General features: G+C 31.7%; 3 protein-coding genes across 3 annotated transcripts in view; all 3 read left to right on the top strand.

Moving 5' to 3' along the window:
* Positions 1-8233: 8233 nt before the first annotated feature.
* LOC107850355 (endoribonuclease Dicer homolog 2-like) lies at positions 8234-19667 on the top strand. The gene is made up of 23 exons (XM_047400714.1): positions 8234-8342; positions 9825-9906; positions 10023-10200; positions 10348-10461; positions 10594-10728; positions 11645-11729; positions 11836-11900; positions 12142-12282; positions 12571-12699; positions 12787-12916; positions 13029-13128; positions 14163-14358; positions 14437-14597; positions 14865-15083; positions 15188-15414; positions 15494-15768; positions 15860-16287; positions 16377-16480; positions 16593-16789; positions 17312-17521; positions 18045-18455; positions 18715-18993; positions 19089-19667. The coding sequence occupies exons 2-23, from the start codon at positions 9836-9838 to the stop codon at positions 19443-19445; spliced, it is 4212 nt and encodes a 1403-aa protein (XP_047256670.1). The 5' UTR covers positions 8234-8342; positions 9825-9835; the 3' UTR covers positions 19446-19667.
* Positions 19668-30946: 11279 nt separating this feature from the next.
* LOC107850354 (endoribonuclease Dicer homolog 2) lies at positions 30947-42115 on the top strand. The gene is made up of 23 exons (XM_047400715.1): positions 30947-31090; positions 32430-32510; positions 32737-32914; positions 33158-33271; positions 34049-34183; positions 34573-34657; positions 34775-34839; positions 35105-35245; positions 35552-35680; positions 35764-35893; positions 36000-36099; positions 36561-36756; positions 36835-36995; positions 37185-37403; positions 37487-37716; positions 37794-38068; positions 38163-38590; positions 38680-38783; positions 38871-39067; positions 39215-39424; positions 39931-40341; positions 40995-41273; positions 41401-42115. The coding sequence occupies exons 2-23, from the start codon at positions 32440-32442 to the stop codon at positions 41746-41748; spliced, it is 4206 nt and encodes a 1401-aa protein (XP_047256671.1). The 5' UTR covers positions 30947-31090; positions 32430-32439; the 3' UTR covers positions 41749-42115.
* Positions 42116-53106: 10991 nt separating this feature from the next.
* The window catches only part of LOC107850651 (phospholipase A(1) LCAT3), a 19209-nt gene continuing 3509 nt past the window's right edge, over positions 53107-68806 (top strand). Inside the window, exons 1-6 of the mRNA XM_016695332.2 lie at positions 53107-53656; positions 55551-55642; positions 56398-56525; positions 56704-56839; positions 57138-57189; positions 58992-59092. Coding sequence (XP_016550818.2) covers positions 53434-53656; positions 55551-55642; positions 56398-56525; positions 56704-56839; positions 57138-57189; positions 58992-59092 — 732 coding nt within the window. The 5' untranslated portion in view covers positions 53107-53433. The remainder of the gene's footprint in view (positions 53657-55550; positions 55643-56397; positions 56526-56703; positions 56840-57137; positions 57190-58991; positions 59093-68806) is intronic.

Raw genomic sequence — 68806 nt, 5'->3', positions numbered from 1 at the left:
AATTAAGAATTTTCATCAACAAATTTAAGAATCTATAAAATATATTTATATCTATCAATCATACTTATCAAAATATATTTTTTCTCTATCCAATTGATTATGGTTAGATAAACTTATTTAGTTCGTGCTTGTGATATTTTTATTCAAATTTTAGAAGAATAACATAATAATTAGTTTGTTGTTAATTATTTTATCAATTGAAGACATAAATTATTTTCTCAACATTTGGTTATAGGTTAGTAGGTAAATTAGTAGTTGGATGATTTTGATAATTTTTAAAAGTTGAGGGCATAAAATCATATTTAAAAAAGATTTTTCAAAAGTCTAAAAAAAAATTCAAAAAGACATGGCCAAACAAAACTCCAACTCCAACTCCAACTCCGAAAAAAAGTAGTTTTTATGGCCAAACAGCTACTTGGTTTATGTATGATCACCTAAATTTTATTTTCTTGGAGAGTGTTCCTTGACATGTAGATTTGGTTTATGTAGATCATCTGGATTTCATTTTCTTGGAGAGTGTTTCTTGTCATATGGATTTTGCTTTATGTATGATCACTTGGATTTCATTTTCGTGGAGAGTGTTCCTTGACATGTAGATTTGGTTTGTGTATGATCACTTAGATTTCATTTTCTTGGAGAGTGTTCCTTGTCGTGTAGATTTGTTTATGTATGATCACCTGGATTTCATTTTCTTGCAGAGTGTTCCTTGAAGTGTAGATTTGTTTATGTATGATCACCTGGATTTCATTTTCTTGGAGAGTATTCCTTGACATGTAGATTTGGTTTATGTATGACCACCTGGATTTCATTTTCTTGGAGGGTGTTCCTTGTCGTGTAGATTTATTTTATGTATGATCACTTGGATTTCATTTTCTTGGAGAGTGTTCCTTGACACATAGATTTGGTTTATGTATATGATCATCTAATTTCATTTTCTTAGAGATTGTTCCTTCTCATGTAGATTTTGCTTTATGTATGATCATCTGGATTTCATTTTTTTTGGAAAGCGTTCCTTGACATGTAGATATGATTTATGTATGATTACCTAAATTTTATTTTCTTGGAGAGTATTCCTTGTCATGTAGATTTGGTTTATGCATGATCACCTAATTTCATTTTCTTGGAGAGTGTACTTTGACTTGTAGATTTGATTTATGTATGATCACCTGGATTTTATTTTCTTGGATAGTCGTAACACCCCGCATTTTTGGCTAAAGTTAAACTGTCTTTTCTACGCTTATGGCCCCGGACTATAATACCCCATACTATCCTTAGCTTAATTCAGCTTTTAGTTGCATGCTTAAGGAGTTTAAGACTCGAAATTTTCACTAAGTGTTGTGGGCTTAGTCATCTTCAAGACCCCCAAACTTCGAGGATTTCTATTTTGACCTTTCCGACTTTGAGACGATAGTTTTTGAGTTAATTCATGTTCAGGAATGTAAGAAGTATGTCTCGGGTGAGTTTTAAATTTTTCAGATAAGGTTTGGGTCACATTTGGATCATGAATCCAACAAGTCACTGCGATAGGGCCACATCGCGGTGACATTCCCTTTGGCGTGTACATTGTGTTGTAGTGAAGGTGTTTTCGTCCAATTCTTGATTTATAATTTGAATGCATGTGTCATGATCTTTATCCTAGTGTGTGAAGTGCTTATTAGATGCAAAATGTTTATAGAAATTACTTAGAACAAAGTTGAGGTAAGAGTCTTTGATTCGTCCAAAGTTTGGTATTCGATTCTATAGGGGTTAACTTTGAACATGTATAACTTTTGACATATATGGAATTTTTCAGTTCAAGACCCACCAAATTGTAAATAATTGAGTCAGCTTTCCAACGATATCAATTTCGTCTTAATTCGATGTCCGGGCGAAAATTTATGATCATTTTCGTAAGAACCAGTAAGCTACCGTGATAAGACCGCGTCGCGGTGAGCCTGAAAAATGCAATTACGAGTTTAAAATTGTCTGAGGGGAAATTGTGTCTTTTTCCCTCAATCCAATTTGTAAATCCACGACTTAAATCACCAGTTAGGGTATTATTTGCCCATCTTCTCCCATTTTCTCTCAAGCAAACCCTATTTTTACCCAAGAACAAGAAATCAAGCCTTTTAAGTTCAAGATTCTCAAGAAAAGTGTTAACAATATTTAATAGTTTTTTTCTTTTAATTTTTTGGTCATTCACACCACATACTAATTTATGATCCCAATAAGAAAGGTGGAATGAGGAGAGGAGGTGAAAAACATTATAAGGAGGAGGATTCAATAACCATACCATTAAGGTAAAAAATGTGTGTTCTTTTCAGATAAGATGCACGTGAACACGAGTAAAAGGGGACAAACTTCTATCTATCTTTTAAAATTTGAAACTACTTATATTAACGTATTTTTATGATAAAGTCATTTACCCAAACGATAAAAAATCAGTCAAATAAATTTAATTTATTTTAGCTATAAGCAAATTTTATTTTGATTTTTTAAAAATATTTAGATTGATCAAAATGAACATAACGTGAGATGTTTCACACGAGAAACGTATTTGGAGTCGTGTGTTTGAGTTAGTTGTCAGAATATATTTTACTTACTATTAATAAGTGTGAAGAAGTAGATAGGTTTTCCTCAACATGTCTGCTTCTTCACCTGCTTCAGTTGCTTCGTAATTTTACTATATTATTTTTAATTAATTATTTTAAATCATTTATATATAAGAAAATTAATAATATTTAATAAAAAAAGTATAATAGATATTTATGACATGTCTGTTTCAGTTGCTTCCATCGCAATTTTATTATATCACCTCTAATTAATTATTATAAGTCATGTAGGTATTAAAAAATTAATAATATTTAATAAATAATAAAATAAACATAAATGATAAATTAATTCTTACTGTTTTAAATTAATAGGACATCTTATATAACTCATTTAATTTTTTTTCACAAGTATGTTTGATTCATGATTTTACTATACTACCCCTAATTAATTATTGTAAGACATTTACATATAAGAATTACTACTAATATTTAATTTTAAAAAAGGTGAAATAGAAATTTATGGCATGTCTGTTTCAGTTGCTTCAATCATAATTTTACTATATCACCTCTAATTAATTATTATAATTCATTTAGATATTAAAAAATTAATAATATATAATAAAAAATAAATTTGACATAAAATGATAAATTATTTTTCTATGTTTTAAGTTAACATGACATCTTATATAAGACTCGTTTTTCTTAAAGTAATTTTGTTATATCACTTCTAATTAGGTATTATAAGTCATTTAGGACAATATACGTTTCTCTGCTTCAATCATAAATTTAATCGACTCTCGAATTTATTTCAGTGATACTTAAATTGAAATAGAAGAAAAAGTATTATAAATCATAATAATTAAAAACTTAAATTATTTTAAGAATAGAATTGACTATCAATGCTACAAAAAATTGAACAAGGAGAGTAAAATATATTATTTGAAAATTACATAAAAAATATTATAAATTATAATAGCTAACAATTTAAAATATTTAAAACATATTAAAAATATGATTGATTATCTAAATTATATTTGTGTCACACAAATTCGGGGGTAGTTTTGGCACTTTATAATTACGTGTTTTAATGTTTTAATTTAGTAATTTGTTAATCCAAATGATGTTTTTGAATTTAATATGTTTTGAAAATTTAGTACTTTGTTTATTTTAATTTATTTATTTTATTTTGGTAACATATTATATATTTAAAAATTATGCAAAAAAAATAATTATAAGTCATAACTATTAATATCTTAGTGAAAAGGCATTATTTTCACCCTAAACTATAGTCGAAAATTCTAAGACACACCTAAACTATTGGAGTGACCTAATACACACCTAAACTACTTAAAAATGAAATTTTTTACCCCCTAAATCTGACGGGAAAAAAACATAATTATTTAATTAAAAATAGGCGCGTCTAAATTAAAAAATAACACAAAAAAAAAAAACTAAAACTTAAAATTCCAATTCAAATTCATCATCTTCTTCTTCTCTAAATTCAAAAATCCCCAAACTAGAAAAAAAATGTTTAGAATTTTTGAAGGTTTCTAAACATCCATCTTCTTATTCTCCAAATTCAAAAATCCTCGGCATCCATCTTCTTTTCTTCTCCAAATTCCAAAATCCCCAAACTGAAAATTCTAATTCCAATTTCAAGATGTTAATGGTTTTGAACGATTAACAATGGGTGAAATTCCTCCTTCTTCTTCTTCCCCCAATTCAATTCAACCATCGAACCTAATTATCGACCCCGTCGGAGCTGCAAATACGTACAAAAGATTTCAAAGTTCACAATTTTCAATCTTTCCATGTCAAGAAAACCTCTGCATTTTGTGGTACAATTTTCACATTGTTTGATTTTTTATTTGACATCGTGGTTTATATAATTTAATTATGAAGTTTTGAAATGAAAGCTTGATAATTAGGCTGACCAAGCTATATAACTAGCATCAGCAAATGCATCAATAATTGGATTAGAGCTTCCATTAAGTAGTCATCCAAAAATACCCTATTTGAGGCACTTTTAGCATATATTTATGTTGCAATTTTTATTGATCCTGTCCTTGTGGAAATCACTACAAGTTTTTCATAATTAGTAGGCTTCTCTGAGGAGAGTTTTGGGTTTTTGTTGATGAAGTTTTCCATTATGAAGCTTTCCATTAAACAGTTGGGGGATTGAGGTTGTTGTTAATGTTTTGACAGTTTTAGTTTTGGGGGAAATTATAGTACTATTGAGGTAGTGAGGTTTTATATTGTGTGGGTAGTGTGTAGAGTTTAGGTGTGCATGACGGTGTATCAAGCAATCGCTGTCGGAGCAGCATCACCGGCGATGAAATTGACATAATTTCAGTGTCGCACCTTGTCTGCTAAACAAGGTAAATATCAAATTAGGAAAAAAAAGGATAAAACTTTTCTGCACATATAATTGGATTCCAGTGTGCAAAAAAATGTATCTATAATTGGACATTGAAGAAAAAGAAAAAAAATTTGAGCTCATAACAATGGAGGTTTTGGACAACAATGGAGGTTTTGGATATTGAAGAATAAGAAAAAAAATTAAACTCATAACAATGGAGGTTTTGGACAACAATGGAGATTTTGGATATTGAAGAAGAAAGAAAACGAATTTAAATTAAAAAGAAGAAATAAAAATTTATGAAAATAATAAATTTATTATTTTTTCGTATCATGCTGACGTGGTGCTGACATGACAGGCGCTTGTGCAACACCACACCACATGCAAGTGGTATAATGTTTTACAGGGTGTAAAAAGTTTCACTTTTATATAGTTAAGGTGTGTAATAGGTCACTTATATAGTTTAGGTGTGGAATCGACTTTTCTTGTATAGTTTGGGGTGGAAACGATGTCTTTTTCCAATATCTTATAAATCTATATCTATATCTATAATATATTAAAAGTGTGAAGACCCTTAGAAAAGTGATTTGAACTTTTTGCCCTTCATTAAAAGTCTTCGCAATAAATAAAATCATCTTTTCACATCATTAATTTATTATATAATTATATTTATAATATTAATTCCTAAAATATATAAAACTAAAGATTCCTAAAATATATTAAAATATAATATAATATATGGCAATCTCTCCCTTTTCACGTTATGATCCTAAAAGGAAAAAAAAAGCTACCCTAAATAATTTATTTAGTTAAAAACATAATATAGTACCTTAAATAATTTAATAACATAATTGATTGTTACTTTTCCAAAAGAAAAAATAATTTTTTTCCTTATTTAAAGAATCCTTTTCTATAATATATTATATATTAAAAGTGTGAAGACTTTTAGAAAAGTGATTTGAACTTTTTGCCTTTCATTAAAAGTCTCCGCAATAAATAAAATTGTCTTTTCACATCATTAATTTATTATATAACTATATTTATGATATTAATTCCTCAAATATATAAAACTAAGGATTCCTAATATATATTAAAATATAATATAATCTATGGCAGTCCCCCCCCCCCCCCCCTTTTTACGTTATGATCCTAAAAGGGAAAAAACAACCCTAAATAATTTATTTAGTTAAAAACATAATATAGTACCTTAAATAAATCAATACTTTTCCAAAAGAAAAAATATTTTTTCCCCTTATTTAAAGAATCCTTTTCTTAGAAGAAAAGAATTTGAACTTCTATAAATTGATAATTATTCCTTTCACATCAACGTAGAGATATTATTATTCTAATATAATAGTTTTTTTTTATATCAGTCATATGTAGATTTAATTTATTACAAATTTTATTACAAATTATGTTTTTATAATTTCTCTTTGTTATCATTGTTTAAGATTTCTTTGTTTCTTGATGATATAAAGAAAAATTAAATAATTAATATTTGTATTATTCTTCATTTTTCTCTATTTTCTTTTTTCTATTTTGTGTTGTAAGAATATGCATTTCAACAGTTTATAATCAGGTATTTCATTTATATTTTCTATAAATTTTGCACTGTTAGGCTATCACTTTATGATTTTTTATGATTTATGATTAAAGAATTCTAAATCCGATTTTGTCGTTCAAGAGTTTTTTTGTTTCTTGATGATGTAAATAAAAATTAAAGAATAAATATGTGTATTATTCTTCATCTTTCTCGATTTTTCTATTGATAATAAATGTCTTTCTTTCCCTTTTTCTATTTTTGTTGCACGAATACGTAGCTTCTCAAATGTTTATATCCAAATATTTTTTCATGTATATTTTCTATAAATTTTGTATTGTTAGACTATGACTTTATAATTTTCTCTATAATTAATAATTAAAGAATCCTAAAATATATGATAGTAGGAAAATAATTACTTTAGCTCAAAAAATAAAATTGCTATTTTAATAATTTATTTGTGCACGGAAAAGGGGTATTACTAATTCCATAACGCGTATTGTAAAATTAATTATAGTAGAACACATAAATTAAAAAAAAGTAACATGGAGAAAGTTTTAAATAGTAAAGATGACGAAAAATAAAATGGAATGAACCAAAGTTGTATTATAATTACTTTAAAATATTTAGTCACATCAATAGTTTAGAATTAAGTGTTTTGGTTTATTTGAAATTATATGTTAAATAATTTATGAAAAGAAAATAAATTTTTTCATAGTTTGGTGTCTTTCTTTGAAGGAAAATTTTTTGAATTTGAATTTTTATAAATTGAGAATCATTCCTTTTCGTGATAATATGATACAAAATAAAAATAGGTTAAAGTGATTTTTGAGAAAAAAATGTGGTGATTAGTTATCATATTTTTCTTTAAATATAGTTTTTATCTTAAAAGTTTTATGTTATTTTTTAAAAAAGTTGTTTACTTAGTACTCTAACATACACAAAATAATTTAATTTTTATAAAAATTTATTATTAATTAACACGAGATACGTATATTTAACTAGTATTTTAAAAACATATAAGAAAAAATATGATTAACTTTTGAAATTCTAATAGTGTCACATAAATTATGATAAAACAAGTAACTTAAATTATTTGAAATTATATTAAAAGATACTAAAGTCACATTAACAGTTTAAAATATTTTAAAAAGTATATTAATAAAAAATTGATTGGCTGATCTCTAAATTCTAAAATTGGGACAGAACGAGTAACATAAATTACTAAATTATGTAAAAAGTATCATAAATCATAATGATTAACAATTTAAATTATTTAAAAATTTATATTAATAAAAATTTGATTGATACTTCAAATACTATTTGTACTACATAAATTGATATAATGTAAATAATATATATTAGATCCGTGCTAACACAGACTAAAGCAACTAGTTTACGAAGAAATCATTAACAGAAACGATAAAATGTCCGTCAAATAATATTTTCTTTTTACGTAAGTCAATTTTATTTTGATTCTTAAAATTATTTAATATTTTTTTATTCTTTTATATTTTGGTCACGTACCCAGCACACTGAAGCACTGCGTCAGCTTTCCCTCGTGGTCAAATTTCATAAGGTTAAATGACATAAACACCCTTGTCTTTATTATAATTTCCTACACTAGAAAAGCAAATCCAACTGGTATTAAATATATTCTTAAGGGTAACAGTGGAATAAAGCAGTTTTTAAATTTTTCCTCCGTTTGATTCCAAAAGATTCTGTCTTTTCATCAATCCATTTTTTCCTTTCCTGTTTAGGGGTATAGGGTGGGTAGGTAGAGGGGGGGTGGGGTGTTGTCCTAGAATCTATATAATAGCCCTGTCTTTCACTCATTTTTCTTCACTTCACACTTCAAAGCTTTTGCTGACAAACTCTCTCTTCACAGCATTTTGCAATTCAACTCTAGCCAGTGAGCTTTCTTTTACTATTATTTTTTCTTGTTTGTTTTTCATAAAAATCACCTTTTTGTACATTTTTTTGTAAAGGGTGTTTATAATTTATTTATTTTTGTTGTTGTCGTATAACTAGAAGGTTGTTTCTTTTCCATAAAGATTATACTTTTTGTGCATTTTCTTGAAAAGGGTGTTACTGTTTACGGGTTTGAGCCATAGATATAGCCTCTTGTATTGATGCAATGTAGGGCCGTGGATAGACCCTTGTGGTTGCCTTTTCGGTGTTTACATTGGGCTAAATCTTTCATTAAATGTGCTTTTAATGAGAAAATCTTGTTTTCCTTTTCTGGTTTGATTTGTAAACTTCTATTGGATGTTGGTTTTTTCTTTGTGTTTCTTTGGAATGATCAAAAGGGTGTGTAGAGAAATAGACTGCTTTATGTATGATCACCTGGTTGCCATTTTCTTGAAGAGTTCTCTGCTATCATATTTGTTTTGTTGGTGTTTTCAAAATCTTGTTTTTTTTTTCTGGTTTGATTTGTAAACTTCTATTGGATGTTGGTTTTTTTCTCTGTGTTTCTTTGGAATGATCAAAAGTGTGTGTAGATAAATAAACTGCTTTATGTATGGCCACCTGGTTGCCATTTTCTTGAAGAGTTCTCTGTTATCGTCTTCGTTTTGTTGGTGTTTTCAAAGTTTTTGCTGTTCAATTCTAGTCAGTGAGGTTTCCTTGTCTGTTTCTGTGTTGCTTTTCCACTAAGGAAAAGGGCCTGATATACGTCAACTTGGTGATTCCTATTTAAATCAATTATTTAGACTTTTGAGAAAAAAGGTATATCTGCACCATTTGTGTAATGCTAGGGATATATGTGAGTCACTTTTTTTTTTTTTCTAAAACTGAGGGTATATCAGGCCTTTTCTCTTTTCATAAAGATTACTCTTTTACTTCATATGAGGTAGTGGTATGGTCTGGGGAGACTTTACCCTCCCCAGACCCCACTATGTGGGCGGGTATGTTGTTGTTGATAAGGATCACTCTTTTATGCAATTTTTTGAAACTGGTGTTTACATGTGGGGTTAAGTCTTTGATTATATGTGCTTTTACTTACAAAACCTTGTTTCTTTCCTGGTTTGATTTGTAAACTTACCTTGGATTTTGGTTTTTCTTAGTCATGTAGAATTAATAGGCTGCTTTATGTATGATCACCTGTATTTCATTTTCTTGGAGTGTGTTCCTTGTCATGTAGCTTTATGTATGATCACCTGGATTTCATTTTCTTGGAGAGTGTTCCTTGTCATGTGGATTTTGCTTTATGTATGATCACGTAGTTGTCGTTTTCTTGGAGAGTTGTTGGTGTCATCTTTGTTACTTTTTTTGGAGTCTTTATGCTTGTTAGGTTCGATGTTAATGTAGAAATAAATCAATGGATTCAGCTGACTGTTCTTGTGTCCTTTTCACAAAGATCACTCTTATATACTTTATTGGTGTCTTTATGCAGAGAACAAATCAATGGAGCAAATTAATGGAGTGGTCTTTGGAAACCAACAGCTCGCTGCTGATCCTCTGCCTTTCGCGAGAAGGTTTGCATCTTACATTTGTTTTCTGTTTAACGGACTTAGAAAAAAATTGATTGAAAACAGAAAATTAACAGAAGAAGAACTTTTGTATAATATATGTTTTGATTTTCTTAATGTAGTTATCAGTTGGAAGCGTTGGAGACTGCAATTAAGCAAAACACAATTGTGTACTTGGAGACTGGGTCTGGAAAGACCCTGATTGCTATCATGCTTCTGAGAAGCTACGCGTACCTTCTTCGTAAGCCGTCTCCGTACATTGCTGTTTTCTTGGTCCCCACAGTTGTTTTGGTGACTCAGGTATCCACTTAAAGTTCTCTCCTGTCTATAGATGGAATTCTTTTTTCCCATTTGTTCTCTTATGCTTTAAGTTTGGTTATACTGTTTTCTAAACTGGCTTTTTGACTTGTCCTAATGTTTTTCATGTTGTGATTTGATAATTATTAGCAAGGAGACGCACTGAAAATGCATACCGACTTGAAAGTCGGCACATATTGGGGAGAAATGGGGGTCGATTTCTGGGATGCATCTACATGGAAACATGAAGTGGATAAACATGAGGTGTGTATGAAGCTGTCATTTTTTGCCTTAAAATCCTTTTTTTTTGGTGGGGCTCTCTTTGAATTAAGTTACCGTTGTATATGTATTACTTGGATCCGTCATAAGTAATCACTGCAAGTTCTTTTCTTTCAGGTACTGGTTATGACTCCGGCGATACTACTTTCTGCTTTGAGGCACAGGTTTTTACAACTAAACATGATAAAAGTTATGATATTTGATGAGTGCCACAATGCACGAGGCAGACACCCCTATGCCAGCATAATGTCGGTAAGTTGTTTGTGCTACGATTGAATTTTCTGTACAATAGTTTGTGCACATTGTTGGTTATATATTATGTAGTGCGATTTCTTCACCTGGACAATGCTGTTATGTAATTTGTGTCACTCTCTTGGTTCGAAAATACTTGACCCACTTTGGTTATCGCATATCCAAAGAAAGTTGTTTGAATAAATTATTATTACGGAGTTCAGTAAGTTTGTTTGCTGAAATGAGTTGATATACTGTCAAGTAGTATAAGTTTATGTTTGAGTTATCAACTGGAAATACGTTACATGCAAGGAAAGAGTACTTATAGAGACATACAACATAAACAATGAGCAAAAGACTGTCAACCGGGTGTTGCAATTCATGAACATTTATAGTTTGCCATCTTTTATAGCTGATTATATTTGGCTTCTACTGCTTCTAGAGAATCCTTAAACGCTCCTATTGCTGCAGATTAATGAACGATGGTGGCTGTCTTAGAGAGAAGTCTTAGTTAACCCCTGAACTTGTAACGTTTTATTTAGTGTACACCTAAACTATCGTTTGTCTTAAATACCCCCCCGAACTTGCTAATTTAATACTCTGCGTACCCTTTTTGGTTCACTTGGCACAAACAGTGGGTTCAAACTCAATGAGGTGCTTGATGGAGTAAAAATTGTTAGAGTGCCAATTTGGTTGAAAGCATGTATTATAGACTCCTTTTATGATCTTGGGCAATGCCCACTTCATGAGCTAATTTTTGAGATTGAGTTAGACCCAAAGTCATTCTCTATAACAAAAGCTAATTTGTCACTCTATAATATCAAGTCAATTTCAAATCATCTCAAGTGTTTTACTCGGATCTCATTGTAATGGATGGATATGGTGTTGTGATAGGTGTTTGAGTAATTCTTGTCTTAGATAATTGCTTTTCTTTCAGGAATTTTATCATCGACAGTTAACTCGTGATAGCGCACAGCTTCCAAGAATATTCGGGATGACTGCTTCCCCTATCAAGTCTAAAGGTTAATGGGATTTGATTTTATAGCTTTGGACATCTTTCTACACCATACCGTTAAGAAACTGATTTTCTCATTTCTGTAGATTCTCATGTTTATACTTTTTCTGCAGGTTCTAGCACGGCAGATAATTATTGGAAGCAGATTAGTGACCTTGAGAATCTTATGAATTCTAAGGTTCCCTTAGTTTATCTTCTCCATTTATCTATTTTTGTTATGCACTCTGCTTATGTGTAGTTCAGAGACGAGAACTCTGTAGTTTACCTTTCTTGCAAGTGTATCTTTTTTACATTAGTTTCTTGCTTCGAGTTGTCCTTATTTTCTTTTTGTCTTATACTTAGTATAAGCAGAAAGCCATAAACACACATTTAGATTTGCATTCGGTTCCTCTAATTCTGATCTCCCTTTGCAAATGAAGGTATACACGTGTCTCAGTGAATCCGTTCTGGCGGAGTATATCCCATTCTCAAATACGAAGCTGGAGATGTATGAACATGTGGATATTCCTTGCACATTGTCTCTCAGTTTAGCTCATGATCTGGAAATGTTGAAAGGAAAGGTAAACATCACTACATCAGTTCCTTAGCCAATGGATTTTGTCTTTCTATTTTACAGAATGTCCATGCAAACATTTCGTCCTTCACTGAAGAGGTTAGCTTATGTTGCCTCTTTAGTAGTTGTTCAAGTAGAAACCAGAAAGTGTCTGGATAGAATATTGCGAGTACTAACTAAACCTTAATTTATCCTTGTAGTATTGATTGGAGATATCATTTTATCTTGTTCAACATATGGGTCAAACATTTTTGCTCTTCCAGTTTTAGTTGTTTAACGTTTCTTATCTTTGCAGCATGAATGTTCAATTTCAAAATCAAATATGTCCGACAATAGTGCTGGATCTGCAAGAAAAAGATTATCAAAACTTCATTCGGCTTTCCTATTTTGTTTGACTGAGATGGGTGTTTGGCTGGCTTTCAAGGTAAAAAAAATTTGTTCCTTGCTAGTGTACAAAAAAGAAAATTATTTTGGCCTATACATCACATTCCTAACATGACTTTTGAATCAGGCTGCTGAGTTCTTGTCCCATGAAGAAACTAGTTTCTTTTCATGGGGAGTATTAGATGTATGTTGTCAGACAATTGTCAGAAATTTCAGTCTGGGTGCTTCCAAGATTTTCTCGGCTCGCTTACCTTCTGGTATCATAGTTAGCAACATCCATTTTCTTTTCTCCCTGAGCTGTAACCATGTTTTCCGATTTCTTTTCGCTATCTCTCTCTCTTACTCTCTTTCTCTTCCCTGTAAGCATAGGGCCACATTGGTCAATTGGTGGTGATATTCAGGCAAATACGGAGGCTGGATATTTGTCATCCAAAGTTAATTGTCTTCTAGAGTTGCTTCTCAAGTACAGGTGAGAGTGGTTGAATATTAAATCTAATAATTAGTCAAAAGCTTTAACGTCAATTCAATCTATTGGAATTTTGTAGAATAAATGGAGAAAAGTAAAGTGGTCGGTTATATTCTCTTAACATTTTGTGTCTGCGTGAGACTCCTTGGAAGAAAGAAGGCCATCTTTTTGTTCCCCTGGGCAAAATGAACCTCTTTTACTTTTCTTTAAGAGATTTTGAGGAAGCACATATAAATGTGATCTAGTGTTGATGCGACTAAATATTCTGGAAGCTAATATCGCTATATCAGTTGTTAGATCTTACAATTGTGGAGTCGTCAACTCTCACAGCAATGCTGCCTTAGTGATTCCCTTACGTAATCATGTCCTTTTGAACTATGCTTTTGACAAATGACATTGTACTTAATAGTGTAACACTTGTTATGCTATTGCTTCAATGATCATTTTTTCATGTTTAAACTAGAATCTATTAGCTGTCCATAAAAGACCTGTAGAAATCTTATTACCACCTCTGCTTCTTCTTGTCTCATCTAATCTCGCTTTTTGCTCCTTGTGTTGAAGCGTATGGCGGGCTCTTTGGTTTCCCTTATTTTAATTGATTTGTCTTTCATTTGTCGGCCCAAAATTTATCTATGCCAGGGAACATAATTTTTCAAAGCTTTTTCTTTTCTTTCCCGCGTTTTATGTCCAAAATTTGGATTTTTAAGGCAGGATCAAATTATTTTCGGGGAATCCTGAGTTTGAACCTCTTATTGGCATTTGCCATTATATGTTAGCTTATTAATTTATTTTTCAGCTTTTGTTTTATATATAGCTTGATTATTTTCTTTGTTTCTTTCTTAAGCCTACTTTAATTGTATGAACTTTTCATTCTATGTACTTGTTGGCACTTCCCTGGAATTTAGTTTGAACAGTTTCTGAGATTATCCATTATGTTGTTGGGAAATAGGATTTTATATATATATATATATATAGTCATTTACTGGACAGCAATCTTTTCATTAGTAACATGTGGACCTTTGTTTTTAATCCAACAGGCACCTGAAGGATTTGAGATGTATAATATTTGTTGAGAGAATTATTACAGCCATTGTTCTTCGGTCTCTGTTGAATGAGTTGCTTCCGGAACTATGTGGTTGGAGAACCGAGTACACCGCAGGACATATTTCTGAGGTGCAGTCACAGAGTAGGAAAATTCAAAGCAAAATTGTTGAAGAATTTCGTAAGGGTCTGGTAAGTCAATTTTGATTTATTGCTTTCTAGATAGTTTCTCTGAAGATATAAAGTCTGATATCCATGCAAAAACTTCAGGTGAACATTATTGTAGCGACATCTATTCTTGAAGAAGGCTTAGATGTTCAAAGTTGTAACCTTGTAATTCGATTCGATCCCTCAGCTACTGTTTGTAGCTATATACAATCTCGTGGGCGAGCTCGAATGCAGAACTCCGACTTTCTTCTGATGGTCAGAAGGTATATTTTGTCATCTACTCTAATTGATACTCTGGATTTTTTTTAGAATTCTGTCATTATTGCTGTCGGTGTATTGTTTACAGAAACCGCTCTTTATCACTTTCTGTTGCACTTCTGTCATAAAAAGATTAAATGAATTATTTAAAAGAACTTAATAGGCAAACAATTACTTGAGCTCTTGGCTTTTTGTGCAATTTTCAATGATAAAATTTGGAAGATTTGATTCTAACGATGGACTGATCATTCTCATTTTTACTCAAATCCTAGTGGGGATACTTCAACACGCACTCGCATGCAAAAATTTAAGGCTAGTGGGGAAATAATGCGGCAAGAATCATTACGTCATGCATCTATTCCATGTTCGCCTCTGGATGATGAACTGTATGATGAGCCTTACTACGAAGTTGAAAGGACTGGAGCAATTGTTACCCTCAGTTCCAGTGTCTCATTGTTACACTTCTATTGCTCAAGGCTACCATCGGATGGGTTTGTACTGCATATTTCTTGCTATATGTCGAGGATTCTGGTATCTTTTTAGTATTTCATGTGTTAAATATTGCATTACCGGCTGACATATAATTCAATTGTAGGTACTTTAAACCCAATCCTAGGTTTGTGATTGATAAAGAAACAGCAGCCTACACCCTACAACTTCCCATAAGTTGCCCCCTGAGAAGTATTAGTGTAAAGGAGAATAGCAAAGCAGCGAGGCAACTTGCATGCTTGGCAGCTTGTAAAGAACTTCATCATGTGGGTGCCTTGACTGATAATCTTGTTCCTGATATCGTGGAGGAAGAAGCCATCAACAAAGAATTGGGTAATTCTAACATCTTTTATCTAATGTGAATTTTTTGGGATTGTGATGCTCGACTATTCTAACCTATTACATTGTGCAGAATGTCAAATGCATACAGTTGAAGAATCAAAATACTTTCCACCAGAGTTGGTTAGTCGTGGCAGCAATGATTCAGAAGCAGTGTACTACTGCTACCTGGTTCAGTTGCAACCTGACTTTCGCAACGACTTTCAGCTTCATGGGATTTTACTTGCTGTTAGGACTAAGCTCGAGTTTGATGATAAAATATTGTCTTTTGACTTGGACATTGATAGGAGGGGACGCTTGCAAGTTCTACTAAATTATAGTAAACTTGTTAAGCTTACTTCTGAGGAGGTAACTATTATTTTATGGATTTTATCATTTCTTTACTCGGTATCTGTAAGAATGGTTGGTGATATTTTCATATTTTTATCTCTCTCTTCAGATTCAACGGTGTAAGAGATTTCAAGTCAGTATCTTCAGAATTCTCTTTGACCGTGATCTGAGTAAACTGCAGGACGCTTTAGCTGCAGTTCAATCGCCTATTGGTTCTGCAGTTTCTGATTTTCTTCTGCTCCCATCTTTGGGTACAACCCCTGAAATAAATTGGAGATGTGTGAATTCTTTGCTCTTTCCTTCTCAAGAGCTTGGGGATAAGCATACGGATTTCTGTTCAACACAACGTCACAAACGCAGCGTGAACACCAAAACTGGGGTGGTGTGCAGCTGCATGTTAGAGAATTCGTTGGCCTGGACACCTCATAATGGCCGTATATACTGCATTACAGGGTTTTTGGATAATCTGGATTGCAACTCTCTGTTGGATTTGAGAACCAGAGAATCCATTACGTACAGAGAATACTTCAAAAAGCAGTATGTGCAATTAGCTACTGATTTCCTGATGCACCTTTTCCATGTATCATCTTTTGCTTTCAAAATATTAAGTAAGGTGCGGTTTACAGGCATGAGATCAACATATGCTTTGAAGAAGAACCACTTCTTAGGGGAAAGCATATTTGTAAGGTGCACAATTACCTCCAGAGATGCAGAACTCAGAAAGCTAAAGGTTTGATTATATGATTTTCTTTTTGTTATAATGCTTATACGATCACTGTGCTTCATAGCGTAATGAAAATGACCTATTCATTGTTGTTTGACCTCTTTGGCCTGCATTGCAGATTCAACTAATTCATCTGCTGAGTTGCCTCCTGAACTTTGTTCTCTCATCATGTCACCTGTCTCTATTTCTACCCTTAATACCTATTCATATGTTCCTTCGATCATGCATCGGATCGAGTCCTTGGTTATGGCCTCCAACTTGAAAAGAATGCTTTTTGATCACTGCCCACTAAATATTTTTATCCCAACCGCTAAGGTATGTGCTGCTATGATCTCATCTAAGATCTTTGTGTGGGGTTCGAAATCGAGAGAGCATCATGCGGAAGCTTAAAGTTTGCAAACCATGAGATGATAAGTCAGACGATAAAGAAAACTAAACTAAAAACATAATATTATTGATATGCTTTGGTCGAGAGACCCACATATTGAAATCTAATATTGATAAACAATGAACTTATTGGGAGAAATCTCCCCCTAAACAAGACTTATGGTATGAGAAGGGGTTTTCTATTTATAGATGTCCAAAACCATTCCTCCAAGAAAGAGGTTAGTCAAATATGGAAAAATTTTATATTTTTCTTTCGGGAAAAGTAAAAGTAATTATGGTATTTACTTTTATTTTCCTTTTAAGAAAAGTAAAACTTAAAGTTGGTAAGAAAATCAGGCAAAAACCCTAATACTTTGCTCTAATTGTCACAAGCTTCATACATACTCTCGTGCTCGAGTTTCCGTCAGTGGGATAACGTTCTCATAACTTACTCTGTGTTTATTATTTTAGGTTTTGGAAGCAATGACTACAAAGAAATGCCTCGAGAAGTTTCATTTGGAATCACTTGAGACACTTGGAGACTCCTTTCTCAAGTATGCTGTCAGTACACGGCTGTTCAAGACATATGAAAATCATCACGAGGGTCTTCTCAGCTTTAAGAAAAACACATTCATTTCCAATGCTGCACTGTGCAAGCTTGGATGTGCTCGTAAAATCCCAGTAGGTATTCCTTGGCGATACTTTTGTTGAGTTCATTTGGATTTCAGGTAGCATCAACTCCATGTCTCGATAACTATTAATCAGGGATGGCTTATTCTTTTCTGATGTGTCTCACTGTAGTTTAAGAACAACCAAGGGGTATCCGCATGTGCACTTTAATCAAAGTTCTGATATTGACTGTTATTCATTCCGCAACCTAAAAGTTGCCAACTCTCGCATGTAAACATTCTCTGCTTCCCTCCCTTGGTGATAATATTTGTTAAACATTGCTGCGTTCTCGTATTTCTAAAACATGCATACGTTGCCAGTGCATCAATTGGAGTACTTTTATTTAGGACATGGCAATTTTGAGTGACTGCTTTTGAATCCTTAAATAAGTAAATATCCCAGTGTGTTCTTAAAGAATTCCTAGAGTCTTCATATTTTATTGGTTTAACTGCATATTGCTGGCTGCAAATGCTACCCGTGTTCGTTTTCATTGTACTTCTTTTGGTTTCCCTTCAATATTTATCTCTGATTACAGGGATTTATCCGTAATGAACCATTCGATCTTAAAACATGGCTCATTCCTGGTGATAATTCTCAAGTTCACAGCTTTGACGAAGATTTCCTGATGCCTTCAGTAAAAATGTATAGTCGGGGGAAGCTGAAAATTAAAGGTAAGAGAGTAGCTGATGTCGTTGAGGCACTGACAGGTGCCTACCTCAGCTCAGGCGGGGAAGTGGCGGCTTTATCATTTATGAAATGGCTTGGGCTGGAAATTGATTTTGCTAATGCACCTCTGCCAAGACACTTCCCCGTGAATGCTGAGAAGCTAGTCAATGTCAGATACTTGGAATCCCTGCTACATTACAAGTTCCATGATCCTTCTCTGCTTGTTGAAGCACTTACTCACGGATCTTACATGCTACCTGAGATTCCACGATGTTATCAGGTTATTCTCGTAAATAAATATTATCTTGCTAAAATATATTGTTGTCTGGATTGGGGGAGTTGTGAACTTGAACATTTCATTAACCTAAGGCTGCACAGTATTTGGTGGTTACTCATACAGCTGCTAGTAAACAAGAAAATAAAGTGTGTTGTGATAAATTCACATAGTGCCTATATTCATAGTTTGTTGTTCTTAAACTAGTATTTGTTCCTTTTTGACTCTCTTCATTCAAATACTGATTATCACCTTGGCTATGCAGCGCTTGGAATTTCTTGGAGATGCAGTGCTAGATTATGCTGTTACCGCTTATCTCTATTTCAAATATCCGGGATTGACTCCAGGACTTATTACCGATTTGAGGTCTGCTTCTGTAAACAATGAATGCTATGCTCAATCTGCAGTTAAGGCTGGCCTGCACAAGCACATTCTTCATGCCTCGCAAGAGCTGCAAAGGCAGATAAGTCGTACTGCTGAGGATTTCGGGTTATTGGATCTTGTTTCCACGTTCGGATGGGAGGCCGAAACTACTTTCCCTAAGGTATTGCTATACTTGCCCATTAAAAGTATTATACATGCACGCCAAATTGATTTCAATTACGCGTTTGAGTCATTTTCCTTTTTGGTTTTCTATAGGTGCTTGGAGATGTTATCGAGTCCCTTGCTGGTGCGATCTTTGTTGATTCTGGCTTCAACAAAGATATTACATTTCGGAGCATACGACCTCTTCTGGAACCGTTGATTACACCTCAAACAATAAAACTCCAGCCAAAAAGAGAGTTGAGTGAACTCTGTGACCAGAAAGGTTACATAAAGAAGAAGGATATCGTCTCTCATGAGAATGGCGTTGCATACATTACAGTAGAGGTTGAAGCAGATGGTGTTATTCACAAGGATACGCGCTCGGGACGAGACAAAAAAATGGCCAAGAAGGTGGCTTGCAAAACTGTGCTCAAGTCTCTGAAAGAATGTGCAGCCAATGCGCAACATTAGTTTCTGTTTTCTGCTACTCCCAAGTTACAAAATATTGTATTGTACTATTGGGTTCGTTGTTATGTAAGCAAAAATGTCCTCGAGTAGAGTGTATAATATAATGTAAAATATGGTGTATTAGTCATGCTTTTGTTCGCTGTGCTTGTATTTTTGTTTGATTTGATGAATTAAAAATAATATAGTTTGTATAATTCTTATTAATAGAAAATTGTTTGACAAACATACCCTCTCCACTTTATGTTCTTTTATTATAACTCCGACCTATTTTTCCTCTCGTGTCTTCTCATTGTTCTCTGTGTGTGTGCGCATTTTTTTTCATTTCTTGTGTTTCCACTCTGTATCAGATTGTGTGTGTGAGTATAAAATGTGTTCTCTGTTCTTCTCTATGAATTGTTAGCGCTATGCTCGCTGTCCGACTAAAACTCCATTGTTCCGTCATCGTCGGCGTTGCTTCTTTTTCAGTGAAATGTGAAATTTGCAGGAAAAATGAGAAACAAATTGAAATAACAAGAAAAAATAAATAAAGAAGAAATTTGAGCAAATTTACTATTCAGTTTCCTTTGGCATAAAAGATTCCAAAGGTAATATACTTTGCAATCATTTGATATATCCTTTAAGAACAACAACGGAAAAGGAATTGGAAAAAAAATTGAGGGGTAAATTAGTCATTTAATAAATTAATGCATGTGTTGAAAGCTTTATATTGCTAATACATAGAAAAATGATGGTATTAGTTATGCATAACATAATACACAACAGAATGTATACATAGGTTGAAAAAGTATATGAAATAAGATATTAGCAATGCATAGAGCTAATGCATTAATTAGTTTTTTTTTTATCACACTCTACCAAACGGCCGCGAATGTGCAGCCAATGCACAGCATTAGTTTCTTTTTTCTGCTACTCCCCGTTAAAAATTATTGTATTGTACTATTGGGTTTATTGTTATGTAATAAAACTAGAGTAACATGACCCATGTCAGCACGGACCCAATATTAAGATATTTTGATTATGTACGATAAGTTAGATTGATGTCAATGTGAATTATAAAACATGAATATACAAAACATATTAATTATTTGATTGTATTTTTGAAGGGGCCAAATTATTTCACAAGATAATTATGTATAACTTACTTATATAAATAACGCAATTCTATGCATTTTAAAGTTCAGATTTTTAATCATATTACTGAAATTTGCTACATTGAGTATAAAATATGATATTAAAATTGATATATAAGACTTAACACTTGTTGTATAAAATAGAGAATAATTATTGAAAAAGATAAATGGTTATCTAGTCATTGCATATTACATCACATGTGGATTGTAACTAATAGGTTAAAATTGCATTGTATTCCCAACTAAGCCGATATAAACATCATTTACTTTCATTTCTCCTTCTTTTTTATTTGTCAACTTGTTCTTTGAAGTTAAAATTAAATTAATATTTTAAATTTAAATTTTAAGTATTTTGAAAATTATATATATAAAAAAACTATAAGTTACCATCTATCATATTAATTTAAGTTATTTGACTTTGAGAACATAATAAAACATACTTCTGTAAATTATTTATCGAACTTTGCTTTTGTATATGTTCTTTCCATTGAAACGTAGGAGCCATTTGTTAGAGTGTATAAAAATAATTTGAATAGAATGTATTAATAAGGTTTGCATTATTAATGCTTGTATTGGTAATGCTGGTATTATTTATACTAATATTATTTCTTATACACTATTTGATGTGTTGTATTAGAACTTGTCTTTTCAATCCTGATATATTTAAACAAAAGTTTTTTTAAAAGAAGAGTGCATATACATTCTAAAATTCATCGGAAATTTAGCACGAGTTCAACATATGTTATTTTTGTCTCAATTTATATGAAACAAATAGAATTTGAATAATCAATCATACTTTTAATATGTATTTAGATAAGGGTCAAAATCATTTCCCCTCCCCAACTTTATCTTAAAAATCAAACTCCCTCCTAAATTTTGAACAATAATCATACTCCCCCCTTTATCCTAATTGACTTTTTAAAATTTCTATTTTACCCTTTATCATTAACTTTTTTTATTCTTTTTTTTAACTTCTTTAAAGTCATCATATTTTCATTTGAAAAATTCATATAACAAAATTTTCATAAAAACATAAACATTATTTATATAACAAAATGCTCATAAAAATATAAACATTATCTTCTAGAAAAAAAAAAGTAAGAAATACTAATTAAGTATATAAGCTAATGATGATCTTTATAAAGTAAATTAGCATAATAAGAAAATTAATTTTATTAATAATAATCAAAACTATAATATTTAATTTACAAGTGAAAATAATAAGTAATATTAATTTTATAAACATATTTCAATCCAGAAAATATAAACAATAAATAAAAGAGATAAGCCTCTAGTACCACCCTGAACTATGGTCAGAGTTGTTACGACACACTCCAACTTCACAGGGCTCCTATTATCCCCTAAACTCAAATTTAGCGTATTTTTGTCATTTTTTTTGCTTATGTAACATCTTTATTACATAAAATGGAGCTCACATCAAAGGTGTCACGCCATCTAAAATGATTGTAAAAAGGAATCACGTTAGCTAAAAAAATTGACAAAAATACGCTAAAATTTAGTTTAAGGGGTAATAGGGCCCCCGTGAAGTTGATGTGTGTCATAGTAAATTTGGTCATAGTTCGGGGGTACAGATGTTTTTCTCGAATAAAAATAAGGTCAAATTTTAAAGATTATATTTATTTATATATAAAATATGTAATACTTTATTAATGACAATCACAACTTATTTATTGATATAGACAATAGATAATATCGTTTCTTATCACTTGATCCTCATACTAAAAATAGATGTTTTAATTTATCTGCTCAATTTGTGAAATTAAAAGAATTATATTATGTTTTTTTTCTACCCTTCAGTGTTAAATAACTATATCAAGTAACAGTATAGACAAATCTAAAGTTTCAAATTATCATTAATAAGGTTAATTTAGCAAAATATACCTCTAAGAAAAATTTTCTTAAGGATTGTGTTATATCAATAAAAAGTTAAGTAATACGAAAAGATTTTAGTAAGAGAGTGATAAAATACAAAAATGTATGCACATGCATGTACATACATATGTATATATACATACTTAGGGGTGGGTTGTTTGGAAATAAGTTATTCCGGAATTAGTTATTGCAAAATAAGTTGTACTAACATGTAAGTGTGATAACTTATCTCATCAACCACAAGGGTTGGTGTGACGGTTCAGCACCTCACCCCTTAAGCAAGAGGTTGGGGGTTCGATCCCCACCTCTGGTGAACGAAGAAAACTCTGTGGCCAGTTCCCTACCGCTTAGTGTGCTGACAGTGAAATGGAAGATTAGTTTCACGGCTGCCGGCTGTGGGGATACCTTGGGAAATAAAAAAAAAAAAAAAAAGAAACTTATCTCATCATTGTGGTATGAATGATGCGACAAATAATTTTGAGATTACCTAATACATCTAATTAAACGCAGGATAAATAATCATGAATTTTATCTCTGAATTGTTATAATTATACCTCACACCAAACGACTCTTTAATACATATAATACTAAAATAATGATCTTACAATGACTCAAATGTCTCAAATGACTTACAATGACTAATTAGAAGTGGCATAGCAAAATTACTATAAAAATACCGGTGAAAAAAATTAAGTGGATCTCATATAAGACGTCAAGTTAATTTAAAACATCAAGAGTTAATTTGTCATTTTTATATCTATGTTACTTTTTTTTACTAAATATTATTAATTTTTAATACTTAAATGACTTATAATAATTAATTAAGAGTAATATTTAGTAAAACTATGATGGAAGCAGCTGAAGCAGATATGTCATAAATGTCTATTTTTAATTAAATATTATTAATTTTTTTAATACATAAATAACTTATAATAATTACTTAAGGGTGATATAGCAAAATCATGATTGAAACAGCTGAAGCAGACATGTCATAAATATTTATTTTATTTTTTTAATTCAATATTATTAATTTTTTAATACATAAATGACTTATAATAATTAATTAGGGATGATATAATAAAATCTCGGATTGAATATTATTAAATTTTCAAAGATAAATGACTTATAATAATTAATTAGAGGTGATATAGTAAAATTATGATTGAAGCATACATGTCATAAATGTCTATTTTATTTTTTTAATATTAATTTTTTAAATATATAAATTGCTTATAATAATTAATCAGGGGTGATATAGGATTGTTGGTGAATTTTTAAAAATCAAGAAATACTAATTATTAGGTTTATTTAGTTAAAATCATAATTCCATAGGTTTTAGATAAATTGAGAAAAAAATCAAATTAATCAAATAAGTTATATAAGTAAAGTACATTTTATATATTAAGATTTTTAAAAGTGAAATATTAAAATTTTTGCTTTGAGTTTGAGGTGATCAAAACAACTACAATCCAACAAATAATTAATGATCAAAGTTTTAATTAAAAAATCAATTAACTTGTAGGAATAGTATGCTTAATTCAATACGGATAATATGATTTGCATATACAAAGATAACCAATTATTATTTCGGAACGAATTATTTTTAACCTTATATAAGTAAAATCTTGTTGGGTATTTTTCTTTAGTTTCTTTTTGTTGGTATATATTGATTTGGCACAAATTTTTAAAAAATCTTTATTAAAAATTTATTTTACTAAATTAGCTTTATTAATTTACATTGAAAATTTAAATTAGGCAAACTTGTATTTCATGAAACAAATAAGGAACAACAACAACAACAAACCCACCATATTCCCACACAGTGGGGTCTGGGGAGGATAGAATGTACGCAATCCATGAAACAAATAAGGAAAAAAGCAAATTATATGTTTGACATGAAATGTAAATAAAAAATAAAATGTATTTAATTACATTTATCATATTAATTATTATAATAAATTATTATCTTATTAATCAATTTACTTAAATATAATATGTGTAGTGACATTTATGATAAATTCCTTAAATGGCATTGTCTGTGATTAATTAGAAAAGAAAGGATTTTGTTTTAGAACTTTTAATAGGTCCATCAAAAGAAGCACAAGAGATTTTCAATCTGAACTTATAATTTTCTTTAAAGATCATAAAACCCCTAACTTTGAATTTAATGTCAAATAGATGACATGTTGAAACAACTTTTTCTAATATATAGAAAAGAAAAAATAGAAATAATAATGTTTCTTTTTTTGTTATTTCTTTTCTCTGAACTACTTTAAATTATATTTTTCTCGTTCCGAGAATTTATTGAGAATGTTTTCTCCACCTCCTCAGCAGAAATAGTGTCTTCATACACTTATCCTCGTTAGCTTAGATGTGCTTACAGCACAATACAATGACTTTTTAATAAAATTAGTATTGTAAAACAAATTTAATAAGAGATACAATAAAGACATTTATAATCTAGTACTACTATATAAACAGGGGTATCTTTAAACTACAGTAATTATGTATTTACTCTTCCTAAATCAAATGATTCCTCGCTATCAAGATTTTCAAAAAAACATCTAAATTTTGAATTCGATCTATTATCTTACGATTCTTACTTAATTTATTGCAAATACACTTTTTTTTGCTGAATCTCAATCACAATAAAGAGAGTGAACACACGTACCAATCAAGTGTTGCCACGTGTTAAATATTTTAATTTCATATTTTATTTATTTTTGAATAAATTTTTTCTTTTTTTTTAATTTATTACCCCATCCCACCCCCTGTTCCCCCACCACCCGCCTCCAGCAACCTCCCCTCACCCCTTCACCCCGCGTCCAGCTCCATTAAAATGGGGCTTAAAGCTCCTGTATAATCTCCATTTAAATGGAGCTTTAAGCTCCATTTTTTTTAATTTATGACCCCACCCCACCCCTTACTTCCATCCCCACTCCGTCCAACATCTCCCTCCCCCATCCCCGGTCCAGTTTTCTCCATTAAAATGAAGCTTAAAGTTCTATTAAAATGGAGATTGTACATCAACTTTTCTTTTTAACATTATGGTAATGATGATGTTGTTTTTGTTGCTTTAATTGATGTTGGTGCTGCTGTAATTGATGTTGTTGTTATAATTGATGATGTTGTTGTTGAGTTATAGTGATGAAGAAGAAGTTGGGGAAGAAGACAATGGTGGATGGATGGGTTTATGAAATAATTTTACAAAATAAATAAATATTATTATTATTTTTTTAAAATATAAATTATATATTAATTATTTACACGTGACAACTTTTAATTGGTCAAAAAAGGTAAATTTGAGCCCTTTCACGCTTCTGTGGCGCGTGTATACACGCAGAGGTCCAAAATGGTGTATTTGCAACGAAATCAAGAAGAATCGTAAAATAATAGATCGAATTTAAAGTTTAGATATCTTTTTAAAAATTTCGATCAACATTAGGGGTAATTATGTATTTTACTCATTTAGAAATAGTATTTTTTTTTTCTTTGTAGTATGCTCTAGAATACTCTAGACAGTTCATTGTCTATTTGTTGTTTCCCATGTGGTAAAGCTTTCCTTGGGAGACTAAGATTTAAATAGGTTTCCTTTCAACATCAAAGAAAAATAAAAGTTGTATTCCCCACATGTGATGTGAAGTTGTGATAATTGATTCCTTGGAGCCTAAGGTTTCAACAGTTCTCTCCACATCACTAAGGGGTAGTTGGTCCAAAAAAATTCTTTCGCGATAATTAATTTTATGATTATTAATTTTATATATATGAGATAACTCATTTTATCATTATGATTTAAATGATGGGATGGTAATTTTGGTACTAACTAATATTTTAAATCAAACATAAAATAAAATAATCTATGACTTTATCTCAAAACTATTTATCCTTTATATACCTTACAATTTCTTAAAAGTACATAATTAATAGCTTGTTAGATATATGGGATAAGGATAGTAGTCTTGCGGTAAAATTTGATATTAATTTTATTTCAAATTTAGTATGAGATATTAAGTAATTTTAAAATTGTTTTACTATACCATATGTGTTATATTAGTAGAATTATTATATAATCTGATGTGGAGAATGGAATAAAATAATTTTATACAATATCATTTCTTATCCTATCAGGTTTACCAACCATTTCACTAATGTGTAAGAAATTTTTAATTTGAACTTTAGAGGACACAAAAATTCTTTGATAGCTAAGGATAGAGCTGTTGTTATATTTGCGAATTGATAAATTTTTTAAGTTTGATTTAAATTTTATATTTTTATTTAAAAATTATTATTTAATAATACATTCAGAACTCAACAACGATGATTTTCCTTTATTGGTTGGAAAAATATTTATTTTTTTGAATTTTATACGATACAAATCTGAATTAATAGAAACTATTATAATTTTGTTAAAATGTCTCTTATAAGTTGTTATATGTCATTGTCATACAGATCATTTCTTTTTCCCTTTTTGACACAACACAATTGAGAATACTTTTCTGCATTTTTTTATTTTTTTTGGGTAAGTTTCTCCTCAAATAATTGTATGGTACTATGCAAAATTTCAAAATTTGATGGTATTATTTTGGGTTAATAATAATGTATATTTATTTTAGTAACTATTGAATAAACGTGATTAAATTTTCATCAATCTCTTAATCTTAGAACCAAGATGAATAAAATTTCAAATCTTACTAGGTTTAGAGGCACTTAATTGTGCTTCCTAAATATAGTTTGAATCTTATTCATGAGCAAATTTATGAATGAATAATGACATTCATATTTTAATCAAGCGATATCGACGATAACATTAAAAAGTGTTAACCTTATATTCTTCATTTTAGGATTTAACGTCTTCTGAGCAATGATTCTTAAGATTTTATGTCTTTTAAAAACGGGTGATTCCAGGACTTCACTTTTTTTGACCACTGATTCTAGAATTTAACACTTTTTTATCAGTGATTTTAGGATTTAATGCTTCCTATGACACCTTAGGAATAATATTTTTAAAAGTTTCAAATCTTCTGAGAGCTAAATTCAAAGATTTAATGTTTTTCTTATTATGATTTCAGGATTTCACGTTTTTTGACTAATGATTCACATCTTTTGAGAATTGATTCAAAGATTTAACATTTTCTGATCAATGATTTCAGGACTTCACGTTTTTTGACCTGTGATTCTAGAATTTAACACCTTCTAACAAATGATTTAAGCATTGAGCGATTAGTGACTTAGAATTTAACGTTTTTTATAACAACTTTATGAACAATAATTCTTAAGACTTCACGTCTTTTGGGAACTGATTCGAAGATTTAACTCTTTTTATTAATGATTTCAGGACATCACGTATTTTGACCAGTAATTCTAGAATTTAACGTCTTTTAACAAATGATTTAAGAGTTGAACGCCTTCCGATTAGTGATTTTAGGATGTATCGCTTTCTATAACACCTTATATATGAACAATATTTTTTTTAAGATTTCACGTCTTTTGAGAACTAAATCAAAGATTTGTTTTTCTTATCATGATTCTGGGGCTTCACATTTTTTGGCCAATCATTTACGGCTTTTGAGAGCTGATTTAAAGATTTAATATTTTCTTATCAATGATTCCAGAACTTCACGTTTTTTGATCAGTTATTTACATCCTTTGAGAACTGATTTAAAGATTTAATATTTTCTTATCAACGATTTCAGAACTTCACTTTTTTGACTAGTGATTTTAGAATTTAACACCTTCTGACAAATAATTCAAGGATTGAGCGATTAATGATTTAGAATTTAACGCTCTCTATAACTCCTTATGAACAATAATTTTAAATATTTCACGACTTTTGAGAATTGACTCAAAAATTTAATATTTTCTTATCAATGATTTCAGAACTTCACGTTTTTTAGCCAGTACTTCTAGAATTTAACGTTTTATGATAAATGATTTAAGGATTAAACGTCTCTTGATCAGTGGTTTTAGAATTTAACGCTTTCGATAACACATTTTGAACAACGATTCTTAACATTATACATATTTTGAGAATTGATTTTAATTTTTAAGATTTAACATTTTCTTATCAGTGATTTCAGGACTTCACGTTTTTTTAGCCAGTACTTCTAGAATTTAACGCCTTATGATAAATGATTTAAGGATTAAACATCTCTTGATCAGTGATTTTAGGATTTAACGCTTTCTATGACACATTTTGAACAACGATTCTTAACATTTTACATATTTTGAGAATTGATTTTAATTTTAAAAATTTAACATTTTCTTATCAGTTATTTCAAGACTTCATGTTTGTTGATAGATGATTCTAGAATTTATAGCCTTTTAATCAGTGTCTATTTCTCCAATTCATTCAAAATTCACGAACCACTTTAAAAATCCAAAAAATTGTTTAAATGATTTTAAGAATCACTAAATTTTGATAAACAACATAACCATTTGAGTCCACATACATATTAGTGCTTCATATTTATTGTCATTAACTTTTGTGATAATATAATTGATTCTCAATTCTTTTAATCTATATTACTTTAACATAACGTATTTAAAATGATCTATTACCTCGATACACCAAACAAAAATAGCAATGCCTCATTTTCCCTCCTATGCTCCATTTTTTATTTTGTTATAAGAATTTTTCACTATCTATATTAAGATTTTTTTTCCCCATGAATTATGATTTCTACTAAAACAAAAATATTTTATTAGGTTGCAAGCTCGTAAATCCAAGTTTTAAAATTTAATTGTAAGAAGTTCAAATGTTACTTTTTCTTTTAGAAATACATTTCTTCTTGTTTTAAATCAATATTCGTTATAAGTATACCATGTATAATTGATTGATGAAATACATCCCCTATTTGTTTTATTTAGAACAATATTAACTTGCTTTGAATGTAAATTTGGAAACTAATTTACGTTAATGTATTCTTATAAAGAAAACATTTATATAAAGAATCAAATACTATTTGTAATGATTCACTTAGAAGCCCCCTTTAATTCAGATATTTTTAATAATTCACTTTTAACCATTTCTATGAATCACAATTCTCCCTGTATGGTTAATTTTTAATATTAATATAATATATTCTTGGACCCCAAAAAAATAAAAAAGCCACTCCAATAAATTTAATTTTTTATTTCTTAATATTTTTTTTTTTAGTTTCTAGCATGATGTCAATTTTATTTTAAACTTTTTAAAATGTTTAATAGGAGCATGTTTATTTATTTTTTATTTCTGTTCCTCGTACGCCCCGCGTCACTACCCATTAAATTCATCACGTTTTGGGCATAATTCCGAGCATTTCGGAGCCCGACGGGGCTTCCACAACGTCTATTGACAAGGTCAACGTGGGGGCATCTTTGGGAGGTCAAATTACAAGCTCGGGTCAACATTTATGGGGCTTTGGAGCCTTGACCAGCTGCTGAACAGAAACTGCACCACAAAACAGGTTGCGAGACAAAGGCCTTTTCACTAGTGCATGGATTGCATGGCCAAATGTAGAAATGTTGACTAGCATTTATTGTACCCTTGACTAAGGGACATTATATATATCTTGTAAGGCCCTCTTGGGCAGATATCACATACTTGTTTTTACTCAAGAAATATATAAGAAAATTGGCTCTTCGGGCCTCCCAAATCGAGTGTCTTCCTTTGCTATTTTCCTTACGTGTTTGTGTGAGTGTTCAAAGGTTCTTGGGGACTGATTTTAGAGCTGGTTAGGACTGAGTTTAGTATCGATATTGAGAGTGTTAAGCTGTCTACACATGGCTAAAAATAGGCCCGTGACAATAGTCTCGTACAAAATGGTCCATTTTCTTATTTTAAATGACATAACTACCCTCATCTTTAGAAAGAAGTATTTATTGACTATTGTTACCCATGATACTGTATTTTGTAGCAAAGGTTATCATTAGATAATGATGAAAAATATAATTTTATATAACGATCAGTTTGATAATATCACATCCTTATCTTATACTATATGTTTTTTTATTTTATTTTTACTTAATTATTTTATTTTATCATTTATCCTAACATTTTATAATAGGTCTAAATCTCATATCTTACTTTTCTATTAGGTTTATAATTCAAATTATTGATATGTGAGATTTTATAAGGACAAAAATCATATAATATATGCAATATAATAAAATATACCACAACACAATATTATATATTATGGAAAAATATTCGACAATCATTCAAACAGTGTAACTGGTATTAAACGTATTGTCAAGGCTAGCATTGGAAGAAGAAAGAACAAAGGTATATATCCGGTGTTTTCCTTTACAAATTCATTATAGAAAATTCAAAATGAGATTCCTATGTATAAAATATGGCCAAAAGATTCTATCTTTTGATCACCCACTTTATCTCTCACTGTTAAAAAGAAATTTTGCTGTTATTGCAGTACTCTTTTTGCTTTGTTACCTAGGAGGGTGTGGGGGTGGGGTCCAGAGGTTTATTTGGGGGGGTGGGGTGGGGTTGTCATGTTAGCCAAAAACCTTTTCATATTCCCTTGCATATATTCTCTCTCTCACACACACTCTTTCTTGTTCACTGTAACACTCAAAAGTTGTTGGCAAACAAAATCTTGATTTTTTTTTTTTGCAATTCAACTCTAGCCAGTGAGTTTTCTTGACCGTTTCTGTGTTTGTTTTTCATGAAGATTACTTTTTTATGCATTTCTTGAAATGGGTATTTCATAAAGATCAGTTTCTATGCATTTTTATGAAATGGGTGTTTAATCTTTGATAATATGTTCTTTTACTTACAAAATCTTGTTTTTTTTCTGATTTGATATGTGTACTTCTCTTGGGTATAATTAGATAAATAGGCTGCTTCATGTATTGTCATTTCATTGTAAAGTTTTCTATTTCATCTTTGTTATTTGGGGTCACTGGGGCAGCTGAATATTTATGTGGTTCTTTGTCATAGAGATCACTCTTTTATGCATTTTCATTGAAATGGGTGTTTGCATGGAGGTTAAATCTTTGATCAATATGTTCTTTTTTGGCAAAATTTGTTGTAACAAGTCTCAACTTTGCGGGGTCTATGACTCCCCCCGAAGACTATTTATTACCGAATTTCGGTGGCATATATTTGTCCACCTGGACCAATTCAGACCGTTACATGCTGTGTGTGTGTTTTCACAAATAGTTCAGCTGGGCAAATATATGCCACCGAAATACGGTAATAAATAGTGGAGGGGTCATGGGACCCTGCAAAGTTGAGACGTGTTACAACAAATTTTGCCAAAGTTTAGGTATATTTCGAACCTTTTTCCCTTCTTTGTACTTACTGAATCTTTTTTTTTTTTTCCTGATTTGATATGTGTATTTCTCTTGGGTTTTGTTTTTCCTTTGTGCTACATAGATATAGTACAAAGGGTATGTAAATGAATAGTCTGTGTTATGTATTGTCACTGGTTGTCATTTCCTTGGAGTGTTTAATATTTCTTCTTTGTTACTATGTTGGTGTCTTTATGTTTGTTTGATCCAATGATAATATAGATTAAGTAATCAATGGAGCCAGCTGACTATTTCTGTGTTTACTTTTCATAAAGATCACTCTTTTATGCATTTTTTTTTTTTTGAAATGGGTGTTTGCATGGAGATTAAATCTTTGATTGTATGTGCTGAACTTACAAAACCTTTTTTTTTTTTCCCTGATTTGATGTACGTGTTTCTCTTGGATTTTGTTTTTTCTTTGGAATGGTAAAAAGGGTATGTAGATAAATAGGTTGCTTAATGTCATTTCCTTGGAGTATTTTATGTTTCATCTTTGTTACTTTGTTGATCTGGTTTTTTGAGTTGAGGGTCTGTTGGAAGTAGCCTCTCAACCTCCCAAGGTAAGGGTAAGGTCTGCGTACATTTTACCCTCTCTAGACCCCATTACACTAGGTATATTGTTGTTGTTGTTGCCTTGTTTGTGTCTTTATGTTTGTTTGGTCTGATGTTAATGTAGATAACGATCAATGGAGCCAAGTAATGTCGCAGTCTTTGAAAATCAACAGCTCTCCGCTGACCCTCTTCCTTTTGCGAGAAGGTTGGCATGTTACATTTATTTTCTCTTTTAACGGAATTAGGAAAAAAAAAGAAATTTTGTAATATATGTGTTCTCTTTGTTGCCGGGGGTCTATCGGAAACAACCTTTGGAGGTAGCGGTATGGACTACGTACACTTTACCCTCCCCAGACCCCACTTTGTGAGAATACACTGGGTTTGTTGTTGTTGTTGTTGATGTGTTCTCTTTGTATGATTTTGTTATGTAGTTATCAGTTGGAAGCCCTGGAGACTGCATTAAAGCAGAATACCATTGTTTACTTGGAGACTGGTTCCGGAAAGACCTTGATTGCAATTATGCTTCTCAGAAGCTATGCTTACCTTCTGCGAAAGCCGTCTCCGTACATAGCTGTTTTCTTGGTGCCGACTGTTGTTCTGGTGACTCAGGTAGTATTTCTTGCTTCTCAATCTAGTCCCTTAAAATTCATCATCTTAATGTGTATAGTTTTATAAATGGATGTATTTACTAATCTCTCTCCCGCCTAAAGATTGTTGAACTGTTTTTTCCCCAGAAGTTTCTCATTTCTGGAGTTTGTTATACTGTTTGAGGTTGTTTTCTTGGTTTAAGGTCCAAAACTATCTATTTGACTTTTCATAATGATGTTGATCTTGTGATTTGATAATTTCAAGCAAGGAGATGCTCTCATGATGCATACCGATTTAAAAGTGGGCAAGTATTGGGGAGAAATGGGTGTTGATTACTGGAATGCTACTACATGGCAACAACAAGTGGACGATCATGAGGTGTGTGTGGATGAACTATATTTTATATTCAGTGATGAATTATTAACCGTTGATTGAGTTGGCATTGAATATGGCTACAATGTTCTCAAAAGGATGAAGTGACTGTCTCTCAATCCTCTCCGTTCACCAAACTAATGGTACATGTAGTATATACTTCTATGCTAAAGTCAGGTCCCCATCCTTACAAAAATGCCCACAGCTGAAGGGTCAAACCCACCACAACCTATCTTTGAACCTTTAGGGGTTGTTTAGTTGGTCAGATAAGGAAAAACAATCCCGGAATGATTCGGAATTATTTTTTCCCGTGTTTGGTTATGAGTATTAATTAGTCCCGGAATACATTTTGTACTAAAATGGTGGGATAGCTAACGCGATGGGATATCTCAACCCATAGGATGTCCTTGTCTATCCCATCCCGGTAACCATTAGAGATCAAACTTGCAGTGAACCCAAGAATTATTTTGTACAGATTAGTTAAGGAAGAGAAATGGTTGTAAAAGCTATAGAAATTAGCTGCTCATATTTGCAGCTGAACTTGTGAGTTTTATGATGTCTAGTGACTGGTATTGGGATCTCGTGGAATAGTAAAATGCTTGGTGCTACTTTCCAAGGGAAGTTGCAAATGAGCTGCTGTGGTTTGCCTTAAGATCCATCTTTTAGCAGGGCCCTCTTCGAATATATTAGACCTGACGTTCAGCATCTATATGCTAGGAATTAAGTTAGGCGTTGTATAACTTGTTTCGTCATAAGTAATGACCACAAGGTTTCATCTTTCAGGTACTGGTTATGACTCCGGCTATACTACTTGCTGCTTTGAGGCACAGCTTTTTACAAATAGACATGATAAAAGTTATAATCTTTGATGAGTGCCACAATGCACGAGGCAAACATCCCTATGCCTGTATAATGAGGGTACGTAGTTTGTGCTAAAGATTGAATTTTCTGTGCAACAGTTTGTGCTAATTGTTGATTATATTTTCTGAAGTGCAATTTCTTCACCTGGACATGTTACTCTGTCCAGGTTCGAACATAATTGACCCATTTGGTTCTTGCATATCCAAAGCAAATCTGAAGAGATTATTATGATGAAGTTCAGTAAATAAGTATGTTTGCTGTAATGAGTTGACATATATTGTCAAATAGTATAAGTTTATGTTGAGTTATCACTTGGAAATACTTTACATGCTAGAAAAGAGAACTTGTAACTAATTACAAACGTCACAGTTATCAAAAACTGCTTGAGCATGGCTTAGTATGGTGCTTGAACGATTCTTGTCTTAAAAGGATTAATTTTCTTTCAGGAATTTTATCATCACCAGTTAACCCGTGAGAGTGCACAACTTCCAAGAATATTTGGGATGACTGCTTCCCCTATAAAGACTAAAGGTTGGCAGGATTTGATATTATAGCTTTGGGCATCTTCTGAGATGTTTCTACATCATACTGTTAACGAACTGGTCATCTATCTTTCACTGGATTCTCATGTTTATACTTTTTATGCAGGTTCTAGCACGGCAGATAGTTATTGGCAAACGATTCGTGACCTCGAGGATCTTATGAATTCCAAGGTTCTCTCAATTAATCTTCTCTCATTTAATCTACTTCTGTCATACGCCTGCTTATGTAGTTCAGAGGAGAGAACTGTGCAAGCATTAACCTTTTATCTTTTGGATGTTTGTAATCATAACATTTCATGATTGGCATAGGTTAATTTCTTGCTTAGAGTTGCACTTATTTCTTGGTGGCATATCATTTCTATAAGCAGAAAGTCATAAACACATTTAGATATGTATATTCGGTTCCTCTAATTGCGATCTCCCTTTGCAAATGAAGGTATACACGTGCAGCAGTGAATCTGTTCTGGCGGAGTATGTCCCATTCTCAAATCTGAAGCTGAAGATATATAAACGTGTGGATAATCCTTGCACATTGTTTCTTAGTTTAGCTCGTGATCTGAAAAGGTTGAAAGAAAAGGTAAACATCAATTCTTTAGCTCATGACCTGGATAGTAGGTTGAAAGCAAACCTTTTGTCCTGCTATGAAGATGTCTTCCTTTCTATCAATTATCAGTTAGCTTATGGTTCCTCTTTCCTTCTCTGTAGTAGTTGTATGCAATCAGAAAACTGAAAGTGCCTTGAAAGAATACTGAAACTTCTAACTAAACTTTTATTTATCCTTATAGTAGTGGTTGGAACAATCACGTTGTGGCTTGTTCAACATATGGGTCAGACATTTTTGCTCTTCCAATTTCAGTTGTTTTAACTTCTCTAATTATTGCAGCATGAATGTTCGATTTCAAAGTCAAATCTGTCTGACATGAGTGCTAGATCTGCAAGAAGAAGGTTATCAAGACTCTATTCGGCTTTCTTATTTTGTTTGATTGAGATGGGTGCTTGGCTGGCTTTTAAGGTAAATTTTGTTCCTTGCTGGTGCTCCCAAAAATAAATAAATTTAATAAATAATTTTCCTAACATAACTTTGTTTCTAATCAGGCAGCTGAGTTCTTTTCCCGTGATGAAACTGACTTCTTTTGTTGGAGAGAATTAGATGTATGTGCTCAGAATATTGTGAGAGATTTCAGTTTGGATTCATCTAAAGTTTTCTCGGCTCACTTACCTTCTGGTATCATAGTTAGCAACGTCCATTTTCTTTTCTCCTTGAGCTGTAAAATTGTTTCTTGATTTCTTTCTGCTATCTGTTTGTCGCTCTCTCTTCCCTGTAAACGTAGGGCCGCATTGGTCAATTGGTGGTGATATTCAGGCAAATGTGGATGCTGGATATGTGTCATCCAAAGTTCATTGTCTTCTAGAGTCTCTTTTGGAGTACAGGTGAGAGCGGTTGATTATTGAATATACTAATTAGTCAAAAGCTTTAATGTCATTCAATCTATTGGAAGTTAGTGGAATAGATGTAAAAAAGAGAAGTGGTCGGTTAGATTCTTTTATCATTTTGTGTCTGCAAGAGACTCCTTCGAAGTAGGAAGGTCATCTTTTTGTTTCTCTGGGCGAAATGGACCTATTTTTCTCTTCTATCAGAGATTTTGAGGAAGCACATATAGAATGATATGTGATTTAGTGTTGATGCAATTAAATATTTGTAAGATCTTACTTTGGTTTCATCGATAATTATATGAAAATGTCCTTTTATGTACTTGTTGGCACAAGCCCAGGGGTTTAATTTGGACAGAGCTTATGCATTGTGTTAATGGGAAATAGGATTACATATTTAGTGATTTACTGACCAACATCTTTTAGTTGGTAACATGTAGATTTCTGTTTTAATCTGATAGGGACCTGAAGGATTTGAGATGCATCATATTTGTTGAGAGAATTATTACAGCCATTGTTCTTCGGTCTCTATTGAATGAGTTGCTTCCAGAACTCTGTGGTTGGAGAACCGAGTATACAGCAGGACATATTTCTAGGGTGCAGTCACAAAGTAGGAAAGTTCAAAATAAGATTGTTGAAGAATTTCGCAAGGGTCTGGTAAGTCAAATTTTTGATTTATTGCTTTCTGGATAGTTTCTGATGATCTAAAGCCTATTATCCATTCAAACACTGCAGTTGAACATTATTGTATCGACATCTATTCTGGAAGAGGGCTTGGATGTTCAAAGTTGCAACCTTGTCATTCGATTTGATCCCTCAGCTACTGTTTGTAGCTTTATACAATCTCGTGGGCGAGCTCGAATGCAGAACTCCGACTTTCTTCTAATGGTTAGAAGGTATGTTTTGTCTATTCTAATTGATACTATGAGTGTTTTTCAGAGTCTTGTCGTTCTTGTTTTTGGTTTATTATTTACGGAAACACTATTTCTGTTGTTGTCGCTTGCTGTTGCTTGACTGTTATTTACTTATAACATTTAGAAGGTTTGCTTATAACAATGATCGTTCTCATTTTGACCAAATCCTAGTGGAGATGATTCAACCCTTAATCGCATGCAAAACTATATGGCTAGTGGGGAGATAATGCGGCAAGAATCATTAAGTCATGCTTCTATTCCATGTTCACCTCTAGATGATGAATTATATGGTGAGCCTTGCTACAGAGTTGAAAGCACGGGAGCAGTTGTCACCCTCAGTTCCAGCGTGTCATTGTTATACTTTTATTGCTCAAGGCTACCATCAGATGGGTTTGTACTGCATATTCCTTGTTATGTGTTAAGTATTCTGCGTTAAATTTTGCAGTATTGAGTGACATTCAATTCAATTGTAGGTACTTTAAACCCAATCCTAGGTGTGTGATTGGTAAGGAAACAGGAACCTGTACGCTACAACTTCCCAAAAGTTGCCCACTGCAAAGAATTATTACTGTAGAGGGAAATAGCAAAATATTGAAGCAACTTGCATGCCTGGTAGCTTGTAAAGAACTTCATCATGTGGGTGCCTTGACTGATAATCTTGTTCCTGATATCTTGGAGGAAGAAGCCATCAACGAAGAACTGGGTAATTCTAACATCTTTTGTCTAATATGGGTTTTTTGGATTGTGGTGGTTGACTTCTAACCTATTTTTATTGTGCAGAAAGTCAATTCCATACAGTTGAAGAATCAAAGTACTTTCCACCTGAATTGGTTAGTCATTGCGGCAATGACTCAGAAGCAGTGTACTACTGCTACCTAATTGAGTTGCAACATGACTCTTACAACGATTTCCAGCTTCATGGGATTATACTTGCTGTTAGGACAAGGCTCAAGTTTGATGATGAAATATTGGCTTTTGAATTGGACGTTGATAGGATGGGATGCATGCAAGTTCAACTAAATTATAGTAAAGTTGTTACCCTTACTTCTGAAGAGGTGACTATAATTTTATTGCTTTTATCATCTCTGTACTAGTTACCTGTAAATTTGGTTCTCGATACTTTTTATATATCTATCTCTTGCACTCCAGATTCGACGGTGTCAGAGGTTTCAAGTCAGCGTCTTCAGAATTCTTCTTGACCGTGATTTGAGTAAACTGGCGGATGCTTTGGCTGCAGTTAAATCGCCCATCGGTTCTGCAGTTTCTGATTATCTATTGCTCCCGTCTTTGGGTGCAACCCCTGAAATAAACTGGAATTGTGTGAATTCATTGCTGTTTCCTTCTCAAGTTCTTGGGGATAGGCATATGGAATGCTGCTCTACTCAAGGTCGTCAACGCAGGGTGAACACCAAAACTGGTGTGGTATGTAGGTGCATGTTGGAGAACTCATTGGTCTGTACACCTCACAATGGCCATGTATACTGCGTTACCGGCTTTTTGGATAATTTGAATTGCAACTCATTGTTGGATATGAGAACCGGAGAATCCATTACCTACATAGAATACTACAAAAAGCGGTTTGTATAATTAGCTTTTGATTTCCTGGTGCTCCTTTTCCATATATCATCTTTTGCTTTCAAAATATTAAGGAAGGTGCAATTTACAGGCATGGGATCGACATATGCTTTGAAGGAGAATCACTTCTTAGGGGGGAACATATTTGGAAAGTGCACAATTACCTTCAAAGATGGAGAATTCAGAAGGCTAAAGGTTTGATCATGTGGTTCTTCTTTTGTTATAATGATCAATTAAATGGACCTATTCATTTTTATTTGACCTCTTTGGCCTCATTTGCAGATTCAACTGATTCATCTGTTGAGTTGCCTCCTGAACTATGTTCCCTCATCATGTCGCCTATCTCTATTTCTACCCTTTATACCTATGCATGTGTTCCTTCAATCATGCATCGGATTGAGTCCTTGGTTATGGCCTCGAACTTGAAAAGAATGCATTTAGATCACTGCACTCTAGATATTTTTATTCCAACCGCTAAGGTATGTGCTACTATGATCTCATCTCAGATCTTTGCTCTGATTAAATTTGTCTTTCTTAAGATGTGAGCTTCATACATACTCCCGGGCTCAGACTTTCCATCAGTGGATTAGCGTTTTCACAACTTTATCCTTGTTTTTTTATTCCAGGTTTTGGAAGCAATGACGACAAAGAAATGCCTAGAGAATTTTCATTTGGAATCACTTGAGACACTTGGGGATTCATTTTTGAAATACGCTGCCACGATACAGCTGTTTAAGACTTACGAAAATCATCACGAGGGTCTTCTCACCGTTAAGAAAAACAAAATCATTTCAAATGCTGCACTTTGCAGGCTTGGATGTGCTCGTAAAATACCCGTAGGTATTCCTTAGTGAAAATGTAGTTGGGTCCTGTCTTTGTTGATCGTGGATGACTTATTTTTTTCTTTCTGATATGTCTCTTCGAAGTTTAAGGACGGCCAAGGGGGTGTTTGCATGTATACTTAAATCAAACATCCGATATTGACTGTTTATCATGCCTGCCACCTAAAAGTTGCCAACGTTCGCATATAAACATTCTCGATTTCCCTTATTTGCCCACACAACTGTCTACTGTTAGTTTTAACGGAAATTAGTAGCTATTGGTAATTGCTGTTTATTCAGATTTGTATAGCATGCAAATTGTCAGTGCATCAATTTTGAGAGAGTGCTTTTGGATAATTGTATAAGTAAATATTTCAGTGGGTTTTAAAGAGTTCCTATAGAGTTAATATTTTATTGGTTTAACTGCTTATTCTTCTCCGTTGCTGGATGCAAATGCTATCTGAATTCTTTTTCCTTTTTCTTCTTTTGGTTTTCCCTTCAATAAATGCCTTTGATTACAGGGATTTATCCGAAATGAACCATTCGATCTTAAAGCGTGGCTCATTCCTGGTGATAATTCTCAAGTCCACGTCTTCGACGAAGAGTTCCTGTCATCTTCAGATAAAATTTATAGTAAGGGGAAACTGAAGATTAAAAGTAAGGGAGTAGCTGATGTTGTTGAGGCTCTAATAGGTGCCTACCTCAGCTCGGGTGGGGAAGTAGCAGCTTTATCATTTATGAAATGGCTTGGGGTGGACATCGATTTTGTCGATGCACCTTCGCCAAGGCACTTTCCCATGAATGCTGAGAAGCTAGTCAATGTTAGATACTTGGAAAACTTGCTACATTACAAGTTCAATGATCCTTCTCTGCTTGTTGAAGCCCTAACTCATGGATCTTACATGCTACCCGAGATTCCACGGTGCTATCAGGTTATTCTCGTAATTACATATTATCTGTCTTAACATTGTTAAATAGTTGGATCTATATTTTGCAGTTCAATTACTAAAATATATTGCTGCCTTGTTTGGAAAGTTGTGAACCTTAACAACCTAAGGCAATTTCATGACTTTACATATGATAATATAATCCTGTATTGCTCTCTTTGCGTCTTATTCTAAGTTCAATGTGTGTATCCTCACATCTGGACCTATCTTTTGTATGATAGCTCAGGATTTGTAATATCATTAAAAGAAGCAGTATTTTCATGACTCGTTGCGTGTTGACTTCTGTCTTCAATTGGAAATCTTTTTGTATGGCTGTTAAGACACATGAGAATGAAATGAACGCAAGTGGTAGTTCTTGTGAACATCTTCTTTTTTGATGTTAGCTATTATGAACAAAGATGCTTAAATGGTTGAGACAACGTCGAAATTGAGAAAGTCAAGTTCGACCTTTTCTAAAACGTTATATGGTTGAAATGAACAATTTTTTGTCGTTCATGGTTCTTTGCGGTATGCTGAGCTTTCCTTGCATACTGAGAGGATAGATTCACATTTGGATTGATGTATATTAAGTGCCTGCATATGTATTTTGTCTTTTTAACTCTCTTGATTCAAATGCTGGTGTTCACCTGGCTATGCAGCGGTTGGAATTTCTTGGAGATGCAGTGCTAGATTACGTCGTTACTGCCCATCTCTATTTCAAATATCCCGGACTGACTCCTGGACTAATTACTGATTTAAGATCTGCCTCCGTGAACAATGAATGTTATGCTCAGTCTGCAGTTAAGGCTGGCCTGCACAAGCACATCCTTCATGCCTCGCAAGATCTGCAGAGGCAAATATTTACTACTGTAGAGGATTTTGAGAAATTGGATCTTGTGTCCACGTTCGGATGGGAGGCTGAAACGACTTTCCCAAAGGTATGGCATGCTTGCCCTCAAAAAGTTACGACATAACATTTTCTACAATCGAAGTGTCAATCTTTCCCATCGTCAAGAGCTTCATCTTAAGATTAGTGTTTTCTTTTTCTTTTTTTGTTCGCTATAGGTGCTTGGAGATATTATTGAGTCCATTGGTGGTGCGATCTTTGTTGATTCTGGCTTCGACAAAGATACTACATTTAAGTGCATACGACCTCTTCTGGAACCGTTAGTTACACCCCAGACAGTAAAACCCCACCCAGTAAGAGAGTTAGGTGAACTATGTGGCCAAAATGGTTATATAAAGAAGAATGTTGTCTCTCGTGAGAACGGTGTTGCATATATTACGATAGAGGTTGAAGCAAATGGTGTTATTCACAAGAGTACGTGCTCGGGACGAGACAAAACAATGGCCAAGAAGGTGGCTAGCAAAAATGTGCTCAAGTCACTGAAAGAATGTCCATCTAATGCTTAGTAGTAGTTACTTTTCTGCTATTTCAGTTTTTTAAAATCTCAGAAATGCTTAATGTTTGAAGGGTCATTTGATTGCCTGTCGTGTCACCAGAGGTCATGGGTTCAAGTCTTGGAAACAGCCTCTGGCATACCTGCATACAATACACCCTTGTGGTGAGGCCCTTCCTCAGGCCCCTGCGCATAGCGGGAGCTTTAGTGTTCCAGATTGCTTCTTTTTATTAAGTCGGTTAGAATTTTATTGTAATTTACTATTGGGTTTTTTAGTTTTTTATTGTTCTCATCTAAAGTATTGTTTAAGGGCGTGTTTGTTATGAAGGATAGTGTTTTCCATGAAAAATATTTTCTTGACAAACAAGTTCTTTTCTTTACTTTAACTATTTGGTAAGTAAATTAAAAGAATGTTATCTCAGGAGTATTTATATGTAATCTGGCAAAAAATTCTAGAGGTGAGGGAGCAGTTAAGGGTAGTGGGTGCTTAAAAACCTTAAAAGTCAATCTAAATACTAATGCATTCAATCAATTTTTTGTTTAGTGGGTGCTTTTACATATTATATATCTATTTTTGTATATTTTTTTAATGTAATTTTTCCTGTCCCGCATTGAGTTTAGTGGGTATTGGAGCACCCCACAAATGGATATAGGTCCGCCTCAGTTCGGGAGGTGAGGTGGAGTGTGTGGCCTCAGAGGTAGCAGGGGTGGGATGGTCAAGGAGTAGAGGTTGGGGCGTCGGGACATTTCTTGTTTTGTTATGTTATATCGAAAACAGTTTCAATCTCTACTTCATAAGATAGGGGTGAAAGCTACGTACACATGCACCACCCTTCTTACACCCTACTTGAGAAATTTCACTGAATATGTTGTTATTTAAATGGAGCCCTACTCGTGAAATTTCATTGAATATATTGGTATTGTTAAAAAGGACAGCTCGGTGCACTAAAGCTATTGCTATGCGCGGTGTTTGGGGAAGGGTTCCACCACAAGGGTGTATCATATGCAGTCTTACCTTGCATTTCTGCCAGAGACTGTTTCCAAGGCTTGAACTCGTGACGTCCTAATCACATGACAGCAACTTTACCAGTTACTCTAAGGGTCAGTTATTTAGATGGGATCCAAATATTGTATTACAAAATAAAATACAAAGAATTAGTTAATTTATAAGAGATTATCAATAATTCAAAAATATGAAAAAGAAGCACCTTAAAAGCACATTCCAAATTCTGAAAAGAACATGAAACGTATGGAAATTTCTACAATTGTTATGTCTAAGCAACTCGATGGATAATTTTATCAGTTGATTCGTTCTAATTCAGGAATTCGCCTTTTTTTATCTTTTCCTATATAAATAATAGACACATTAACATCAAAATTTGATTCTGTAACTTTAATTTAATCCGCATATTATAATTTTACACTCTTTTTACTAGACAAAAATCTTAAATTTGAAGTCATTTTATTTGAATATCACATGAATCACTTATTAAATTGTACTTTTATCTTCACTTTTTGTTTTTTTGTAATTTTTTCTTTGAAGAAAAAAAAAATTAAAGATCTTTGCAAAAGATATTCTTTGGTCAGTCATATTCAGAGAATGTCATTATCTCCAACATAAAAAAAAAACTTTTTTGCACTTTATATTTACTCTAATATTAATAAATGCATAAAGTATGGTGAGGTTAGACTTATCTTATTTAATGACTATAATAGAATTAGTAAATACAAATAGTTAAATTATATCATTATGATAAATTAATGTATTTGATGTAAATATGAGATGTGAGTAATTTCTTACCCATCAATGAATTATCCTATTAAGGTGTCATTTTTGTTTGAAATTGAGTTATATCGGGATTAATTATCAGCTATAATAATATATGTAGTGTAATTTCATAAGTGACGTCTGAAGAAACAGTATGTGAGCAACCTTATTCCCACTCATGAAAAGATTTCTAATCGATCGTTGATTCAAGTAGCACATATTAAAAAAATATTTTATTATTTTATTCCGAAATAGTTGATGCTAATACTATTATTTCACCCTCTAATAGAGTATAAAAGTGGATAATTCTTAATTTCTCAAAATCTAGAACTGACTTGTTATAATCCAGATATCTAGTCATTAATTTGCTTCATTCAAATTCAGAAAGTTGTAGAATTCTTTGACTGTATTAAACTGGTAATTAATGAACTTGCATTTACTGATTGTATGTTTATTTCTTGAAGATAATGATAGTTTGGTACTAAATCAAATGAAGAAAATAATCCCATGACTATAATCAATATACCTCATGTTTGATACGAGATATTAACTAATTTCAAAATTATTTATTTGAACATTTATTTTAAAACGGTGAAATACTATATAACATGAAGGGTCATATTAAATAATTTGATATAATATCCCATAGATGATATTCCTAGTTATTCCATCTAGTGTAACAAACAATAATGTTTATTTATTTATTGTGAGGTGTTTTTGTGGGACTTTACATTCATTGGAAGTGTCTTATTCTTCTTTATTATACGTGTCACGATTATCCAAATCTATGAGATTAAAATTCTTTAAAATAAAAAATTGACTAAAAATAATGCAAAAGCCAGATATGAATAAATTTCTTGTGGAACAAGACAAGAAATATTCATAAATAAATAAATTAAACTTTTAAGTTTCTCACCTCCTAAACGTGTAATTAGGTTGAGTATTATTCTTAAACTTTGTGATCATCAACTATTTCTAAGTTTTGGTAGGATAAATGACGTTCTTATAAACAAATTTAATTACAATTAAAATTTTATTTGCCTTTAACTATAGATCTCATATTTTACTAATGAGAAAGCAAAGCTTGGAATAATCCAAGCTACTGAGGTATTATCTGCTTCGAATTTATATTTGTATAAATTTATTTTTAGAATTTTGACTTAGAAAAAAATCTCACGGATTTCTAATATCTCCTTTGTAACAACTCTGATCCAACTGTTAAAATATGTCTATTTTGGATCTAAGCCTACACAAATTTTCATAAGCTTTAACTCAAACACGTCTCAATAGTGGATACTGGATTCTGACCTTATTCTTATAAGGTTTCTATATTTTTTTATATAACTTTCTTTCTTATTTTATAAAATTATTTAAAATATAACATGCATTCCTTCTATCCTCCGTCATGGACATCATAGTCCTCTTACATAGATTTCGTTAAAACTTCTATTATAAACTTTTTCTACAATACCAAATAATCAAATAAAAATGCATAATTGGTTCACAATTCAAGAAAAACCTAAATGGACAAAAGCAAAAGCTAGATATCGAAGGCCTATGCAGGACAAAAGCAAAGCACTTGTCATTATACTAGATATCGAAGGCCCGTGCTAGCACGCGCCAATATATGTTATTTTTTAGTCTCGATTTATATGATACAAATAAAATTTTGATGAGTAATTATATTTTAAATATTTTTTAGATATTTTGAATTTTTAGCTATTGCAATTTAAAATAATTTTTTGATATTGTAATTTACTGTTTTAAGTTGTTAGCCATTATAATTTATAATACTCTCTTTATCCAAAGTTTTGTAGCATTGATAATCTATTATATTTTTAGAATAATTTAAGTTTTTAATTATTGAAATTTATAATATTTTTTTTCTATTTCAATTTAAGTGACACTGATATAATTTCGAGAGTCAATCAAATATCACGATTGAAGTCCCGAAGTAGACATGTCTGAAATGACTCATAATAACTTATTAGAAGTGATACAATAAAATTACTATAAAAAATAGTTGTGAAAACAATTTAAGTGAGCCTCATATAAGATGTCAAGTTAATTTAAAACATCAATAATTAATTTATCTTTTTTTTGTTTATTTTATTTTTTTATTAAATATTTTTTTAATATTTAGATGACTCATAATAATTAATTAGAGATAAAATCGTAAAATTACGTTTGAAACAACTGAAACAAATATGTCATAAATGTCTATTTTACTTTTTTTAATCAAATATTATTAATTTTTTAATACGTAAATAACATATAATAATCAATTAGGAAATAACTTATTAGAAGTGGTATAATAAAATTAAAATAAAAAATAGTTGTGAAAAAAATTTAGACAGACCTTATATAAGATGTCAAGTTAATTTAAAACTTCAATAGGTTGTTTATCATTTTTTTTGTTTATTTTATTTTTTATTTAATATTATTAATTTTTTTAATACTTAAATGACTTATAGTAATTGATGAAGTAATAAAATTATGGTTGAAGCAACTGAAGCAGACATGTCATAAATGTATATTTTATTTTTTGTTAAATATTATTAATTTTTAATACTTAAATAATATATAATAATTAATTAAGGGTGATATAGTAAAATCACGAATTAATACTTAAATGACCTATAGTAATTAATTAGGGATGAAATAGTAAAATTACGGTTGAAGCAGTTGAAGCAGACATATCATATATGTCTATTTTATATTTTTGTTAAATATTATTAATTTTTTAATATATAAATAATATATAATAATTAATTAGAGATGATATAGTAAAATTACAGAGGAAGCAGACGATCGCCTCCTGCTTCCAAGCGTCTTCTATATATTAGAATATATACACTAGAAATGAGGTGTCCTATTTATCAAAAAAAAAAAAAAATGGTCCCATTTTCCTGTTTTTTTATTTTTTTTTAACGTTTACTCCATTTTATTTTATATTTTCTTGCTAAAGAAAAAGTGAATTTAAAAATAAATTTTGCCTACAAACTTTGACAAAAATTCCCAATGTTTAGCTTTCTCCTTTATCGAAAAATCCAGTACTAGTACACGTGTGAGTATTGATCATCTATGTTTTCCTCAAGTGTTTGTCTTAAAAATCAACCTCTTCCGAACTATCAACAATAATCAACCCCCTTTATCACATGCAATGACCTTTTATCCTTATAATATGATAATATTTAGGAATATTGCATAAAAACATAAATATTATCTTCATTTTAAGAAAAAAATTTCATATAACAAAATCTTCATAGAAACATAAACATTATCTTCTAAGGAAAAAAAAATACTAATTAAATATATTAGCTAATGATGATTTTTATGAAGTAAATTAGCATGATATAAGAAAATTAATTTTATTAATAATAATCAAAACTGTAATATTTATTTTACAAGTGAAAATAATAAGTAATACTAATTTTATAAACATATTTCAATGCAAAAAATTTCCTCACTATATAAAAGAATGACAAGAAGCACACATGTTGACGAACTCCTGTGTGCTTCTTCACTCTTCTTCCACATAGTAGTAAAGTAATAATAAATTACAAGTAATAAAAAATATATTTTTAACATAATCAATAAATAAAAATGAATCAAAAAAAATGGGTGAAAATCGTTTCCCCCGAAATTTATCTTAAAAATCAACCTTTCCCAAACTATCAACAATAATAACTTCCCCCTCTTTGTCCCATTTAATGTCCATTTTGTCTTTGTAATTTTAATTTTATATTTATGTAATATCTTTTTATATTATATGTAATGAATATTTTTTTAACATGGATATTTATAGTATTTTATTTAAGTTTATTAACTTTATAAGTAAATTAATACTTTTTATAAATTTATCACAAAATTCAATGTTATTTTTTAAGATCGGTATTTTAGTATTATATTTATTAAAGAGTCGTTTGGTGTGAGGTATAGTTATAATAATTCAGTGATAAAGTTCATGATTATTTATCCTTCGTTTAATTAGATATATTAGGTAGTGTCAAAATTATTTGTCGCACCATTTATACCACAGTGATTAGATAAATTATCACATATACATGTTAGTACAACTTATTTTGTAATAACTAATCTCGGAATAACTTGTTTCCAAACAACCCACCCCTAAATGTGTATATATACATATGTATGTACATTCATATATTTTCGTATTTTATCACTCTCTTACTAAATTCGTTTCGTATTACTTAACTTTTTGTTGATACAACACAATCCTTAAGAAAAATTTACTTAGAGGTATAGTTTGCTAAATTAACCTTATTAATAATAATTTGAAACTTTAAATTTGTTTATACTGTTACTTTATATAGTTATTTAACACTAAATGGTAGAAAAAAATATAATACACTTCTTTTGATTTCACAAATTGAGCAAATAAATTAAAACTTCTATTTTTAGTATGAGGATCAAGTGATAAGAAACGATATTATCTATTGTCTATCAGTAAATAAGATGTGATTGTCATTAATAGAGTATTACATATTTTATAATTTATATAAATAATATAATCTTTAAAATTTGACCTTATTTTTATTCGAGAAAAACATCCAGTACCCCTGAACTATGACCAAATTTGCTATGACACACGTCAACTTCACGGGGGTCCTAGTACCCCTTAAACTAAATTTTAGCGTATTTTTATCAATCTTTTTAGCTAACATGATACCCTTTGTCAATCATTTTAGATGGCGTGACACATTTGACGTGGACTCCATTTTATGTAATAAGGTTTTAGTAGAGGCTTATCTCTTGCATTTATTGTTTTATTAGTTCTAATATCTTAAAGCTATTGTGCAACTGTGCTTAATGTGATTGTACTTTTAAAATTTCAGATAAAAAAATCAAAGTGTATTCTACTTATTACTACTTGGTCAGCCAATACTTTTAGTTACACTTTTTGATCTTTCTTCTTTTCTCTTTGGATTCTCTTGCCTACAATGTTAACTTAAAACTTGCTTTTTTCATGCAATTGGTTTATTGTTATTTTTCATGTTAATTGATTAAAATTATATACTGTTAAAATTATTCTTAATTAATTTTAATAGTTATTTATGCATTAAAAATAATAATATTTAATAAAAAATAAAATAGATATTTATGGCATATCTACATTAACTTCTTCAACCGTAATTTGACTATATCATTTCTGATTAATTATATAGGTTATTATCTAAGTATTAGAAAATTAATAATATTTAAAAAAAATAGACATTTATGAAATGTCTGCTTCAGTTATTTCAACCGTTATTTTACTATATCATTTTCAATTAATTATTATAAGTCATCTAAAAATTAAGAAATTAATAATATTTAATGAAAAAGTAAAATAGATATAAAATGATAAATTAACTCTTGATATTTAAAATTAATTTGATGTCTTATATGAGGCTCACTTAGTTTTTTTTAACAAGTATTTTTTATAGCGATTTTATAATATCACTTCTAATTAGTTGTTATAAGTCATTTTCTACTTCACTGGTTCAATCGTGATTTTACTATATTACCTCTAGGTAATTATTATAAGTCATTTACATATTAAAAAATTAAAAATATTTAATAAAAACATTAAATAGATATTTATGACATGACTGCTTCAGCTGTTTCAACCGTGATTTTAATATATCACTCATAATTAATTATTATTAGTCATTTAAATATTAAAAATAAATAATATTTAATAAAAAATAAAATAAAAATAAAATGATAAATTATTTTTTGGTCTTTTAAATTAACTTGACGTCTTTTATGAGATCACTTAAAAAAATTCACAACTATTTGTTATAATAATTTTACTATGCCACTTCTAATTAATAGAATAGAAGAAAAAATGTTACAAATCACAATAATTAAAAACTTAAATAATTTTTAAAAATATAGTTGACTATCAATGGCATAAAAGTTTGAATAGTTTAAAATATTGTTATATAAATTTTATCAATCTAAATATAATAATATACACTTAACTTAGAATTATACAACTATGCATAACATATAATTTTTAAAGATCAACATTGGGTCGTACGTAGCACGGCGTAAACCCACTAGTACTATTAATAAGAGTGAAGAAGCAGACAACTCTTCGTCAACATGCTTCTTCACCTGCTTCAGCTGCTCCGTGATTTTACTATATTATCCCTAATTAATTATTTTAACTCATTTATATATAAGAAAATTAATAATTCTTAATTAAAAAAAAAGGTAAAATAGACATTTATGACATGTCTGTTTCAGCTGCTTTAATCGTAGTTTTATTATATCACCTCAAATTAATTATTATAAGTCATCTAGTTATTAAAAAATTAATAATATTTAATAAATAATAAAATAGATATAAATGATAAATCAATTCTTAATGTTTTAAATTAATAGGACATCTTATATGAGACTTATTTTAAAAAAATCACAAGTATATTTGCTCCATTATTTTACTATATTATCCCTAATTAATTATTGTAAGATATTTACATATAATTAAATTAATAATATTTAATAAAAAATATAAAATAGACATTTATGACATGTCTACTTCAACTGCTTCAACCGTAATTTTATTATATCACCCCTAGTTAATTATTATAAGTCATTTAGATATTAAAAATTTAATAATATTTAACAAAAATAAAATTGACATAGAATGATAAATTAATTCTTGATGTTTTAAATTAACATGACATCTCTTATGAGACTCATTTAATTTTTTTTCACAAATATTTTCTCATAGTAGTTTTGTTATATCACTTCTAATTAGATATTATAAGTTATTTAGGACATATCAACTTCGATGCTTCAATCATAAAATTTGGTTGACTCTCGAATTTATTTCAGTGCTACTTAAATTGGAATAGAAGAAAAAATATTATAAATCATAATAATTAAAAACTTAACTTATTTTAAGAATATAACTGAATATCAATGCCACAAAATTGGATAAAAAGAGTAACATATATTATTTGAAAATTACATAAGAAATATCATAATTTACAATAGCTAACAATTTAAAATATTTAAAAACATATTAAGAATCTGATTGATTATCTAAATTATATCTGTATCACGTAAATTTGGGATGGTCTTGACATTTATAATTTGCATGTTTTGTTGTTTTAATTTAGTAATTCGTTGATCCAAATGATGTTTTCAAATTTAACATGTTTTAAAAATCTAGTACTTTATTTATTTTAATTTATTTACTTTATTTTGGTAAAATATTATATATTTAAAAATTATGTAAAAAAATAATTATAAGTCATAACCATTAACATATTATAATATTTTAAAAACATATAGTAAAAAATATGATTGACTTTTGAAATTCTAATAGTATCACATAAGTTGCGATACAACAAGTAATATAAATTATTTGAAATTACATTAAAAGATACTAAAATCACAAAGATTAACAACTTAAAATATTTTTAAAAATATATTAGTAAAAAAGATTTGGTTGACTCACTAAATTCTAAAATTGGGACAAAGCGAGTAACATAAATTACTAAATTACATAAAAGATACTGTAAATCACAATGATTAACAACTTAAATTATTTAAAAATTTATATTAATAAAAATTTGATTGACACTCCAAATGCTATTTGTGCTACATAAATTGAGATAAGTAAATAACATATGTTGGGCCCGTGCTGGCATGGGCTACGGTATCTAGTATAAAAAATAAAGGGAAAAGGACACTTTATAGAACTTTTTAAAATAAATAGCCCAAGTTTGAAAACTTTCCAAAAAGTGGTCAGTCAGATATACTATTTTCGCTTTATAGCCATTTAATTTGGGTCATTTTGGCCTATGTAGTCCATATACAACACTGATACAATCCATATATAATACTGATACAATCTATATACAATACTGATACAGTATTCAACTTGGGCAATTCGGCCCTTTTAAAAATATTTTAATTTTTTTTAGCTATAAATTTTTTAACTGATCAAATATTCTGTTTTTTTTTTCATTGTTTAGAAATAATAATTAAATAATATAAAAATTCTATAATTGTTAAATAGAATATGTATCTATATAAGATATATGTATAGAAATTGTATAGTTCAATCAAATATGTATATGTATAAAATATATATAAAAAATATATAGAAAGTGTATGAAAATTATATAATTGTTGTATAAAATGTGTAAAAAAATATACACCATTATTGTATAAATTAGGTATCAAAACTTTATAATTTTCGTATATACTATTTATATGTATAAGATATGTATAGAAACTGTATAGAAGGTGTGTAGAAACGGTATAGAACAAGCCAATAAATTGAAATGATTAGAAAGTGAAATTTAAATTTCATGGCCATTTTCATAAAAATAATTTAATTTGAAGTGTCGTTTCTGTCATTTTCCTAAATATAAATGACAAAGAAGAAGGTAGAATGCAAGTTGATTTTTTTTCTAAAAAAATTAAACTCAAAAATAGGACTAGAGAGGATGTGATGTTAGTTGTTTTTTTTTATACATATTAATAAAATCGAGGTAGAGGAGGGAGATGGTGAAGAGGATTATAATATGAGAAATTAAAGTGTTATTAACACGATGAAAATTTAGATAGTTAATTGAGCTATTAAGATTTTTCATACAAACTCACCGAATAATATAAAATATAACAACATCAATAATATACGCACAATAGTTCCACAAATAAAGATTAGAGACGATGGAATATACGTTAAATTTACTAAAAATTAAACAAATACACAACTTATATTTTTAATATTATAAAATTTTTTAACTCTCTAAACATATTACAAAAATTTCACATATACACAGAATGCTATGTATATGTCGGTTATGTTATGTATATTAATAGAGAGAGTAAAGTAATTAAAAAAATGGGAGAAAGTGTTGTAATTACTTTTAAAAGATTGATATTTATGTTGCTTGGTCATAAATTTACTCTTACCTTCGGCAAAGTTATTTTCAGTAGATTAAAAAAAATTAATAACATTAATAAATATCCAACATAATTCCATAAATAAAAATAGATACAAAAAATCGTTTTCCAAATTGTTAAAATATGTATCTACACCCACATCCCCATGCACGAATTAGCCAGAATCAAAGAGTTCATCTAAATCTTCTTCGACAAAAAATAATATTATTTTATATATTATAAAAAATATTTTACACATATATGAGTACATAATTAATATTAAACTTCATTTAATTTCTTTATATATTTATTTGTTATATTTTGATCTCGTAAAATTTTAACTCCACATTCAACGCAACAAATTTCAATTATTACACTTACACAATTGAAAGTACTCTTTCATTTACTTTTACTTGTCACTAATTTTCTAGTTGAGTTTCTACTTTTACTTGTTATTTTTGACTTCGAGAGAAGAAAACTTCTTTTTTCTTAATTTATCTTAAACATTAATTATTTTTTTTTTCAAATTAATTTTAAGACATAATATAAACATCATTTAATAGAAATAAATAATATAATAAAATATTTCTATTATTAATTATTTTTAATAAATATGTCAAGTCAATATGTGACAAATGAAATATAAGAAAATCATTTTTCTAAATATATCCACACTTACATACATGCAGGAGCCGAGCAAGGTAGGATCGAAAAGTTCATCTCAAATCTTCTTCGGAAAAAAATTATACTAATACTGTATTTTATACTTTATTTTTACATTTTTATATTTTAATCTCGTTAATAAAAATTCCGACTCACGTAATTTTCAATTATTGCACTTATCTACACACTTCTTTCAATCAATCAACAAGTACAATTGTACATCTACCAAACGTTTTTTTTGTCCAAAAATAAAATAAAAAGCAACACTTTTAACATGCGATTTTTCACTTCTAATAGTTCAACTACCAACACTAACAGCCGCCATTCGGAGCTCCGGCGAATTTTCAAATGTTCCGAGATTATTGTTGTTGTTTATTTCCGGGTCGGAGCTTCGATTCTGCTAATGAAGTTGATAGGAACCCGGTTTTGTTAGTAACGGGTCTAGCCGGGTCAATTCTACATGCTAAGAGTAAGAAAATGGGCGGTTTTGAGACCCGAGTTTGGGTCCGAATTCTACTTGCTGAACTTGAGTTCAAAAAAAAATTATGGTCCATTTACAATCCTAAGACAGGTTAGAAGCTTTTTTTTCATTATTGTGTGCAGTTGCGGAGTTAGAATTTTTAGTTTATGAATCACTTTTTCCGTTTAAAAAGTATTACTGTATCTACTTTTCTTTTTATTCCGTTAAAACAAAAATGAACCTTTTCGTTTTTGGTAATACATTAATTTTTTACATGACATGTTTAGCACAATAAGATTAAAGACATTTTGATATATTTGATACAACTTTAATTTAACGTTATAAATTATTTTTTTAAATTTTATGTCAAAGTCAAAGTAGGTTATTTTTTTCTAAAATGGAAAAGTATACTTTTCATGAGTGGTTGTTGAGGCCCGGATTTTTAATTTTTGAGCTTGAAATTATAATTTTTTTTGGTTATTGCGTTCCGAATAGATTATTTATATATTTCATCAGTTTTAACTTGCACGGAGTTTAAGAATAAAAAAGATTTTTTGAGTTGTGATATTAGAGTTAACAAAATATACTCCCACTGTTTATATTTATTTGTCTAATTTTCTATTTGAGATGCGTGATAATACTTGTTCAGATTCATTTTATTCTTGATATTAAAGACATACATCACTCGTTATACTTTTTATAGCAAAAAAATTACTATTTATATTCAAAGGATGCTATGGATAAACCACTCCTCTATTTATTACTAGTATTTATTAATGTATATATCAAGTCAAAAGTGAATAAGTATTTATGAACGGAGGGCTATATTTTAATCTCATAGTTTTAAATATTCAACTTGGAAAGTTAGAATTAAAAAAATTATTTTAAAAAGGGAAGGAATTTTCTTTTTGCAACGAACTAGAAAGGAAACTAATGCAAACAACTGGAAAGTTAGAATTACAAAATTTCCTTTTATCTTGTAATTTTAAATGCGCAATGTGCTAAATTAGAATTAGAAAGTTAAAAATAAAAAAGAGAAATTTCTTTTGAAATATACTAAAAAGAAAAGTAATGCAAACAAATTGAAAGTTTAGAATTACCAAAATATCTTCTAAGTCTTAAACTTTTAAACATGTTACACCTGTGTGGAAGGTTAGGATTAAGTGGGTATTTGGATTGACTTATTTTAAGCATTTTTTTAGTTTTGATAGTGTCTGACAAAGTAAAAAAATGCTTTTAAGCATTAATTTTAAGTTAAATAAGTGCTTATAAGTCAAAAAGTCAAAAGTAGGGTAATACTAACTCATGACTTTTGACGTAGAAGCTACTTATTAATAGCCAATCCAAACACGTCCTAGCATTGCCAAAAAAGGAATTTTTTTTTTTTTGAAACGGACTAAAAAATAAGATAAACAAATTGAAATTAAGTAAAAATATTTAAATGATTCTTTTTAACACAAACATAAAGTGATGATGAAAATATTTCGGTAGCAAATTGGTTTTTGGACTATTAAAGTTTACTATTTTCTAGTTGGCTTCTTCGCTGCTGTATTTTCTTTTTATATTTGTTTTTTATATAGCTTACTCGTGTCGAGTGTCTATCTGAAACAATCTTTCTATCTTCACAGGGTAGGGTAAGTATGCGCACACAACACTCTCCCCATGGACCCCATTCGTGGGATTACACGGGGTTATATTGTTGTAATAAGGTAGAATAGTGAGTGTGATAACAGTGTTTTGGTACTAAATTTTGAGTGTGATAATAGTGAGTGTGATAACAGTGTTGTTTAAAACAAGTGACTTTGGGTTGTGTTTGGATATATGCAAAACAAATGATTTTGTTCGTAAGTAAAATGAGTGATGGGAACTGTTTCATACAATTGTAACTTGTAATAATCAAACACCGGAAGACTTTATAGCGAACATTTTCAAGTTTTTATTATTATTATTATTTTTTTGGGTGAATTGTTGTATGTTATTGTTGGTTTTGGTGTGGGATATTCAGGGTATACAGAGTCATTGGATGATTGCACAGAGATAGTAGTGCCACAAGATGATTATGGACTATATGCAATTGACATTTTGGATCCTTCAGCGGTATGATTTGCATCATCATGTGATCACAAGTGTATATCTATGTGCTTTAGTATCGGGTTTCATCAATAGTTCTTTTGTAGCTTTGTTAAGTACGAAGTTGTATGGGAGGTGATGTAATCTTGACAATAGTTACAACACCTTTGTCTATATAGATGCAGGATAATTACTTCAAGAGTATCTTAGTCATAAAAAAAAATCAGTTACTGGCATATAAAGAACACGTAAGTAATAAGTAAAAAGAGCCTGGAGACTATCGGGGCTTTAAGCACAAAGAGCAATTGAAGTGTGGGGTTTAGTTTAAAAAGGCGCAACTATTTTTTTTTTAAAGTATATGTAATGCAAGAAAAAGTAATAACTTATTCATAATGATTTCCTTAACAATTTTATAATCATTTTGCCAATCTTATTTATGCTTGGTGCTGTTTCTATTCAAGATATAACTTATGGGCAATGAGGTGCATGCCCCCTAGTAACTAGCCTACATGGAAGCGTAGCCTAAGTAACGCGAAGCAAATGCTTTACCAGCCTTACCCTTGGGCCACCCCTGATAGATAGTGAGATTACTCTCTTGTATAGTTGAGAACATCTTGAAGTTTTCTGAATTTTGAAATAATACTAGTTAGTCTCATTTTTTTAACTCTTAAGTGCCTACATAAAGTAAATATATGTCCTCATTTTTTTGTGTTTCTTTTCCTTTTCTGTAGTACTTTACTTTAATGAGATCATAATCTCTTCTACTGGTGTTTGATTTCCAGATAGTTAAGTGTATACACTTGACCGGTGTATACCATTTTCATGATATGATTGATATGCTTGTCAAATGTGGATATAAAAAGGGAACTACATTGTTTGGGTTTGGTTATGACTTCCGCCAAAGCAATAGGTATAATTTAACCGTTGAAATTTCCATTGTCGCTATGCCATATTGCACTGTATAGTTTACTATTCATTAAGTTGGTTGATTGTGATGGTAGCAAACAAGAGAAGCTTAGTTCTATTTTGGCTTAATACTGAAACTATTATCATCACACTTACGGGACCTGGTTAGTATGTGGTTGCAGGATTGACAAGGTAATGAATGACCTGAAAGCAAAGTTGGCTGCCGCTTATAAAGCTTCTGGGGGAAGAAAAGTCGATATTATTTCACATTCCATGGGTGGATTGTTAATCACATGTTTCATTTCTCTTCATAATGATGTAAGTGCAATTGCTTGAGACTTATTCAGTGCAAATCGCCTACAGCGTTTAATCAAGTTATATCATCAAAAGAAGATAAAGTGTGATGTGTCATAAGTGGCATGCACAAGGGGGGCGTTTTGGGGTGTTGTTCCTGTGTGTCACCTATGTTTCCAATTTGAGATAATGTCTTCAACATGTTTTGCTCATGTATCTTTTCTGTTTTGCTTTTCTGTCTCCTCCTTTCCTACCTAGCTTCTTGATTTAAAATTCACTCTTCCATGAGTGGCATTCCTAAATGCAAACAATTACTTTTCAGATATTTTCCAAGTACGTGAATAAGTGGATTTCCATTGCCACCCCCTTTCAAGGTAACTTTTCTTCCTTTCTCTTTGCAACTTTTTGTAGACATTTCTATTTTGAATTGCTCGGATACTACTTCAACTGCCTATAAGCAAACACTACCACATGCTGCATTAAAACACAACCAAGTCTCAATCGGGACGCATTACAGTGGGCCCGGTCCGGGCGTGATTTTGGCCGAAAATCAACCTGGGTGCCCCAGGCAGGCTGGGGAGTGGCCTACTGTGGGACATTGTGGTTTTTGCTTATGCATCAGGATATTCCCGTACACCATTTTATTGAAGGTCAAAATTCTTTTATGTTCAGAGGGAGAATGCCAATGAATTTGTAGAAGAGGATACTTTGTGCCATTCTTCAAAATTGATCCAGCACTGCATTAATATAAAAAATTAATATTATAGTTATAGGATTAGAGATGATTCAGAATTTGAATTATATGATTTTTGATACAAGTAGAATTTTGCAGCTCAAGACCCACCAAATTGTAGATAATTGAGTCAGCTTTCCAATGATACCAATTTCGCCTTTGGCCAAAAATCGATTGGTGCGGCTTTGGTGATGGAAGTATATGGGATCAGTGAATCTGAAAATACAGTCAGTCAGGTTTCTTTTATTTTTTTAGCTTAAAAGAGAAATCTCCCCTGTCTGGCTGGACTGATTGGGGAAGTGTAAGTCTTATCCCAAATCATTGAGAAAGAGACTATAGTTCTGGTTTGTTACTAGTATTTATTTGCACCAGCTCCCCTTCCAACAACAAAAAAAAGTAGATCACATAACTAGAGAAGTCCAGTCAGCATCACAAGCTTATTATCTAGGGTTAGTACTATTTACAAAATAGAAGAAAGAAACAGTAACTAATTGATAATTTGCAATGAATACAACGTCTCAATAAAATTAGTGGCTTAAAGCCAAGTTTTCATAAGAGATGTAAACATGCATACAAAAATACTACGATAATAATTTAGAGTTGTCTTACTTGCATAGTAGTTGTTTTGGTATAGAATTTTTAAAAGACATATAATCTTTAATTTCACAGATTAATATAATTATTAATAAAAGTAAGGAATAATTCTAGGTAATAAGATATTACTCATTTGCTTGCAATGCATTAACTTGGATGTTGTTGTTAAAATTTTATTTATCAATATAAAGTTTGAGTTGTTTAGTTCAAAGTTCTAAAATATTTCTTGTTAAAATTTGATAGCTTTTTCTCTTTTTTTTAAGATAATTTTTTAAAATGTATTTCATAATCTTCGTTACTATTTTAAGTGAAGTTGAAATCATATAGTTTACTATTAAAATTTTTGAGGCCTCAAAATTTCTTTACTAGCTTTACACTTGAGCCACCCCTGAATACAATTTAAATTTGTAGCTTTTTATTTTGAATCATTGTCAAAGAAAAGTTGTTCGCAAAATAGTACTAGTGTCATATATAATTGGAGGAAGGGGAAACTTTGCATTTACAGACCAGTATAAGTTTCATAAAAGAATATATTATCTTTCTTCCAGATTTCTGGTGATAACATTTTAGAATTTACCATGTAAGTGTAGGGCCACAACAAAGTACTTGCATTGCCGTTTGAAAAAAAGTTAATTATAAACCTTTAGTATGAGCAGTGAGGGAGAGGCTATCAGGCCAGGGCCCCTGGCAACATTCCTGTCCCTACCCACACCAAAAAGAAGAGGAGATAACCTGATTGTGCTTTTGTATGTATGTAGGGGTTTTGGTTTTGGTTGGGGGGGGGGGGGGGGGGTGAGGCTGCGAATTGAAAGTGTGCAGAATATCTAATTGTTCATCTCTGGTAAACAGGTGCTCCTGGATGCATTAATGATTCTCTCTTAACTGGAGTGCAGTTCGTTGAAGGATTAGAAAGCAACTTTTTTGTGTCAAGGTGGACAATGCATCAATTGGTAAGCCTCTCTTGGTTAAGAAACTAGTGCAAGAGCCCCCATTAGTAACTTCTGCAGAAAAACAATGCTTAAGTTCACCAATAGCTCCTTATTTGTTGATTTAGATGGAGAATATCTCTTGATGATGATTTTAATTTACCTGCCTCGTTGTTTACTGAAGATATTTTTTTCATCAAGTGAAGCTGTTAAATATGAACTACGCTTGAGGCGTGTCTAACTTCATATGCATCATCCTGTACTATAAAACCAAGAGTGCCGTTTATTTTAATTTATCACCTTTTGCTTCATACTTTATTTAACATATACAAGGATATATATATATATATATAGATAAAACCAAGAGTGCCGTTTATTTTAATTTATCACCTTTTGCTTCATACTTTATTTAACATATACAAGGATATATATATATATAGAGAGAGAGAGAGAGAGAGAAAGAGTGTAGAAAATTAACTAATCCCACCACACGTATCAGGAACCTGGTCTCAGAAATCGCAGCAAACAACAAACAGTAAAATAAAGTGCAACACAAATTTACCGTGGAAAACTCCTTGCTCAAGGGAGTAAAAAATCACAACCTACACTGCGTAGGATTTCACCACCAATCTCCACTAATTTCAAAGAGCTTTGTTCTAGATTACAACCCCACAATCATAGAACCTAACTCTTAACTCACAACTTCACAGTTTACTCCAACTGTTCTACCCAATATATGAGCACTCCAAGAAGTGAAACCCGCTTCTTGTTACAACAACTCACAAACAAGAAGTCAAACCCGCTTCTTGTTGCAACACCCCACGAATAAGAAGCCAAACCCGCTTCTTATTGCTCATACTCACAATGTTCAATAATAGAAAAGATTACAACTCAGAATCTATATCCTATTAGAGACTTAAAACTCATCAATTTACTCCAACTGATGAACTCAACAAAGACTACCTAACTCTAGCCTTAAACTTCTCAAACTTCAGTATTCAGTGGTGCAAACTCGAACAGAAACTGTGAACCAGGTTTCTGTTTTGCTGTGATAAACTCCTGAAGTTTTTGCTCCGATGGCTATTGCTCTTAAGATGATATATTTCGTGGATATGCAATAGATGCGGCTCTCAATGATCTTCATGTCATATATATGCTGGAGATTCGTCATACCCTAAAATATCACGGACTGGGACACTCCTCCTCCAAATGGAACATGGTTTCCTATAAGGAATTATATGAATCCTTTTCTTATAAGGAGATTGTATCATATAAGGAAACATCGACTCCTAGACTCTACTTCTTCTTGTTATTTCTTTTCTTCTTTGCTTTTTATTTCTTTTCTTCTTTATTTCGTGGCTCCAATCTTCCTTATTTGTGCTTGATTTCCTTGTGTATTCACGCCACCTATTCTGGGACCTGGTTCGCATCTGCTCTGGAACCTGGTTCACATGATACAACATTCAAAAACACAAGTAGCAAACCCAGTTCTTATTTGTCAATCATCAAAACTACAAACATATTCTACTTTCCAACAATTTCCCCTTTTTGACGATGACAAACAATACATCATATATTCTTTGTCCACCCCATATAACTTCCTTTTTTGGCATCATTGAAAATCAACAACCAAAGAACCCAATGAACATACAATGAGTGCAATATCATTTTAACTCATGGCCACTAGGGCAACACTATTCAGTGCACACTTGTTGACAATAAGGTAAGTCAATGTATGGATATCAACCATCTTACATACACAATCAAGAGATGCAGAGAAGGAACACAATGAAGTAGATATGCACCAATTTAAGCCCTTATGACCCTAATCAAAAGCACATAATATCATGAGTATGAGAAGTACTAAGGCTGGGAAGGAGGAGGTGGAATGCTTTTCCATACCATTGTGCACTTCTTTTTTTTTGGCATTTTTTTTTCACAATGCTTCATGCTAAGCATACATGAGGTCCACCTTTAGTTGAGTGTTTTCAACTTCAAGTAAACTGTGCATTTGCAAGATGTAGGAGAAACAACAATTGAGTGATGGGACTCTTTTATTTTTTAATTTTTTTAATTTTGAAACTTGGTTCAAATGCATAAAGATCTTACTCCATCCAGGTACTTATATCAATTAACTTCTTCTTGATGAATTTCAAACTTGGATTGTTGAAGAATATAAATGGTTAAGAAATTCATCAGAATTAGTGCAACAATGATGAATTTAGCAACAACAAGGGAGCTGATCGTAGTTTGTTTCTAAGAAGGTTGTTCCCCCAAGAAATAATTACACTTGAGAAGTGAGGCCATGATTTGGGATTTGTCAACCTGGTTCAATTGAAAGAGGTGGTTAAGACAATGAAGACATTGAAGAAAAGGGACTAGGTTCCTCCAAATTGGAGCTAGGGTAATTTTAAGACTGAGATCCTCTTTATCAAAGTAGTTTGGGATTGAAGGATGTTCAGCATTGAAAAGACAAAGGAGGATTCTCGATGCTTTTCTTGAAAGAATTGGCTTTTTAAGAATGAATCAGGTTCACCAGTGCTCAAGCTTTACACATACTCAAGAAATACATGCATTGAAAAGGATGGTACATACCTGACTATAAATAAGGAACCAGGTTCCCCATTTTTTGAGATCTTCTTCAATTTCTTGATGCAATTTGTAAGAAAGCAGAGGTAATATCCACAGATCTTTTAGCCATTGTCAAAGATGTGTCTGAGGTTTGTACCTGTAACAGTACGAGACTGAGTTATTAGATATACATTATATGTCCAATCAAGCATAAAATTATTCATTTACTAGCCAATTATTAAGGAAGTCATGATGATGTGCCAATGCTTCTTGATAAGACCAAGCTCCAGGAAAAACCAGGTTCACATTGCGTTGAACCTTTTAATCATCCAGCAGTTCCCCCTCCTTTTTGTTCACCATGCATAGTATCAACACTTGTTCCCCCTGTCTCCTATACCTCCTCACTGATACGAGGATTACCACTGAGCTATAAATTTGATCATTGCAGGAACTTCTTGGGAACCAAGTTCTGTCAGTATTGACCATCCATGTCCTCATAATCATCTCCAACAATACCAAATCTATCATTCTCAACCAGCTCTTCAAGATCACGATCATCAAGATTGCCAATAACAAGGCTATTTTTTTTACAATCTTTCTGCAAATTAAACAAACCAGGTTCTATTGCATAATTTTCCCAATTGCTGTGAGCGAACCGTCAATATTGAAGTTAGAACATTCTAACATTCTTCTTGAATTTAGATCACTTTGAGCATTTCTTCAGTGAATTCGTGTTGGGAAACTTACGAAATAGGACTTTCAAGACTCCTTCTTTTAGAACCAGGTTTCAGAATTTGATTTTTCATTTTGTCATGCATTTAAAAGATGCTCAACAAATTATGTTTCAATCCTTTTCCCTTTTCAAAGTCTACTTTATAACCTTGGAAATACGTGAGTGAGAGGAAACTTTTTTGCTTTTCGATCATGTGTACGAAGCATGTATTATTCAAATACCATGATTTGTCTTTTCCTCTCATCTTCACCTGAAACACTAGCTAAAAATTAGTCTTGGGTACCCAAATTAACTTAGGCCCCTTCCTATGATTAAAAGGATGAATGAGATCTCTTCTAGCCCAAAAAGGCAAACAAGAGGATTGTTTCTTTTTAGCATTTGCATGGTAAGGACCCGATTTCCTTTTAACAAAATTAAAGCGATTCATCTGACAAGAACCAGGTCCCTTTTTGACAAAATTAATATTTTTATGATTTGCCTGAATTTGACGTTGACATTGATTTCTAAGATGGCCTTCCTTTCCACAGTGAGTACAAAATTTTAATCCAGCAGGCTTACCTTGTGAGGACTTGTGTTCTTCAGGTTTAAAACCAATCTCATGTCTAGTGGTGGTTTGACTATCCTGGATTTGAATTAACAGTGTTGAGGACCTGGTCCACCTTTTATTGTGTTCTAACTCATTTTTAGTCCTTGCAAGATTTTCCTGCAACAACCTATATCTTTCAGTAATTTCTTAAAGATTTACAGGCAATTTCTTGATGTCATCTTCTAAAGATTGTTGAAAAGTGGTTGCTTGGCTTTTTCCTTTTGACGAAAATTCCTTTAAAGAGTTTTTCAAGGAACAATTTTCTTCATCAAGACTTTGATAGTCCATTCTTAATGATGCATAATCACTCATAAGTTGATTCTTGTCAGAACAAACAGAATAATAAGCATCAATAAGAACATAAGCCAGATTATCAAGTTTTCTCTTAGAAAAATTTTTGAGTTCAAATTTAAGATCAAGAAAACATACCTCAGAGTCTCCTTGTTCAGTATCACCATCTGAGTCAGAACTTGTCATGTGTGAAAGTATAGCCTCCTTGGAACTTTCTTCCTGTTGTTCACCATCTGAATCAGCAATTGCAACAAGTGCTAGAGTGTCCTCATCATCAGATTCAACCATAGCCAGTAATGACCTATTTTGTGGTTCTTCATCTTCAAATTCATCAGAAGAGTTTCCCATTTTAGCAAGAGCCCTTTTAACAGCAACATCAGCTTCATGTTTTGTCATGGTTCTATGTGATGGAAGAACAAGGTCCTTCTTTTGTTCCTTATAGTTTTCTTGGTTATTTTTAGGACTGCCACACTTGTGACACACTTGATCATGATTTTCCTTTTCATAATTTTTTGGAACCTGGTTCCTATTTTTTGAATTCAGGCTCTTCCTCAACACCTTTTGAAATCTCCTAGTCATGAGTGTCAAATTCTCATGTTCAAAATCTACCTTTTCAGTAGCTTTAAGAACCAAATTATTTTCCTTTGAGACTCCAATTCTTTCACGTTCTTGATTTTTCTTAAGCTCATACGTTTACAAGTTTCCGATGAGCTTATCCATGGTTAATGTGTCTACATTATGAGCCTCAGAGATAGCTTCAACCTTATATTCCACCTTATATTCCCATGACTCCGGCAACACAACGAGCAATTTTCGGATAGTCTTACCGTTGGGAATAACTTCACCTAGAGAGTAGATCTCATTAATGATTGATGTGAACCTGGTATGCATCTCCTGAATAATCTCTCATTCCTTCATCCTAAATAATTCATATTTTCTATTTAGTACATCAATCTTAGACTTTTTCACTTGACTGATACCTTCATGAGCTGTTTGTAAAGTGTCCCAAATTTCCTTCGCTGTGGTACAAGGGGATATTCTATTGTACTCATCAGGGCCAATGCCACAGATAAGAATTTTTTTGGCCTTTGCATTATTTTGAACATTTATCTTGTCATTATCATCAAATTCCAATCTTCCTTTAGGAACCTATGTCTTTCCATCTTCACCAAGCTTCATTGGGATTGTTGGGCCATCCAATAAAATATTCCACAGATCATGATTTTCACCAATAATGAAGTCCATCATCCTATTCTTCCATCACCCATAATATTGCCCGTTAAAGAGGGGTGGTCGAATTTGCGAAGCACCTTTTTGAGATGTTGGTGGGGCAGCCATTTGATCCTTTTTAAGTTGTTAGCCTTTAATTGAAAAGACCTCTCTGATACCAAATGTAGAAAATTAACTAATCCCACCACACGTATCAGGAACCTGGTCTCAGAAATCGCAGCAAACAACAAACAGTAAAATAAAGTGCAACACAAATTTACCGTGGAAAACTCCTTGCTCAAGGGAGTAAAAAACCACGACCTACACTGTGTAGGATTTCACCACCAATCTCCACTAATTTCAAAGAGCTTTGTTCTAGATTACAACCCTGTAATCCTAGAACCTAACTCTTAACTCACAACTCCACAGTTTACTCCAACTGTTCTACCCAATATATGAGCACTCCAAAAAGTGAAACCCGCTTCTTGTTACAACAACTCACAAACAAGAAGTCAAACCCGCTTCTTGTTACAACACCCCACGAATAAGAGCCAAACCCGCTTCTTATTGCTCACACTCACAATGTTCAATAATAGAAAAGATTACAACTCAGAATCTATCCTATTGGAGACTTAAAACTCATCAATTTACTCCAACTGATGAACTCGACAAAGACTACTAACTCTAGCCTTAAACTTCTCAAACTTCAGTATTCAGTTGTGCAAACTCGAACAGAAACTGTGAACCAGGTTTCTGTTTTGCTGTGATAAACTCCTGCAGTTTTTGCTCCGATGGCTATTGCTCTCAAGATGATATATTTCGTGGATATGCAATAGATGCGGCTCTCAATGATCTTCATGCCATATATATGCTGGAGATTCGTCATACCCTAGAATATCACGGATTGAGACTCCTTCTCCAAATGGAACATGGTTTCATATAGGGAATTATATGATTCTTTTTCTTATAAGGAGATTGTATCATATAAGGAAACATTGACTCCTAGACTCTACTTTTTGTTATTTCTTTTCTTCTCTGCTTTTTATTTCTTTTCTTCTTTTCTCCTTTATGAATTTTCTTCTTTATTTCGTGGCTCCAGTCTTCCTTATTTGTGCTTGATTTCCTTGTGTATTCACGCTACCTGTTCTGGGACCTGGTTCGCATCTGCTCTGGAACCTGGTTCACATGATACAACATACAAAAACACAACAAGTTGCAAACCAGGTTCTTATTTGTCAATCATCAAAACTACAAACATGTTCTACTTTCCAACAGAGTGTGTGTTCTAACTACAACAAAGGGTAAGGCTCATGGAGATATAATACAACTCTAACTAGTATCCAGAAGAGTGTGTCTTGGAGTTGAATTGGATTCAATCTTACGACAAGACTTAGGTGTTCCAATACCCCCGTGCAAGCTGATGGATGGTAGCTTACCATTAGTTTGGAACATAGAAATTTAAACCTCTCAGATGCTAAAGGCTTTGTGAACAAATCAGCTAACTGGTCCTTTGAGGAGATGAACTTCACAGATAAATCCCTTCGATCAACTTTATCACGAACAAAGTGAAAGTCAATTTCCACATGTTTGGTGCGAGCATGGAATATCGAGTTAATAGAAAGATATGCCGCACCAATATTGTCGCACCATAAGGTAGGAGCATTAGATAAAGTTACACTAAGTTCAAATAATAAGGACTGAATCCATGTCAATTCTGCCGCGCCGTCGGCAAGTGCCTTATATTTAGACTCTGTGGATGAACGAGCAACCGTACGCTGTTTCTTTGACGACCAAGATACCAAACTTGAACCAAGAAATATGGCAAATCCACCTATAGATTTTCTATCATCCAAGGAACCTGCCCAATCCGAATCAGTAATGCTTGCAGCGAGAAGGATGTGGACTTAGGAATAAGCAAATGCATATGCTTGGAATGCTGAAGATAGCGTAATATCCTTTTCACGGCTGCCCACTGGTTTATAGTGGGATTGTGCATGTATTGACACACCCTGTTAACAGAGAATGAGAGATCAGGTCGTGTAAGTGTCAAGTACTGTAGCGCCCCTACAATTTGCCGATAGAGAGTAGGATCATGGAAAGAGGCGCTATCACCAATGTGAAGCTTGGTGGAAGTAGACATGGGGGAATGCCGTGGTTTGCAAGCTTGCATTCCAACTCTCGTTAGTATATCATAGGCATAATGTTCTTGAGACAAGAATATACCGGTAGAGTGGCGGGTCACTTGAATTCCTAGGAAGAATGATAGAGGTCCGAGGTCTCTGATGGCGAATTCCGTACTTAATCTGGTGATGATGGATTCAAGACATGAAGGATTGTTCCCAGTAATGATAATATCTTCAACGTAGAAAAGTATGAAAATCTGAACTCCATCAAAATTAAATATGAACAGAGACGCATCAGTCTTTGAGCTTATGAAGCCCAAAGCTATCAAAAAATTATAGAGGCGCATATACCATGAGCGTGGTGCCTGTTTAAGATCATAAAGTGATTTATTTAGCTTGCAAACATAGTGAGAAGCTAAGGATGGGAGAAACCGGGGGGTTGCAACATGAAGACATCTTCTCGAAGGTCTCCGTGTAAAAATGCATTTTGCACGTCGAGTTGACGAAGTGTCCAGTTCTTTGAGGTAGCCATGGATAAAATTATCCGAATAGTTGTTGATTTTACTACCGGACTGAAAGTCTCGAAATAGTCACGGTCGTCTTGTTGATGAAAGCCTTTGGCAACAAGCCGAGCTTTGAATCTATCAATGGCACCAGAGGAATTTCTTTTTATTCGAAACACCCATTTGCAACCCAATATATTCATGGTGGGATTGGGAGGTACAAGTGTCCATGTGTTATTTTAAGAAGTGCAGAAATTTCCGTAGTCATTGCTTCTCTCCACTCCCTAAATTTGTTGGCTTCTGTGAAACAGGTGGGTTCTGAAGTTGGGGTATTTTGAGAGGAAGGGAGAGTGACAAGCTGCGTTGAAGGATGTTTTGAGCAACGAGTCATAGGATGAGATCTAAAGGTAGTCGTAGGCGGTTGAGGCTTATGGACAGTAGCCGGTTTGGACACTCGAGCAGTTCGAGGGGGTGAGAAACTTGTGAAATCCACAACTAATGGCAGCGAGGGAAGCTGTCGGGCAGTATTCGGGTCAACGACCACTGGATAAACAGTAGGATGGAAAGAAGGATTAATGGGCGTTGATGGAGGGGACGGTACAACATCATTAGTAGTTAATGGATAAGGAATGGGACTTTGCTGTTGTGTGTGACCACTAGTAACAGGTGAAGACGTGTGCATGGTTGGAGAGGTAGAATGCATGGGATTTGATCCTACAGTAGCATGAATTGGAGCAGAAATGCAAATGGGCTGACTCGGTGGCGATCTTGCGGAGAGGGGAGGCGATCCCAAAATAGATTGAGAAGCAAAGGGGTATTGTGTTTCATCAAATCTCACGTGTCGTGCAAAATAGATCTTTCCAGTTCGTATGTCCAAACAACGTAACCATGGTATTTTGAACTATATCCTAGGAATACACAATGAGTAGTGTGGAATTGGAATTTATTTTTGTAGTATGGATGAAGGAATGAGAAGCACAAACAACCAAATGCTTTAAGAAAGTGATAATCTGGAGTTATGCCAATTCATATGGGGATAGACCTTGGTTTGTATGAGAAGGGAGACGATTAATAAGATAAACGGCACATTCAAAAGAGAAATGCCAATATTTCGACGGAGTAGAACTGTGAGCCATGAGAGTTAGACCCGTCTCAACAATGTGACGATGTTTACGCTCAACTTTTCCTTGTCGCTCATGTGTATGAGGACAAGAAAAAGGATGATGAATTCCATATTTTGTGAGAGTAGGCGTGAGAGCTCGAAATTCACCTCCCCCGTCTGTTTGAATGGCTTTTATTTTTGTATTAAATTGATTTTCCACAAGATTTTTAAATTGAAGGAATATAGTTGTGTTTTCCAAAATAAGTAATTCGTGGAAGTGAGTTTAATAGATATAAAGTGATGCGCATGATTTAGCGGAGAAGGAGAAGGGGAAGCCATGGTGAGAATAGAGGACGAGAGAGGAAGAGAAGTAGAGGAGGAAGAGGTAGATATGGCTATCTGATACCATATAAAACCAAAAATGCCGTATATTTTTATTTCTCACCTTTTGCTTCATACTTTATTTAACATATACAAGGATATATATATATATATAGAGAGAGAGAGAGAGAGAGAGTTCTAACTACAACAAAGGGTAAGGCTCATAGAGATATAATACAACTCTAACTAGTATCCAGAAGAATTTGTCTTGGAGTTGAATTGGATTCAATCTTACGACA

This window comes from Capsicum annuum, chromosome 12, assembly GCF_002878395.1.
Source record: "Capsicum annuum cultivar UCD-10X-F1 chromosome 12, UCD10Xv1.1, whole genome shotgun sequence".
In the NCBI taxonomy this organism is placed as follows: domain Eukaryota; kingdom Viridiplantae; phylum Streptophyta; class Magnoliopsida; order Solanales; family Solanaceae; genus Capsicum; species Capsicum annuum.
The sequence above is the reverse complement of the archived record's forward strand: the minus strand, read 5'-3'. Positions and strand labels throughout refer to the sequence as shown.

Bases quoted from the DNA above. Each gene is read 5' to 3' on its own strand.
- LOC107850355 (XM_047400714.1), top strand. From the start codon at position 9,836: ATGGAGCAAATTAATGGAGTGGTCTTTGGAAACCAACAGCTCGCTGCT. The intron at 14,359-14,436 runs GTAAGTCAATTT...CAAAAACTTCAG, and splicing joins AAGAATTTCGTAAGGGTCTG to GTGAACATTATTGTAGCGAC. The intron at 18,456-18,714 runs GTTATTCTCGTA...TTGGCTATGCAG, and splicing joins AGATTCCACGATGTTATCAG to CGCTTGGAATTTCTTGGAGA.
- LOC107850354 (XM_047400715.1), top strand. From the start codon at position 32,440: ATGGAGCCAAGTAATGTCGCAGTCTTTGAAAATCAACAGCTCTCCGCT. The intron at 35,681-35,763 runs GTAAATTTTGTT...GTTTCTAATCAG, and splicing joins GTGCTTGGCTGGCTTTTAAG to GCAGCTGAGTTCTTTTCCCG. The intron at 37,404-37,486 runs GTTTGTACTGCA...ATTCAATTGTAG, and splicing joins TCAAGGCTACCATCAGATGG to GTACTTTAAACCCAATCCTA.